This window comes from Pomacea canaliculata, linkage group LG11, assembly GCF_003073045.1.
Source record: "Pomacea canaliculata isolate SZHN2017 linkage group LG11, ASM307304v1, whole genome shotgun sequence".
Lineage (NCBI taxonomy): Eukaryota > Metazoa > Mollusca > Gastropoda > Architaenioglossa > Ampullariidae > Pomacea > Pomacea canaliculata.
The window spans coordinates 23,843,159-23,915,247 of record NC_037600.1 but is presented as its reverse complement, the minus strand read 5'-3'; the positions used below and the strand labels follow the sequence as shown (position 1 = coordinate 23,915,247).

The 72,089-nt window shown below is 41.7% G+C and overlaps 2 protein-coding genes and 1 long non-coding RNA gene across 3 annotated transcripts; all 3 read right to left on the bottom strand.

The window, feature by feature from the left end:
• Window positions 1–3,339: 3,339 nt before the first annotated feature.
• Window positions 3,340–5,069, bottom strand: LOC112574850. Its single transcript, XR_003101497.1, has 3 exons — window positions 4,646–5,069; window positions 3,998–4,347; window positions 3,340–3,423 (listed from the first exon to the last, which is right to left on the bottom strand). It is a non-coding gene; the product is annotated as an uncharacterized LOC112574850 (long non-coding RNA).
• Window positions 5,070–23,198: 18,129 nt separating this feature from the next.
• LOC112574727 lies at window positions 23,199–41,671 on the bottom strand. The gene is made up of 10 exons (XM_025255955.1): window positions 41,408–41,671; window positions 40,803–41,146; window positions 40,217–40,612; window positions 37,989–38,110; window positions 33,933–33,993; window positions 33,530–33,543; window positions 28,663–28,867; window positions 25,204–25,291; window positions 24,531–24,889; window positions 23,199–24,289 (listed from the first exon to the last, which is right to left on the bottom strand). The coding sequence occupies exons 1-10, from the start codon at window positions 41,644–41,646 to the stop codon at window positions 23,874–23,876; spliced, it is 2,244 nt and encodes a 747-aa protein (XP_025111740.1). The 5' UTR covers window positions 41,647–41,671; the 3' UTR covers window positions 23,199–23,873.
• Window positions 41,672–41,798: 127 nt separating this feature from the next.
• On the bottom strand, window positions 41,799–56,679 carry LOC112574816. Its single transcript, XM_025256133.1, has 5 exons — window positions 56,405–56,679; window positions 47,248–47,358; window positions 43,629–44,375; window positions 43,203–43,408; window positions 41,799–41,860 (listed from the first exon to the last, which is right to left on the bottom strand). Exons 2-5 carry the CDS (start codon window positions 47,278–47,280, stop codon window positions 41,836–41,838), a joined length of 1,011 nt encoding a protein of 336 aa, XP_025111918.1. The 5' UTR covers window positions 47,281–47,358; window positions 56,405–56,679; the 3' UTR covers window positions 41,799–41,835.
• Between the last annotated feature and the right edge of the window lie 15,410 nt (window positions 56,680–72,089).

The following is a 72,089-nucleotide window of genomic DNA, read 5'->3' as shown; positions in this document are numbered from 1 at the left end:
AGGTTGGGCTTGTTGCTCCAACCACCTCGTCCAGGTGATCGAGTGAACGAGTTAGTGTGTGTTGAGTGCGAGCGTGCTTGTGAGTAAGCCTCAAAACAACCACCCACAGCAGCAGCAGCGCACGAACGAAACATAGAACACCGCGACACTTGGTTGGTAAGTATACCGTGAAAACTGGGAGTCTATGTATATTTGTGTAAAAGTGATTTGTTTGGATTATTAAGGGAACAAGTGATCTTTGTAACTTACTTTTAAAACGATGTGTGATGACTTTGGAAAGAATAGTACTAACATTTTCGGCAAAAAGTGGCGACCATTAATTTGATGTGCCAAGAGTGGCTCAACGAAGAATATTTTACTAAGAGTGTTTTTCTTGGTAGTCTTCACTTGGAATGGGTGAAAATTTGCACAAAGTGGTTTAAACGCACAAAACATTGACAAGACATCCCAGCGTCATCTTCATCATTATATCTGGCAAACAATATTTTTTTCCCTGCAGGTGTAAACTTTTTGCAACAAGGACCACTTGCCTTTTGTCACGCAGCAAGCGAGAGCTTCTGGACTACATAATTCGTTCATTCCACGAGGTATGCTAGCAGACAACATTTGCACTGTGTGTTCTGTGTGTCCTCGTATCTGTGTGTGTGGTATGATGTCTATGAATAGGACTATATGTGACCCTCCACGACGAAATGAGTCTTAAGTCGGAAATTGAGATTTTTCAAATGACATATTTTTAAAAAGTAGAAGTTCTGAACTTTCTTTTGATACACAAGTTGTTTCCTCTAGTCTAACACCTGAGTATGTTATAAAACCTTTGAAGTGTGAAAGCTTACGGTGGCGGCCATTTTGAGAAAGCGGGTTAAAGGTTAGCGTCGATGGCCTACCGGTCTGTTTCGTCCTTTCTCTTTTGCTGAGAAATCTTTTGATCGTTAATATTTGGATTGTTCTTTAAAGAAGTTAAACATAAAGACTCGGGTTTCTGCGGAAAGGGTAACACACGATGGTTATGGCAGGGAATACAGTAGCGAAACAGCGTTTGAATTTTGTTTTTGTTGTGCAGTGAAATCGGGGGGTACGGATCGCAGTAGGTACCTCGATTAAAACGTATTTAAAGTCACATTTCTAACTTTTTCCAAACACAGAATTAACATAGCAGTAATAAAAAACGGGGCGTATTTTGCATCTGATAGTTTAATAACACAAGGAAAAATTCATTAAGGTTTAAAGAAAAGTCACACAATCAACAGTATAATGATCAAACAAAAATCTACTACCCTGTCACTTTCTGGCCTCGAGCACCAAAACTGTTCCGCGCGACTTAAGACTCAGTTAAAAGTGAAGTCTTGGAGGGTCACCATGATTTTGTTAGTGTAGAACTTCGGCTGCTCCTGTAGGAGGCAGAAGAAGAAGTGCTGTTACATTGGTTTACCAAAAGGAGGAGAATAGTCATAAACGGGTAACTAGGTAACAGATCTTAACTGTTGAGGTAAGGTCGTTGCGTCGGCGACTACATAGTATCCCCTTTGGAAACGGTACAAGCGGGCAGAGAATCGTCTCACCCGCCATTATCTCCCTGCGATCAGTGGGTCAGAGAACTCCAAAGCCTAGACTTATCATGGTGCGTGGGGGGGGGGGAATGCAGTTTTACGCCGTGTCAGCACGAACTGAGGCTATAGTTCACGTGCACAGCAAGCCAGCCCTGTAAACAGATGTACACGTGCAGAGAACAGAACGAAGCGTGCCCGAGAGAGAAAATGAACTCAGGGCAGCCAACCTTCACTGTATTGTGACCAGGCCGCTAACCGTTGCGCCACCGACACTCACATTACATAGGTGTCGTTAATTTAATTGAAATGGTCAATTATACACGTATCGACCGTCGTCTCAGACAAGAATGTTGCCTACTTCGTGTCCCATGTAAATGACATGGATCTATACTAAGGCTGAAATTTTTTTTTTTCTCCAGTGCAGATGAACATTTGTAAACAAGCAGGAATGATAAAAAACAAACATCGAAGAATTGCCAATGTGCAGGCTGTACTCTGAAGGAATGGTTTGCTACACGTAGAGTGATTTTTCTAACCATCATGCAGAAAAGGAATCTCTACGTGAAGTTTTAAGAAAGCTCCACTAAAAGAGAAGTTAGAAAGGAAAGTCAGGCAAATTTTAACCTTTTTTTTTTTTTTTTACGTGAAAGGAAATTTTCTATCCTTAGTTAAACACACATACTCAATTACTTTTCAAACACGCAAAAAATAAACATAACACAGCACACACACACCACGGTGCGCAAACAAAACGTATATAGAACAAGTTGACAACAAAGTGACCTTCGAACGTATTGTTTTACATGTAGTAGTTTTTAAGTACAAAGGGGCAAAAAAATATATATACGTTTATATAAAAAATATACTTATAGCTGACTTAAAAAAAATACTGTTGTATTTACATCCGGCAAATAGTCTTTTTTATTAGTATAAGAAAGCACCATAAATCAATGTTCAAGCGTATTACAAACGAGTAACATTTAACAGTCAAGCTATTTTCCTGTTCGCTACTTCAAGCATCCTGAGAAACACCAATTGTTCTGTTTTTGTTTATCGTTGTGACAAAAGCTAATTGTTCTCCGACCAGAGTTAACTGCGTGAAATAATTCCATATACACAGCTACCCGATTTACACAGAAAATTTCATTGTGCTATGAACCACTTCTGGTGTTTGACACTCAAAGAGATACAAATTATCAATACTTGATATGGTAAATGCACTGTTCATGTTCACACAGATATTTCAATAGCTTCTATAGCCTAAAATTATATACAATATTTCATTGATCTTTACACATCAGTAAATTTCATGCTTATTGTATAAAGTATCATCAGTCTGCAATGAGTTTTCATTCCATACATCCTAATTTCTCCATGCGACTTTTTATGTGATACTTGTCGTTGTGTCAAGTGAAAAGAAATGGTCCTCGTGTTGCCAAAAATAGAAATACCTTAGAGTCATTACATTAAGCAACGCGATTCGTGATACAGTGAGGGAAAAAAATTAACAAAGACTTCCTATGTGAAAGAGATGAAATCAGCAGTGAGGCTAATTAAATTCAGTTTCATTGATTAGTCAGCGAGACAACAACAGTTGTGATGTAACCGGGACATAGAGTAAGTGCACGTTGAGATCAACACAGACAACACACAGACGATGACTTTTCTCTCCAAACCTTGAACAAGATGCCATGTGACCACACCACGTCATGCGGGCCGTGGCTCATATCTCTGATGTCTTCATCTTCATCAACGCCGCACTGGGATATCCTTTTGATCATCCCTGTTAAATACCCGAGTCGGTCTAACGCCACCCAACAGTACCAGAACGTCTCTCCACTGCAGGTCTGGTGGTGCTCTGCCGTGATGTTACCTGTTCACATTGAAAATGTAAGAACGTGAAATGTCAGCTAAAGACACTTTGATATTTGTATTATGTAAGGGAATGGAACTGGCTACATTTAGAATTCTCTCAGTATTTTGTGCTCATACCTTACGACTCCTTTCTACTGTTGATCTGGGCTTATGATCGATTGTGTTGGTGACTTTCTTAACTCATCTTTCTTGGTCTTAATATGTGCCCATGCTTTGTTTGATACCCACAGTTTTTTCTGTTTTGTTTATTTCTGCCAAAAGGGCCTCTGTCAGTTTTTCTGTGACATACTCTGCTCTGTGTCCCGTATTTATCAGGTGTTCTGTGTGTGTGTGTGTCTTGCTGTTTCTAATATTCATTGATCCACTGCAAAGGAAGTAAAATGCCCTTTCAATCCCTATTCTTATCTTCATTAGTATTATACGCAAGAAAATTCGAATAGTCGAAAATACAAACATATATTCTAAAAGGACGCGTTGTATTAAAACGCTGACCTCAAGGGCTAACATGCATATTTTTTTTTATTTGTACCAGAGCAAAATCAGAATATATACTAAATAATGTCCATTTTTACCCCGAACGTTAACATCGAGTTGTTTTAAGACGCTGGCCACCTCATTACCGCACGTGATGCAGTCAACTGGACGGTGACCTGAGTGATCTGTACGTCTATGATACAATTCTTTGACTGGCGGGCCTTCTGTATGGTCGGGCACACCACGCTCACTGTACTGCTGGACAAGACGTCTAGTGAACATTCTATCCTTCTGAACTTCCCTGACGACGGTCGGAGGAGAGCGGAGGGGTCTGGTTAAGTGTTCTACCATCCAATCGGCAGGTGCCTGTCGAGCGAAACAACTTGCTGCCCAAAGTCGTAGTTGAGGTACTCGGTTCAGCAGTTCAGCACAGAAATCCTCAAAATACCTGAAACACAATTACAGATGATGTATCCAGGCTTCAATTCCTCTGTCACTAATATGCTATTAAACCTTAATTAAAACGGTCGCATTTTACTTGAATGTCATTCCGTCTTCTGAAAAAGGAAGAGAAGAGCAGTGCGGCGTGGTCACACTTACAAGTTCAAGCATGCTTGCAAGCAGCTCCTTACTAAAACGTTACGACAACAATGAATTGGGAAACAAACAGTCAGGATAACAGTAATATAAATATATAATGGAGAAATTGTGATATTGATCGCACAGTTATACGGGTAACGACTTACCATGAATCGGGCCCCGCTTCATCAGCGATGACGTACAATTTGTCTCCTCTTGCCGCCTCCGACAACTCTTCCAGCCTTCTCTACATCTTTACTCCACTAAAATCATAGTGGAGGAGGCGAAGCTGACCAGCTGGTTTACCTGCTGACTTTTGTGTGGACACGTAGGTAGCCAACAAATGATTCATCAAAAGGGATGAGGCACGACCCCCTAACCACGTACTCACAAGGTAGACGTCTTCGCCACATCGCAACCATTCTTCACCTTTCAATACCAGCACCACAGTTTTACCTGTACCGGGCGGTCCGGTGACAAAGAGTTTGCGAGGCGCCGTATGTAGCAGGTGAACTTGCTCCGGGAAGAGTGTGATTACAGCAGTATAGCACTCTCCTGTCCACCACACGGCCTGACCCAGGGTCTTGACACTCACACGTGGAGGACATGTGCATGGCACACTCACTGTTGTCGCCGGACCACAGAACCTACAACAAACAAATGTTGGAAACTTGAGCTCATCTTACTATTACAATAAACTGTCACATCAACTGCTGTGACCAACCCTGTATATTGAGTGATTTACATTATTTACTACAAGTGGTTTGTTACATTCAGTAAAAACTTTTTCTGTCTTTTCCTACTAACGTACTTCTATGCTAAGAAACAAAACCAAAAAGTGAAAGTAGTTACTACATTCTCTCTCTCTCTGTCACTAACGGTCTACTGTCTACTAACAGTTGTACATGTCGCAGTGAAGCATGAATTCTTCTAACTTTATTCTCTTCACCAATAAATACTATCAACTCCACAATCTAACACCAACCTGGAAAAAATAGCTTTTGTTAACTTTGAGAAAATAGTTTAGCTGAGTGAATAAACAAACTAACCTGACATTACTGTTACAAATTGTACAAAATCTTCATAAAATATTTACAGTAAAACCTCGATTTCACGTTTCTCAAGGGACCGCCATAATAAACGTTACATGGAGGAAACACTTTATTTACTTCAGATGACACCCAGACATGGAGACAGTATGACAGACCCCGCATGTCACAATCCTGTGTAAACATGTCACGATGTCAAAGTTCAACAGGTGAGCAGCAAGGTTGTGGCCGTGTGTAGACAAGACTTGATGTCCCCGTGGGGAGGAACTCATCCAAGGTGGCCTGTCCTGTGAGTTGTGCTGGTGTTTACATCACGTGTCCTGTGAGTTGTGCTCGTGTTTACATCACGTGTCCTGTGAGTTGTGCTGATGTTTACATCACGTGTCCTGTGAGTTGTGCTCGTGTTTACATCACGTGTTCCGCAAGTGGTACGTGTCCCAACGTGTCGCTGCCTCCAGGGGCCTGAAGGCCAACTTCCCTCACGTGACCAGCGCTGTTAAGGCTTCGGACACTTGTTGGTGGTTGACCTGTTGATTCTCAATAGTCGTTGTCGTCACTTCCGGAGTCGACATTAACTCCATCACCGCTGAGTGTCACAGCCGCAGTTTCCTCACATAATTCATCAAGAGAAAGTACAACACATGTTTCCAAGTTCTCGTCGCAAGTAAAGAAATTGTCGAAGTTGAAATCAGATACGTCAGAGGTTACTCTGTCCCAATCATCTCGTAGAACTTCATCATTCAGGCTCACATCGTCAGTATCATCACCGTTAAGCACGACGTCCGACACACCTGACTGAACATTGAAACCAGCCTCAGCGATGCATAGTTGATGGCTTAATTGCTGTTCATGATGCAGCCACAAAGTTCATGACCCTTAAGAGGTCAGAGTTCATGTCGAAACGTACTCCGAGGTCAAGTAGGGTCACAAGTTTGTATACAATCTTTGCACAATACAAATACTTTAAAGTCTGGTTGACGTCGTAATTCGTTCTTTACTTTTACCCTCATGACATTTTCTTCCTCGCACTTTTAGTTTTGTCAGACAACAAAGTAAAAACTAAGCGAGTGTCGCCGACATTGTAGATATTTCTGTGTAACCTTGTAAATACTGCGGCAGGTCTCAGTCTCCCAGTGACGGACAATGTGTTGAGGAGGTGAAAGTATAAATACGATACCCACACAGTCAGACACACTGAGTACCACTTCTGTCCTCCCTACACACGCGGGTAGAAGCCAAACTGCCGCAGACATCAAACAAGTCAAAGACAGACGACAGTGAGCCGCGGGTCAGGTCACAGAGTAGCGCCCCTTGATTGTGTACATCGTTTGCAAGATTTTGTTTGTAAATTTATTTTTCAATAACAATGTTTGTAATCAGCAGCAGTTCGTGTTTGTATGTCTGTCATATATGTGTGACACACAATAAAGGTCACAATGACATTTTAATGTGACGTGTAGCACGTGCCGTCTTGTCACATCGGGTAATGTTCGTGTAGTCGGACCACCCGGTGATTAGGACCGACATAATGAAGTCCCAATGTGGTCCATTCACCGGAACCGACTGTATGTGCTGGAGTTTGTTTGTTTAATGTCGTGCCACCAAATAAGACTACATCACGACTGTTTGCAGTGGGAGAGAGCTAGCAACGTTTGTGATGTTGTGTGTCACCCTGAACATCAATCTCAGTAAGACCGTGTATAGGGCCACCTTTGATGGTGATCAAAACAGAGGAAGAGAGAAACACAATAGTCACGAAAGAAAGTAAGTCAAGGTTTTACATCAAAAAGATAGAGAGGATGGAGAGCCGATAGTAACACGAGAATGAAGAGAGGAAAGACGACTTAAGAATGCGATGTAACAGTCATACTAAGGTAAGAAAGCTATAGACACATCTTGTAATGAGTCTAATATTAACGATAAGCAGTTTATAAGTCAAGCTAACATATCTGACAACTGACTGCTTTTACAGCATTCATTCTCCGTGTCAGCCAAAGGACCTAGTTTTGTTCTGTTTAGTTTAGAATTGTTAACATTGTGTGTCTGATGTATCTAAATAATGTGTTAACATTACAAACACCAGGCACTATGACATGCACATGTGTCTCGCTGTCTTAGACTGGAATGAACATGTTGATAGAGACTCTACTTCAAATTACAACCAAAAAAGTGTACAGCACAACCGGAGACAACTTGGACAAGGCACTTTAAAAAAGAAAACTTATAAACTAGTAGAAACTATCTGTAAATTTGATTCCCAACATGAAGAAAACACATGAACTGAAACAGACAGTAGTTCTGATGTAGATTTGGAAATGAATAATATAATTTAAATAACAGAATCCAACCCTCATTGATAGATGAGATAATAATCTACCATCAATATTTGCACTTTCACAACTGGTATTGTACTTACCACGGTACAGCTCCACACAGACATTGTCTCTATAGACATGTTCGTTCCAGTCTATAACTGCCAGACCCACTGTATATTATAACGGATTTTTATCTTGTTCACTTTACAGTGCAGAGTGTGGTAAGAAAATGGTGTAGTGTAGTGGAAAGCACATGGAATTCACGAGATGGACACGACTGTCATTTTCCAGATTCAGAGTGTAAGAAACAAAGTGTACATAGCAACCGGAAAATAAAATCCTAATACTACAGTGTGAACACTAGTGTACATGCACGTCACACTCAAAAGTTGGGTTGACTGCACACACAGACCGTACATGTCAACACGGACTACAAGCTGAATAATGATGTCCCCGCTGATGAGGAAAGAAAGATAAGAAATAGAGAGAAAGACAAAAAAGCAATAAAAATAAAGTTTGAAAATTCAGTTGTCCTTCTCTAAATCATATATATATTTTTCCTGGAGGTTTGTCTGTTACGTCAGCAACGTCCCGCGGCAGCCCTGGCTCTATGTCATGTGACCGTCGTGACGTCAATGGTCTTTAATTAGCGAACACACGCTTGAAGCGATGACTGCTCTCCCTTAGCCGGCCGCAGCGCCCTCTGTCTGTCGGTGAGTTTGCCAGCGCGACTGCCCGTCTCGTGAATAGAGCAGAAGTGTAAACCACACTACAGCCGTGTTACTACTCTTTCGTGACATCACCACACTGCTAGTCTGCTCCGTTTTACTTTAGGTCTTCCTCATCTTCTACATAAAACCTTACTCTCCTCACTGCCGGTACTTGACGATTTCTGAGACGAGAACAAAGAGAGATCTTCATCTGTCATCCAACTACAGACCTTGCTGCACATCACAGTGTGTACACGTGTAAAGGGTTTTGCATAAACATTTATTTTATTATTATTTACCTGGCTACCAGTGTTCTGTACACCCCAGGTGTCATGAGACTGTCAGGTCCAGCCCAGCCACACGTCGCTGCCACCAGTGTCCGAGTTTCCTCAGCACGTGACTACTGACGTCACACGGGGTCTTGGGGTCAGACAGCTGATCACAGCACAGACACAGACCAGTGATGTCAGCGGGGTCTGTTGTTCCCAGACATCGACACAGGTCCTGAAATAAAGACTTTTTCTAGAAGTACAGAAACTAAAGAAACGCCAAATCAAGCTAAACACAACAAGTGAGTTTAAATTCATTTTAATACCTTTGATAGTTTTTATACAACTTATTCAGAACATTAACCATTAGGCACTTATTAAATGAATTGGTTGTGAAGTCAAACGTTCAGATGCAAGCTTTAACTTGCTTCATTCTTTTTCTTTCAACAATTTTGTCGCAATAAGGTTTTTTCCATTAGTGCATTTCCTGACTCATATAACATAAGTAAAGTCAAGGTTAGTGTACTATATGCCTTCTCTCAGTATTTTAATAATTGTAGCTACAATTAAATATCATTATCGTTAAGTAAAATCATTACAAATCGTGTGCTCCATATTATAAAACTTCTCTGAAATGTTGAAATACGCAGCCGTTAGATGCCTTTTACATGTTTATTTTATATAACACAGTTTTTTTCCCAAAAATAAGTACTAATATACATTTTCAAATAAGATTTTTAAAGTACGAAGAGAATAAGCAACAAAGATTTATTTGTTAATCGTTTTCGTGTATGGATTCCTGTTTATGCTTTACTTACTTTAATGTATTAGAACTACTACAGCACCATATCCGATAACTGTTTGCAAAAATCTCAAATTAGTGTTTGTTTGCGTAAATACCTGAATCAGCTGTGTATCACAGGAGATGGCCTGTTGAACTTGTTGAGCCGTGAGGTTAGGAAACGCGATTATTTTCGTGATGCGCAGACCGGGAGCGATGTCGGACACCAGGTGAGACAACATGGCCTCCGCCTTGTCCAGTTGTTTGACGGCTTCTCTCAGTTTCTTTCTGATGTTGTTGTCTATATCCTGCTGTGACATCTTCAGTTTCTTCACATTGTCACCAAAAGCCTTCACTTCACAGACGACAAGACCATAGTGTCGGTGAATAAGAAGAACATCAAAGTCTCCTTGTTTCCAGTTTCGAGGCTGAGGAGGAGAAGGAAGGTTGGCGGGTAGGGGGAGCTGAGCAGCCGCAGCAGCGTAACAAGGTTCCCCCAGGTACTGTCCGAAATGTAGATTACTCATTGCAAATAACACTTCTCCCTTCTGTTCAGTCATCTCCTTTAGACACAGGAGAACCCGCTGCATGGCTGCATCATCCCGGACATCACTGTCCTGAACACGAGGAGGCTGAGGAAGATAAGTTTGGGCAGCAGCAGATGGAGTCGTCCCGGACTGGCTGGACTTACCGGCCTGTCCAGGTGCTGACTGAAGGACCAGAACATCCTGACCAGCTATGAACTGTCTAGTCATCGGCACGCGGTTGAAGTAGACAGGAGGCAGGAAGTAGGCGCGAGACTCGAGATCAGGGAACGAGGCCTCAACCCACTGGAGCCAGAATTTCTGAGCTTCATCTACAAGGGTTTCCTGTATAACAGCCAGAATCATTCTTTTAAAGCATCAATATGTGTTGCAACTTAGAAAACATAAAATTTATTGCAGTACGTTTCGAGGTATAATTAACTGAACTAATTTTATAAAGCTGTGTGCTACACAAAGAAGACAATGTGCAAAATCCAGCAGTGACAATGAGCAGAAGACTACAAAAGAGAACTACAAAATGCCAAAGACTCGTGCCCGCTTCCTCGCCTTGTCCTTTAACATGAAAATAACAAAGAATCAAAATTAGTATAATCCATTACAAGCTTAGAAATGACACCGTAAACAACACAGAAAAAGAAAAGGAAGAATGTTAATTTATAGAAAGCTTTATCCCACTATGAAAGGTCAAAGGTTTGCTCAAAGCACTTAAGGGGGAAAAAACACGCAAATTATAATAACACACAGACACCCAACACAACATGAGAACGTTATGTCGATAGAATGCTGCCAGCTTGTTCAGTCCAGTTAACGAACTGTAAAGGAGACTGCAAATGGTTTCATCCACATACAGTGTCCTGAGAGGATATTTCAACGCTGAGTGGTTCACTGCAGTTCATTCTAGTTTAGTTCCTGTTATTCCTCGAGGAGCACATGACCGCAACAACACCTCGCCAGCGGACCCGGTATAGGGCAGCCTCCTCAGTTGGGCCCAGGTGGTTCAGATGCTCTTCGTCTCGCTCTCTACTGTTCTTTTCCAAGTTTGCTTTGGTTTCCCAACTCTCCTCTTCCCCTGAGGGTGCCAGTCAAGTGCCTGCCTGGCAATGGTGTCAGCTGGTTTGCGCAGGGTGTGTCCTGTCCAGCCCCACGCGCTTTGTGATGTCTTGACTTGTAGCATTCTGGTTGGTTCTTGTCCACAGGCAGCTGTTGGAGATCTTTTCATGCCATCTTATTCCCACCATATGGAGTAGGCATCGGTTGGTAAAGGTCTGGAGCTTGTAGTTGATGGTGTTTGTCACTCTCCAGGTGTCAGAACCATACAGTAGGACAGGTTTGACATTAGTTTTGAAGATGCTGGTCTTACTGTGGAAGGACAATGCTCGGGAGTTCCACATGGGGCGTAGGCTATTGAAAGCATGTCTGGCCTTGTTGATGCGGCTTTTGATGTCATCATCCGCTCCACCGTCCTTGTTGACAATGTTCCTCAGATTCGTGAAGCAGTCTGTTTCCAGGATGTTCTCTTCTTGAAGTTGGATTGGGAGTTTCTGCTGGATGTTGATTTTCATCACTTTGGTCTTCATTCTGTTGACCATTAAGACAGTCTTTTCTGCTTCTACTGCTACCTCAGCAGTTCTGTAAAGTAACCTTATACATAGCCCTATCCCTGCCTGTCGGGAAAGCTTAACCTAAGCAGAATAAATAAATTAACACAAAAGACAAAATAAATAAAATAAATATTCAATAAATCAATAAGTAATATAACAAATAAAAAAGAATGTGAACACACAAGTTGTTAGGTGATAGAATGTCCCAGATAATAGACACAGTAACTAGTTAAACCACTTTTTTGTGGGCGATTTTTATTTACAGTTTAGTGCCTAAATTTTGTCAAACATTTAAGCCACCCGTTTATGTAAAAACTTGGCGTACTTATAATTTCAAAAGCAATAATTGCTTTCAATTTTTTAATAGTAGTTGGTGAACCAGCTTTATATTCGCGTTTAAAAGGACAGAAAAGACTGACTTTCTCACGTGCATAGAAAATCTTACTATTTGTTATCTAGTTTCCAATAGGTTATTAAAATGCAAAAATTATACAAAACACAAAAGCAAGAAAAAAACTGAAGCTTATGAAACTATGTCATCAGCTCTGTCTACTAGTGTCAGCATCTTCCTTGTCTCACCTTTTTGGAAGAGGACGGCGAAGGAACAGACATGGCTCACAGTAGAAGTCCCTGAACAGGACCAAGTGTCTGGCTTCTTCCTTCTGTACCAGGACAGGACACTGACCTCTGACCTGCTAAAGTTGTATCGCAAGTCAGTGGCTTAGATCCCCAGCTGTTGACCAGATGGTGGACGGTGACTTCCCCAGAAATAATCTGAACCTGCACATTCCATGAAATTCATTTTGATTGATCCAAAGGGTCTTGGGTGCGATATCTTAGTGTAGCAGCCTGGTGTAGTATACTTAATTTGTGCTAAGTCCGGTGTTGATTGACTAGCAAGTAATCCTGGTCAGAGTTGCATCTTTACATCCTTGCTATGAATTTTTTTTTTATTATTTTTTTGCAGTTTGATGTACAGTTAGTTGAACAATTGCTCTCATATGAGTATAGCACGACTGTAGGATCACAAAAATGGTTTTTGAAATGTTACCCTGAGAAGTAAGAATAAAATGTGTCTCTTAAGACATTACTCAACGATTATTCGACGAAGAAATAAAGAATGAAGACAGAGAGGACTTCATCACTTGATAATTAATGGTCTTAACATAATTACCGCTCTATGCAATGGTCGTTATGGGGCTTTCGGTCACTATGCATGAACATTACATCAGTCACAATGGTAACATAATTCAGAGTGTTTTCAACTTTAACCTAAGATAGAAGGAAACAAGTGGGAAAAACTGACTTTTTTCTTCAATAAAAAAAGTGAACAAGGGATGTTATCAAGATAGTAACCTTTGTTTTAATTTTGTTAATTTTGCACCATTAAAGAAAAAACAAACAAAACAAAACAAAAGCAAAAAAAAAAAAAAAAAAAAAACTACACCGACCAATCAACACTCATGAGAAGTCTTTGCGTTATTCATAGACCTTTGCATTGATTTAAAGAGTTCTAGTTGAAATAAGCAGATGTATGTATGGAAGAAACCATAGTTGTGTCATGAAAAGATAGGTAGACAGTTGGACAGGCTGCTGTGCTGTGCCTTGAGTCTGGTCTAAGATAACATTTCTGCAATGGCGAATAATTAAGATTGAACAAACTGAAACTTTGTGTCATGCCTCGAAGAAAACAGTTCCTCTCGTAAAATAAATTATAACGCGAAAGACAGAGACAGAACCATACACACACTTAACAGTTATTGCAAACGCATGTTATCACTGTCGTTACTTGTTTGACACTTGATGATCAGGCCCCGGATGCATGTAAATCGATGAGGACAACTCTAATTACCTGCTAGTCCCACAAAGCTAGTCGGGACCTCCTCCCGATGACGGTCTCCGTATTGCGCATGCACGAGGCGCTAGTCGCCCTCCACTCGCTCCCCCCCCCTGTCTGCGGGAAAAGCCGATGGCTGTCAGTGGAGGTGAAGGAGGCTAACTACTTCCTATCGTCACCTCGTTCTTTCCTTACATCGAACTGTCGTCTCTGAGGTCCCACCTACTTAATTAGCAAGTCACTGTGTCAATGTTAGGTATTTGACCTTATTGTAGTCAAGTCAAGTAACTCGGAGTGTGATCAGCGATCTCTCATCTTGTGTGTTTGTGTGTTTGCGTACCTCTGAAACTCTGATCGTGTTGTTTACTGATTTGCCCTGCGTATACCATTGACAAGATACAGAATCTTCACTACTTCAGGGATCCATCAAATCCATTTGAAATGTATGACTCGATTTGTTTCATCGTTTTCCATTCTGTCGAGCGAACATAACTTAGTGGAAAATTATTTCGACCATCATTTTCAACGAAAATGCTCTACTCCGCCTTTGTTGCAGGTAAGACTATAGTCACCACCACTATATAAATATATAATTAATAAGTGTGATTGACAGAATTACGTTAAAAATATTTAATAATGTTAGCATGACATGAAAATATAATTATATAATAAAGCAATGGCGTATAACTTAAGACGGTGTTGATAGTGGTTGATGTTTGTTATTATTGCTGCTCTCAGGTAAACATGAGACCACAAAACCTATACATATTTGGAAAGGAAAAAACTTGAACTTTGCAATAAAAGTAATGAAAATTCTCTACTTTCACTCTGGGGACACCAAAATTCAGTTTGCTATTCTTGGGTCATATGAGCAGAGGCACAATTCTGCCTCATCCATTATCTTAGTGTTGTTTTAGAGTATGTAAATATTATTAGAAAATTAATGTCACTCTTTTTAAGTAAAACAACACAGAACAAAGTACCAGAGCAAAGAAGTAAAAAGTAAAAAGTGTCTCAAGTTTTAGTGATAAAGACAGATTGAGGGACAGGTCTATCACAAACGGCCTGTTACCTACATGATATCTACACTGGTGGTCTTAGTCATTGCTGCTTCGATGAACACTTTATACCTCGATGACTTTGAATGAACACCATTTGACTCAAATGAGGGGGAAGTAATGAAGACGAATAAACTACAGTAAAATCGTTATTAATTCTTTTTTTAGAAAATTATTATCTGCCGTGTTGCTATTATATCAGCTAGTACATGATACTTCAAGGGCACGTAATGAGCAGACTGTTAAAAGAATTACCCCCCACCACCACTACCAACTTCTCCCCTTCTCTCTATGTTCGTGTCCCTCAGTCTCACAATGTTAAACCTTGAAAAGTGAACCCAAGAGAAGATCAAACATGTCTACCGTCGGTATCTCCTTAAGGTTTAGCTCTGCTGCTTGTGCCATTAAATTTGATTCATTCATTCATTGATCACCTCAATAGCTGATGACGGAGAGAATACTACACAAGACAGAATGCAGAACAGATCACCGGAGGGAAGGAGCAGTTCACCACCCTGACGATGATTTTGTGAGGACACAATATGGACACCGACGTGAGTCTATGAGAGAGTGAGTGTGGGAAATAAAATATTTTAAACACCTTAATTATCAGTTGCTCAATTAAAAACCTGGTGTAAACACACAACTTGCTACCAGTGATGTGTGTAGAGTGTAAGGACCAGCCTACTACACAAACACTGGGTGTACGAGAGACACAATCATCCTGTGACCTCCTCGTCTCGTGTTTCCTCAGTGACGTAGCTGTGACCTCGCCCTTGAACGTGTCACGCAGCAGGTAGATGACAGACAACATCGGTCTGAGGTCGACAGTAGGAGGTAAATACCAACATCATGGAGACAGAATATAATTTGAAAGGTGACTAGTTCCTTAATGGCCAGAAATGTTCTCTGTGTTTGTTTGTTTTTTTAATCTACACAAGTTGTTTACCCGATTTCGTACAGATACACAACAACAAACAACAAACATACGTACAGTTCTCAGTAGTGTAACAAGTATGAGCACTAGTAAGTACAGTGTACCTACCCTCTTTTTCCCGTGTACTTCACGTGACTTGACAGTTCTCTCGTGGGGATAGATGGCAACTCCGACTAACTCTTTGATTATTAGGAAAACAAGTGTTTCTATAATCACATGACAACTTCGAGTTCATCTTGTCGTAATCATCATCAACCTGCTAAACACCGTGTCTGTCGTCAACTGCTCAGCACCAGACCCCGACATCACAGTCAGGGAGAGAAAGTCAGTCAGGCGTTTTCTCTGGTATGTGTCTCTCTTCCTTCAAAACCTCACCTATGTATGGTTGTTGTGACATGCGCAGTACACTCGTGTTGCTCACGTGATCACATTCTTTGCGGAGTTTTTTAGTATCAGGTTATTTCTACACGTATGGTGTTCATCTTCACTCAAGCGTGGAGATTTTCTCGTAGAAGAAAAAGACACCTGAGCAGCTTCAAAGACAGTAGAACAGACACAGTGTGTAGTGTAGACTGTCACATCGGTCACAAGATGGTCACGTGTCTAATTACCGATGCCTACGCCTCCACCTACCTTGCAAGTGTCAGGTGTGATCTTAACTGTAGAGAAGTAAACGTAGGTGGCACTTGACTAGAAGCACAGGTATGTGTACACATGTGTACACATGTAGCAGACGACACAACAAAACACAGGTTGTATACATCAAAACATATTGTAGGAGCAAAGCAGTGACTGAAAGTAGCGACAAAAATAGTAACAACTCCATGTTAAACGTGTACGAGATGATCATGAAGACGTTACAGTATATCATTACTTTATTAATCGACAATAACACTTACAATCCACCATTACAGCTGCTCACATATTAGCAACACACAGCCGGGTATTTATGTACACATGTAGAGCACAGTGGATAGAGTTCATCGATACATTACATATACTGTATTGAACTTATAAATACATTACATAACAACTACACTGATTTCTAAGTACGGTAACATAAGTTAGTCAGAACAGAGAAACCTCCCTCCTTTGTAACTCCATTGCGAAAATTAAACGTTTTACACATTCCTACGTGTACAGAGCAAATTACAAGGCTCAATGAGAAGTGACTTGTGGCGTATAATGTGTGATACAGCTACTTGTGTCACAATCACATCTGACACACTACTTGTGTCACAATCATATCTAACATGTGTATGTCCAGATGACGCCAGCTGGTTTAGTTAAAGTTTAGTTAACACCAGGTGAGGACCTACCCCTAGGGGCGCCACTGACTCCCATCAAACCTCTTCCCCAGCTACATAGCTGCTTTCAATAGAGGGACAACAATTGATGATCAAAACTTGTATCAGACCGTCATGTCATTGCTGACAGTATTTTATAATGTGACGTATGCTATACGTGACACAAGCGTGTTCAGTGACCTCATAGTCTGTTGTGTCCTTGACGACACTCAGTGACGTAGCTCTCTGACGTCACCTATGAACGTGTCACGCAGCAAGTACAAGGTGGACACAACCGGTCTCAACTGGCCGACAGCAGGAACACAAACATGGCGGAGAGAAAAATTGTACATTGCGGTATGTGACGTTAGGATGAGACCATTACTACACGTCAGCAACATGTGAAATATAAACTATGACATATAAATTATTGTGGTTGTGATACACAGTTATTTACAAACGGTCTTTGTGTAGATCTTTTCGATCCGCCGCGCCCTGCAGTCATTAGACCTACGTGTAACATGAACATTTATTAGTTCTTCCAGGTGTCCCGACACACATTGCCATGTCCATACAGGTGACAGGGGCTGAATTGACAGTTTCACCGTCAAGTGGAAGAAAAGAAGCAGCAACTGAAACGGGGAGCGGCTCCATCTGACACTACAGTGCAGTAGCACTCACACCCCGGGTGAGATTACACACAACTAAAGCAAGGGCAGCGTGGCTGACCCTGATCACGTGGTTATCTTTGTTACAGGATGAGTAGACCCAGCAGTCCTGACGCTAACCCTAACCCTAACCCAGCAGTCCTGACGCCCACGGGATACAACAATCAGGATGTCAGGATGTGTTTGTGCTTGGTTTTCTCTCGGTGATGGGCGAAGGTAGGAGTGAGCAGACTGTAGGCATCTCTCTCATCTCTTCATCTTTCTCATTGATTATCACTTGAAGTTCAACCACTAGCCATATGTCTGTCCATCTCACAGCTTTCTGAGTGAATCAACTGAGTGACAGCAACTTTGAACCCTCATTGCCCCAAGGATGCTTTAATATTTTTCATAAGAAAGATATTAAAATTATGAATTAAATACTTTGCTATACAACACAATATAGTATTATAATGTATCTACAGTTATACGGTTAAGTATTGTCATGATAATCAAAATAAAATATCAAATTACTTCACTACGAAAAGAAAACAAAACATACTTATTGCATTACACAATGCATTAGATACACATGTCTGGCATCATGATAAACATTTCGGTCAATTATTTACCAAGATTCACAACAAAGTTCAAATGTTTCTTTACATGTTTGAGAATCCAATTTAGTTTGTGAGTTACTGTAATGGTTCCATAGTTTTTAAATCAATTGTGTGTAGCCGCTGTAGGGCCTTCTAATCAACCCTTAAGCCTTAAGGTGCTGAAGAAACTTTGAGATTTTAAGGCCCGTGAGTGACGGAGTCTGGTGATGATATTGGTTGATGTACTCTTGTTATTAGAGTGGTTCATGAAGTCTAATGACAACTCACACAAGTCACAAATCCCAGCTTACATATGTTTGTGCTGTCACAACTATTCTGTATGTAACTGTGTGCAAGTCTTGTAACATCACACGAGCTGAGGTGAAATAAATACCTTGATTGTCTACACACATGATATAGTAGCACCACATCATCCACCCGACCTCAGTCGTCCTCAGGGCAGGCATGGCTCGTACAATGGTGTCTGTGGTTACATCACTACCTTCTGTCTGTTCTTTGTGCTGTCAGCGCCACCTGTACAGTCACCTCACTTGGTCTGTTGAGCCCAGCCCCTTAGTGACTCATGGACTCCTCTCACGTTTTCCTCCTTGTCTGTCGCAACAGTGCACTTGTCATTTTGTTGAATCGAGAAGTTTCTTTTGCTCTGACATCATTATCTTGAAAATGTTCCATCACAGAGAATCCAATAAAACAATTGTCCAAAAAAAAACCACCCTTGTAAGCATTTGCTGTCTAAAATCAAAATCATCTTCAGAATAACAGACGCTTCAAATGAGGCTGGAGGTGTTTTTTGCTCCATTATATCCATCTTCGGTACAGAGACATGAAGAAAGTGCTATCAACAGATTCCAAACTCAACAGGAATCAAGATAAATTCACCGTCACCAAAAAAATCCTAGGTAGTTATCACATTTTCTGCTTTCAAAGAACAAGTTTCCCTTTTCGGATGACTGGTTTGTAAAAAAAAAAATGTCACTGTAGGTTATCACAGGTGAGGTCCTCCTCGATCACCTGAGTATCTTCTGTATGCATGACTGACAGATGGCGTCACTAGGTTACCTGATCCTTCATTGGGACCTAATATATTCACCTCTACTCACTCCCGGAGTTTATCCAAAAGCATGTCCCTCTCTCTCTCTCTCAGACTCCACTGTACAATAATGATTCTGTAGTTGCTATCCTCCAGTTATTTATTTTGTCATTTCAAATTTGTTGAGAGATCGGATTTTATGTTTGTCACATCGATTTACAAGTGCATAGGAGATAAGACTGGAGATACATGGTGTAGCATAACATTCAGCTGTCTTCCTGTCTCACTCTCGTGTCAGTCCCTTATTCCCTTTTCTGCCGACTGTATGTCCAGTCGCTGGACCTATTCACTGTGAACAGTTGTGTTTGGAGACTGGCATTCAGATGATATTTTCGTAAGTTCCCACAATAACTGCTTTTATTTTGTCTTTCTCTCATAAGAATTGCGATTTTATTTCTCCAAAATCTGTGTCTCATTGTTTTCTTTAGTGGATTGTCTCACCTGATGAAATGTACTGCATGAGCGAATTTATGATGACGACAATGACAATGATGATGCTGATGTAGTTGCTGTTAGATAAAAGCTTCCCAATTTAAGGGCAAGTATCCAAAGGTAAATGCAAACAATATATATTAAAAAGTATCTCTTATCTCTCATAATTTCTTAATCATGTGTTCCCAGAAAACACTATTTTCTGTAAGTATTTTATTTTTTAAATAGCAATGTACTCAAGGCGCAACTTCCTGGCCTTCTGTCTATCACTGCCAGAGGCCAACTACAGTGTCGCCGCCTAAACGCCCTTCTGTCAATCTGTTTACCCGCACAACCGCCTGTCTCGTGAGAGAGAGAAGAACGGCAAAACCCACACTATAGCCCTATTACTACTCTTTCGTGACAATAACAGTTACCTCCCATAGACTAACAAAGGAATATTTACACAGAAACGGTTTCCCATCTTCATCGGTGTTTTGTAATCACTCGTCACGTGATGAAGTCTTAGACATTTAAGAGGCTTTATCATCTCATTATCAGGCATGTGATATCGTTTTGTTTAAACTTTGCTCTCGATCTTTTGGAACTTTCAACAAGTGTTTTTCAGAGAAATGTTATACTCCTCATTGAATATTCTAAAATCTAGAAGAAGTACATCATAGCTTTCGATTGTCGTTGTCTCATTATCTGGAATATTTAAAAAATAATTTTTATCACAGGTATAACTAAAAAAGTAAGCACAGTTGTTCATATCTCTTTTGACTTGCGTAATGAACGGAACTTAGAAAATATCAGGTGCCTTGAAAATGAGGAAAATGTGACTACAAAGTGGAGGTTGTACAAAGTGTTGTACTAGTAAGTCTTTACAATAAAAACACGACAACGGTTTGCTCTGAGAGCTGCTACTGTATCTTTTATTCTTTTGTTAAAACCTAAAACAGCCAAAGTTTCTGCTAACAAACACAACAACAAACACAATGGTGACTTTTGTAACATTATTAGTATAATTGGAAGTGACGTAGTATCGTCTGAGTCAGTTTATAGAAGTAGTGACACTGATATGATATTTTGTGTCAGTGACATCGTGCCACCTCTGCTCTGTTTACTGCACGTGTACTTAAGACATGACATCAACAACTACTCTACTTCCGTCTGACACACAATGGGAAATAAATGTGTGACATTACAGCAATAGTTGCATTGTACGTCACACTCAGCAGTAACATCACCACAATGTGGTGGCACAATGTCACTTGTTTGTTCTGCATAAAGTTTTATTCACGGGAAGGGGAAATGGAGACAAAAATAAAAACATGTCTGAGTCTTATTTTGCATTGCTCTCCAAACTAAAAGCACGTTCACAAAAAAGGAAAAACAAATTATAGGAAAGGTGGCTAGATTATGACAATCAATTAAGTATTACCTATCAATGCATACATCACAAATTGTATTATTAATACATTACACTTAAGGTTGAACACGCACCATGCCTCATATACAAATGGTGTTCATGATTAAGGACCATTTAAAGTATACAAAAAGATTTGATACCACTCGCGAAGCTCATCTGTGACAGGTTAGTTCATCATTCTCTTGGCTAGCATATCCTACAGGTCCATACACAATAGTCTATCAGGTTGCTACGCTACACAAACCCATTTTAAAGTCTTGATATTTGATAAACATTGTGAAAGGAAGTTAATTAATACGGATTCCACGGTCGCCGAGCGACACAGGTCAGTCGGGTCACCGCAGGGGGGCGGCTACGTCGACCTACCTCCAAGGGTCACAGAGACACGTGACTTGGGTCAGGTATTGACGTCATTGCCACCTGTCCTGTAGAGGGATCCGTAAATCCTATGTTAACGTGACAGTTTTGTGGAGTGTCATTTATAACTGCCAAATGGTATGTTACACATAATGTTACAGTTACGTGACACTCACTTCAACTCAAAAGATCACGTGCTGTAGTCTACCTTCGCTAACAACAACTTGTGTACAGTGTGTGCGCGAGCGAGTAACCCCTGACCTTCACATTTTACTTTCATTGCAACTGCTTTAGACAAACACATACATTCAGTGTCTACACACGATCTATACAGTGTTTGGACAACGTCTATACATTGTGTTTAAGGAGTACAATATATTAACATGTTAACATTGCTCAGACATCTGTAGAGAGATCTCTACATTTTCGGTTAGTTGACATAAAAAAAACTGTAAAACACTTTACAATTCGTGGTGGCTTTATTTCAGTACATCTCTTGTTTGCTGAAGCTGACCTTGTGTTCTTTGCTCTCCAAAAATTTACCAGTTTAGAACAGCTCCCAGAGAGTCATTAATACTGCCTGCAGCAATGGACATTGTACGGACCATGATAGGAGAAGATGCTGCTACGCAACTGCAAGCCATTCCTTTGTCAAATGACACGGTTCACCGAAGAATAACTGAGATATCTGAAGACGTGTCTGATCAGTTGATCAGTCGTATAAAAAGCCAGAATTTTGCTTTGCAGTTAGATGAAGCTACTGACACTGCAGGTGACTTACATTTGATTGCTTACATTCGTTACGTGTGGGAAAATAATCTTCTGGAAGACTTTTTATTTTGCAAGAAAATTGAATGCAGAGCAACAACCCAAGATTTTTTTGGGATTGTCGATGACTTCCTTAAGGACCAAGGCATTTCCTGGAGTTCCTGCGTCGGCTTGTGCACAGATGGCGCCCCTGCAATGGCTGGAAAGAAACAAGGGTTGCAATCTCTTATTAAAAAGGTTGCTCCAGACGTAGTTTGGACTCACTGCATGATCCACCGTGAAGTTCTAGCTTCCAAAGATTTGAGTGTTGAGTTGAACGCAGTGCTAACGGATGTCATCAAAATGGTGAACTTTGTAAAGAACAGTTCTGCCAGATCTCGCCTGTTTTCTCTGATATGTCAAGACATGGGAGCCGACTAGGACGCCTTGTTCTGTGACTGCGAATCAAGGTGGTTGTCGTGGGGAAAAGCTCTGGCGAGAGTCTTTGAATTGCGGGAAGAATTGTGGGTGTTTCTGAAGGAGAACTCTTTCAACAAGGTTGACCTGCTTACGAACGACCGATGGCTGCTGCTAATGGCATATTTATCGGACATATTTGAGAAGGTGAACGTTGTGAATACTTCTATGCAATGGAAAGACACCACCATGTTACAAACAACTGACAAGATGAATGTTTTCGTCCGAAAAATTTCGTTGTGGATACGCCAGGAAAATATTTTTGAAATGTTCCCGTGCTTGTGTAAGTGCAAGGCTGACTTTAACTTGAATCTTGATCAGGTGAAGAATGTAATTATTGCCCATCTAAACGGACTGCAAGAAAGGTTTAAGCATTACTTCGCTGAAATTGATGTGACTAAATACGATTGGATTCGTAATCCATTTCTGGCTGATCCTAGCACTGAATTTGCTTTAGTAAAATTTCATTAGCAGTTATACTTCTTGCTGATACGAACTTTGTTCTTCCGTTGTTGAATTGCATTGATTTCCTCGACGCGGCGTCCCTTTGTTCGTCGGGGGGGGGGGGGGGCGTCACAAGTAAAAGGTTGAGAACCCCTGTTTTAGGGTATTGGTAGTGTCTTTATTCCAGACAGACCTTGCTTAGGGTTTATTATTGTTACAGACTGGAACATACAGCCACATGACTATTAACATCTCAGTGAACAGACAGTTAACTGATTTTTTTTATGTAAAATAGATATTTTATGGTAAAGCAGTGCATGCCATTATTCTCGATGTATATTATAACTTCACAAAAAAAAACCCTTTCAGATGAGTATTTGCTTGCCAGACGAAAAGTGGATAACAGCCAGTATACATCAAACTTGTATACAACAGATGATGACAGCACTCAAGGTGGAAAAGAACGGAAGAGGAAAAAGTATTCACATTGTTTCTTGTTTGAGTTATAGAATGACAGGGATTAGGGAATCCTAAGGTTTGGAGAACAACTGACAAGAGAAATACAGATTCCCAGTATTGTAGTTCATTTCAATTTTTCATGAGGGTAGTATTGATATTATGATTGGTATAAAGACACAGACTTCGTGATCTAAGAAAATATAATGATGTAATGAGATAAGGACGTGGTCATAGACTGAGAGCAGAAAAGTAGAAACACTGAAGACAACTATTGATGTAAGAGACAGGCACTTGACTACAAGAGGTGACACCTGACAGGTGTCTCAGAGTAAGTCACCTTCAGGTTGCTCGCTGTAATGGGAGACAATCACCAGTTGTGACGTACTGAGGGGCATGAGGTCAAGTCGGACACAGCTAGGGCTGTACTGTCTTACGAACTCAGACCTAACTGACTCAAAATCAGGGTACTCCACACAAACGACGACTTTTCTCTTCAGATCAAGAGTACGACGTCCATCCGTCACCCACACCACGTCACTGCGGGCCTTTGCCACGTCTCCGATGTCCTCATCCTTCATCACTCGCACTGGGATACCCGCTTCTTGCAGTCCGTTTACTATACCCGAGTTGTCATTTCTGTTATACCAGTGCAACACTAGCACATCTCTCCATTGTAGACAGGGTGGTGTTGTGCCGACACTGGTAGAGGTTATTGCTGTTGATGTTGTAGGGCCACTATCTGTAAACATTCATAGTTTATTCTCTTGGTTACATACCACAGATACCTTGTGTGCACTGACAGACACATGTTTATAAACAATGACATTATCACGTGATATCGTAAACTGGCAGTCACACCTTACTAAATCCTGACTAAAGCACACTTTTCTTCTCAAGACTGTTTACAACATATTAGTTATTTATCACACAGGTAAGTGTTTAACTGTAAGCAACCTTACACTACACAATACCACACCTACCCGTAGCACCAACACGGAGACTGTGTAGGAGACAGGCCACCTGATAACCGCACGTGACACAGTCACCTGGGAAGTAACCTGAGTGACCCTGACCTCGGTGATACAGTCGTCTGACTGGCGGGCCGTCTGTGTGGTCGGCCACACCTCGCTCACTGTACGGCTGGACATCACGGTGTTTAGTGATCTTCTTGTCCTGGTCGACTTCCTTGACGACGGACGATAGACAGTGGAGGGGTCTGGATAAATATTCCACTTGCCAGAAGGCGGGTGCGTCTTCATGGAAACAACTTGCCGCCCACAGATGGAGACGAGGAACTTGTGTCAGCAGCTTGTTACAGAAAGTTTCGAAGTAGTTGACCCTGTACATGTAAATGTAGCATAGGATATCGTGAAACTTGCTACACTGTGTACTGTCACTAATATGTGTGTTTATGCTTCTGTATTGTGTGACTCCGTATACAAAGTAACGTGCTACTAATGACACGTGTTGGTACTCAACTTTTGTAAGAGCCGATGTAACAACAAATTTAGGTTCACACAACAGCATGTCCATTACATGCGAGACTCACTGAAGAATTATCACCTGATAAACACACCCGATAGGGATTGTAGGATTAAAGAGAGCGTCACGTGTGTGTGTGTGTATCATGACGTCACACACTGTACAACTCACCTGCATTCACTTTGTACTTTATCAGCGATGACGTACAACGACAGTCCCTTCGCTTCCTGTGACAAGTCGTTGACGGCCTTCTCCACGTCTTCAACGTCATCAAGCTCATACAGCAGGAGGTGAGGCTGACCGGGTGATACACCTGCTGACTGTTGTGTCTTTACTGTCTGCAGCAACAGGTGATACAACATGCTGCTCGCTGCACGACTCCCCAACCACGTACTGACAACGTAGACGTGGTGACCACACCGCAGCCACTGTATGGCCATCAGCAGCAGCACCACAGTTTTACCTGTACCGGGCGGTCCGGTGACAAAGAGTGTGGGAGGCGCCGTGTGTAGCAGGTGAACTTGCTCCGGGAAGAGTGTGATTACAGCAGTATAGCACTCTCCTGTCCACCACACGGCCTGACCCAGGGTCTTGACACTCACACGTGGAGGACACGTGCATTGCACACTCACTGTTGTCGCCGGACCACAGAAACTACTCAAATCAAAAAGGAAATTCACATTAAGATGCTTTTTTACGATATGTTGACTGTTGGCATTTCATTACTTAATCATTGCAGAAAATAGCGTAATATCAGAGCATGAATTTTGGAGCATGTTGTTATAAATTGACACTTAAAGAATTAGAAAGGAACAAAACAATTAATAAACCTTTGTAAACTTTAAAAGACATTATATTCTGCTCTATTAAACAGTCGAATCCCGTGCACTGTACACAGGGCAAGCCAGAGCAGTTTTCAATCTTTACCTGAGATTTTACCCAGTTTCTATAAAGTGGAGCAGTCAATAGGTCAGTGACACAACCACTAAATGACGTAACATTCTATGACGTCTAAGTCTTCAAGGAAGTTACGTCATACGATTTTTTAAGAGATCTGAGACTAAAGTAACACGAGTTTTACAGTATTCCGGATTTTCATCCAAACGTGGACACTCGCCCCAGGTAAACGTACACGTGGGCGATAGGTCGGGTGTAACTCCTGCTACCTTCGTCCGCGAAGCGTTAACGGATACGCACGATTATGACACGTTCATCACTCAGTTCACAATGCGGTTCCCAGCCCCCATCACTGCTGTTCCTCAAACACAAGACTTAACTGTATGTGATTTAATGTAACTTGATTTCCACGGTGACAGCAGACAGTCCTGACAGTTTTTTGTCACTGACTCGCCCCCTTCCTTTCGATTCTCGCCATCTTGGATTAACCTTTTTTCTTTTGCACTTTTATCTCCACGCATACAATTAGGGATGCCGTTAATCAACCAACTAATAATCCACTCATCGGTTATCAACACCGACAAGAAGAGTACCAGTCCTACTGACCCTCTGCTCTATCTACAAGTGGCGTGGTGGGCACGCTATACCCAGCCTGCAAGAGACGCAGGAAGGTCTTGGGTCCCTTAAGGGAACTGGGGCCAACAGGCAGGAGACGTGTAATCCTAAATTGACGAAAGTTGAGACAGGGGAAGGACGTCTGGGCGATGATAATCACCCGTATGTTTAGCTTTTTCTCCGACAGCGCGCTGCCGCACTCGACTTCGCAGGCCAGTTGACAAGTGAACGTGAACTTTTGTGGAACCGGCCGGTCTTGACTGTAGCTGACCTTTGACCTCGCACATGGTGCTTCCACTAGAAACATACGCTCGGTTTTGCATGACGCTGCCTTGTACATGTGCTGTAAATAATTTAATTCTGTCATCGTATCTGCAGCCTACTAATTGTACATATTTACCAAAATCAAATGTTAAGAGCACGCATACAATTGGCGAAAGCATCACGGCAACCAAGTGCATGATGGGTTCAAATTAAGTAGTCAAGAAGTTTAGAAATTAAGTTGAGGACAACACACACACCCACACACCCCAACAATAACAAAAACAACAACAATCACTCTCGCATTTGTGTACTATTAATAATCAACTTTGAAGTTGAAATCTATGAAATGAACTTATTTAGCCATGCTCGAAATTTGTCGTCGGCTTTCTCAATAACAGTGGCGCGGCGATTACCAAACGTTTGTGTCCGTCTTGGAGCATTCTGGCGATAGCAGCAAGACAATCACACTGCTTTCTGAACAACAAAAATTTTGAAAAATTAATGCAAAGCAGAAGAAACATTTTTTTTTATATTTTTGTAATTAACCACTTCGAAATTAAAACAAAATATATGAAACACAAAGCTATGCAATGAACTTTGTCAAAGTCTGCCTTTTTCACACAATCACATATTTTATTCTCTTAAAATGCTGCATGCCATTTTTTCAGTTTATTTTACATGATTTACAAAAAGAACTAAGTATAACAATCTTTAATTGCAGATCACACCGACTGTAGGTCTGGCTCAGTGAATTTTACCAGTAAGTTTATTTTGTCTTCCTCTATGATTTCATGATCACTATACAAGCACAGGTTTTGTGTTTTTAATGGTCTACATGCACATCGATATAATTAGACATTTAAACTTTCACTGTGGATTTAAAAAAAACCCATCAATAGACTTACATCCTTTAGTTTATATTTAAGGACTAAAGTATTATTTTGATTTCAGGCCAACCTTCTTCCTCAAAATGTGCGGGAAGAGGTGATAGGCACAGCAACGAAGCGCTTATCCCTGCCTGTAATGAACGGGAAATAGGATGGCTGGGGAAGCTGGTTCAAAAAGGGATTTAGAAGAAAAATGGTATGTCCATAAATATGTGTTAGTGTCATCACCTCGTGCCAGACTGTTAAATGCCTTTTTATATTTAATAAAGTTGTGACAGTGGTTTCGGTGATTCTGAGAATACAACAGCTAAAGATCTGCTAAACTGTGCTTCTGTGGGAACTGTAGCCAGCCCGTTCGTCTGTTAGCAGCTATTCTGCGGTGGTTGTGATGCAGTTCTGTATGACCTTCAACATAGTTTTTCTTGGGTGGATAATACAGCTTATGTTTCTGTAGTTTTGGTACTGTTTGCTTTCTTGCGTCCATTCTTTTAGGCTTTTCCTTGCGTTCTCAGACTCTTTGGCACCGTCAGGGTCTGTGTAGTGTCTTCCCTACCCTGCTTGAGCAGCTCAGCTGGTGCATTTGACATTCCTTTCTTCAGACTAAGTACACCTTTTTCGACCTCTTCCCGTAGGACTGGTAAGTGCAGGATCGCTGTCTCTAGCCTGGATGTTTTAGAGGATGTTAGCTTCTGTCTTTAGCTAGAAGCTGTATAGGTCCTTATAGTACTCAGCTCATCAGTTGCTTTCTGTGAGAAGGTGTTTATTGTGTCTTAGTAAGTAAGAGTCTTTAGTTGGTAGGCCTTTTTTACTGTCACCTCGAATTTTCGCTTCTCTATGTCCCGGTATTGGCTCCTGATTCGATTTTCCATAGTTCCTTTCATACCTTTCTTGCTGGCACAGTTAACCTCTTGTATTGAGTAGCTGCTTCCAGTTTACTTATCTCTTTTCGAGGTCCCCCATTACTCACAGAGATCTAGAATGTCATTCGTGACACACTGCTGTTTCTTAGTACTATGTCGCCCTAGAACCTCCTGGGCTGTTGACATTAGAACCTCTTTGATGTTTCCCGCGAGGGCATTGACATGACATTCCACCAGGTTAAGCGCGACAAATTTTCCTTCAACTACGACTTTGAAGACTTCTGGAACATTTGGGTCTTGCAGCTTTTCAAACTTAAAGTATCAAAAAGGTGTTTGAGAGTTGCTTGGCTTTCAGTTTCAGGTTTATGTTCGTTAGGACAAGGTCATGGCTGCTACTTATGTCAGCGCCTGGGTACGTCCTTGTTGTGGCCGTGTTCATGCTGGATTTGAAGCGTCTTCATTTGGTTATGGATCAAACCGTAAGGTGAGTGCTATGTGGCCGTCCTTGATTTCTTGTGGAGGTGTAAGGTGTTGGCTAAGGTGTCTCTGGGTCTGCTTAAATTCTAAGAGTCTGATACCCTTATCATTGGTCTCGCCAAGGCCAAATTTTTATACCGTTTATGCCATTGCTGCTAGACGTGTGGGCCGACTACAACACTCTAATCACTGAGTACAACAAGGATGTCCTTTTCTTGGAACTGCCTTCACCACCTTGTCTAGCTGTTGGTATGGTCACGTAGCCCTTTGACTTCCACGACGACAGCAGTTAGTTTTGACCGTTCTTCGTTACTGACTCGCCCCCTTGCTCAAGGTTCTCTAACCCAAGCGTCCTCCCTCTTGCCCTGTCTCGAGGTACAAGTGAAGTCGGCCTTAGAGATGCTGAAGTCGCTTCGACTACTGACCGGTTTCTCCGTCCACTCTGACATCGTGCCCAGAAGTGTCCTGCTTGTTCTCCGTTCCCTATTTTACTTTAAGCATCCATTCGTCACACACACCGAGGCCTCCAGCATTTGGAAGCTGATTGCACACAAAGTGTCGTCGTTAGGAGCCGCAACATGCACCAGAGAAACCAGGTTGCCACCAAACCATATGACGACCTACATCCTCGATACAATTATTGGGAAAGAGAGAGCTGGTCAAGGGGGTGAAAGGTGAGCAAACTTGCAAATGTAGACGTAGAGTAGCAAACTAAACATAATATAGATTAAACGGGTGAGTGAGAAGGGGGAAGAGGAAAGCATCTTGTATATTTATAAAGGGCTATTTTTTCTTTTACAAATCTTTTTTTCCCAATGATCGTGACACACGTGTCTTTATCAATGCTGCCAAATCACAAATGTCACAAATTTCTTGTCAACACAGAAGTGACATACGTTAGAGATGATGGTATCTCCAATTCAATAAATTACTGATCAATCAACCTTGTAAATGTATTTCATTATGCTTTTATTGGTAAGTTGAAAATATATACAGTGATACCTCGGTTCTCGAACATAATTCGTTCCGGGAGGACGGTCGAGAACCAAATTGTTCGAGAACCGAAGCAATGAAACCCATAGGAAATAATGGAAACTGGATTAATTCGTTCCAAGCCCCAGAAAATGCCTATTTACTGGCCTAATTTGTATATAATATGTAGAAAAACATGAGTCTCAACAAGAAATAAGAAATAAACGTGTATTTATTAAAACAAAAACAAAAAAATAAATAAAATGTACTGTACAGTACGTACAGTAAATTGTGTTTCATTTACTGTACCTGTACCAAACTTTATGGCAGGAGGGAATGAATGTGAGGGAGGAGGAAGGGGGATGTTATTGTTTGAAGGGGAGTCCTCTTCAATAAAACAGAGGGTAACTGCTCTTCGGGTGTTTCTTTCTCTGTATCTTTTGCTGAGGAGAATCAGAATCTTGCTTTGCAGTTGCTGTCTGATTTCTTTACGGAAGAATTTGTCAATTGTTTGCTGTTTTTTTCTCCTCTGCACTCACACTGATGACGCAGCAAGGCGCACTGGGCCGAATGAACGCCATTCGGCTCAACTTGGCTCATCTCGGACGTTCGGATGTTCGAGTTCCAAATATTTGTTCGGATTCCAAGACAAAATTTTCTCGAATTTTCTGGTTGAATACCGATTTGGTCGAAAGTCAAGGCGTTCGAGAACCGAGGTATCACTGTATATAAAAACAAAGCTTTATATACTACTGTTTGCATCATGTGTAAATAGCGAATGGTAACCGCTAGCTTAACATTGGTAATCGTGCAAAACGTTACAGTCAGAGAGTCACCGTCAAGAGTAGCAAGAAAAGTTGAAATTGCAAAGTAATTCAGCACCCCCACAGATACACTCTCTACTTTTCTGAAAGAAAATATTTATAAACTATACAGTAAGCCCTGCGTTCATCAGAAGGGGATGATGGAAAGTGAGTATCCCGTCATTGAAAATCGCGTTTTGAAGTCTTTTCTGCAAGTGAGGAATACGAACGTTCTTATTGTCCGAAAGCTTTTGCAAGCAAAAGCAAAAGAATTTGCCAGAGAGGTGAGCTATTCAGAATTTAAAGCCAGCAATGGTTGGCTGGATAAAATCAAGAAACAAAGCAAGGCAGAATATTGACATACTGCACAGAGTTTTGGAATGTACGCCGAATCTTGCTGAAAATGTCGTCGGTCCATTGACGAGATTGAGGAGATTGTCGAGCGAGATGCATCGGTAAGTCGACGCCAACCGAAGTAAACAGACGTTGGTTTTGTCTCTAATGGTAAAATGATTTATAGTACTGTTCTACAGTATATACTGTAGATTCATTTATTGGTATGTAGTCTGCATGTATACATACAAATTGACAATATTGTAAACGGTTATAATAATTAAGCTGTAGAATAATACGCAAGCTACAATGCGACTTCTAAGGCTACGTGGAGCAGACACTTGTTCTACACCTGGAAGACCTGTGTAAGCGTCTGCTTATTGACTAGACTGAGTGCTGCCAGCAGCAGAAATTTCTTGCCATTACTTTCTTAGCAGAGTTTTCTGCAAACAAATGAAATGTATCTTAGTCTTAAAGCAGGTAAAAAAAGAAACCTACTCATTATTGTTATTATTAGGTGCACACTCAACTTTGTGAATTTGTTTAGCACTGTCAAGTGTCACAGAGATTTTCGTGTTTCAGCGCCCCTTTTCTTCGTTCTTTCCTGGCCTGACACGCACAGAAGGGAGACGATCGTTTACAAAGTTTTTTGTGTATAGTTTTTATTTTAAATTAGACGTAGGTCTGTTGGTTAAAAATACAGACATAGTGAAGCTGACAATTTGTACAGATCAGATAGTAATTCAGTTCTTGATAATTATTTCTGAATACACCACCTCCACCCGAAATAACAGTGAAACAAGACAAGTTTGTGTTAAATTGAAAGTATTTTCTATGGTTGCCTTTTTTTTCTAAAACTGATTTTAAGCTATTGATAGGGGCGGTAAATAATCCTAGCAGCGATCCTTGGATTAAGTCAAAGTCTTAGGAGCAACTAATCCTAGACGGAGAAATTGCTGGCCCAAGAGCTGGCATTACAGAGAGAAGAGGAAGAAATCGCTCGTCTGCAAGAGGCAGCCCCAGTGTTTACAATGTCTGTCTTTAAGAGGCTGCCAGTTCTATTTGATATTCATGAAAAATACATTGATTCCGAGAAAATCAGTTTCCGGTCACTGCATCTGTGTCGTGAGTAAAAACTCGTGTGTGAGCGATACTCACTAAAGACATCGTGAGTACGCGCTTAGATAATTTCTGCTTTTCTTCAGATCACTTAAAATGATCAAACTACAGTTCTGGAATGGAAAGGCGTATACAAGACCAATATTGCTGAGAACTTTCACTGTTTAATATGTTCGTCACCCATGTTTACTGGGCGACATCTATCACTGAGTTTGACAGTAAAAAGAATCAGTCTTCTGCTCCTTGTTTTAACCACACAGGATTTAAAACTCATTCTAAAGCTCTTCTGATTCTTGTTACTCATTTCTTGGTTGTTTTTTTTTTTAAAGAAATGCGTTAATAACAATAATTGAGAATCTTGCATATGTATGCGATCTTTATGCATTTTTGTCAAACGGAGTCAGAATTTGACAGTTCTCATAAAGCATTTGCTTTGAAGTACACTTTTTCCGAGGTCCCCGTATATTATATCTGATGGTGTGTGGATTTGGGACATTCAGATACATTGTACACGCGTCAGGATGTTTCTTTTTCCCGACAGGACCAATATCATAAATTAAAGCACATACTTTTACATTGCACCTTGTAATGAACTTTTGTGTCTAGAACACATTTCTCTTGTTTAAATTGCCCAGTGGGAAAAAAAGTTGGTTATTGTCATTACTACAGCATCGCAAAGTTTAAACGACTGTCTTCTCATTGTCGATACGTTTATGTCTCTAAGTCGCAATGTTTCAGGTCTTAATGTCAAAGTCATGTCATATTTTTTCGTTTGACCGCGAATCCTAAACCTCTTGACCTAATAGCTACAGCAGGTGTAAAACGTAAGCAAATGTAGCTGCTGATTACTTTCAGGATAATTTCTCCTAAAGTTCACTTTTTCTATAATTCCTCTTTTAATATATATGATCTCTCTATATTTACTTGCACGGGCCTCGTGGCACAGAATGAAAGTTTAAATTCACTTATAGTACGAGAGAGGTGGTGACAATTGCCAAAGCTGGGCGATGCGTACGTGTGTCGATGAACTTTTTCATTGTAACATATGGAATTAAGGATAGTGAATGCCATTGGGTTCTTTAAAAGCCTTAAAAAGTAAGGTTTTAAGTGCGTATATATTGTGTATAACTTGTACTCTTGTTAATAAATATATGTAAACCTTGGGGCCAGATCCCACTGGGGTCATTGTCTCGTGTACGATTGGAAACGCGAATTTCTGTGACAAGGGTAATCAGACATCGAGACTCTACAAGATTGTCTTTTTTCCTACCTTGTCAAGGACACCTGTTAGTCAGAAAAATTTTTCATCATATTTACATCACATAGCTGTTTTTTTTCTTTTGAACTAAAATCTAGATCTAGTAGAACTTGTAGTTGAATGTCGTCTTTGGTAGATAAGACTTTATTTTACAATCGGATTTGTAGACTTTGTTACAGTAAATACCCAAATGACACAGGTAGTTCACATTTATTTTTTGTTTTTATTTTTTATTTACCTTAACAATTATTGTTGCTGCCAAAGACTTACCTGGCTACCAGTGTCTTGTACACCCCAGGTGTCATGTGACTGTCAGGTCCAGCCCCAGCCACACGTCGCTGCCACCAGTGTCCGAGTTCCCTCAGCACGTGACTACTGACGTCACACGGGGTCTTGGGGTCAGACAGCTGATCACAGCACAGACACAGTCCTGTGATATCGGCGGGGTCTGTTGTTCCCAGACATCGACACAGGTCCTGTAACAGAAACCCAAGGTGTAAAGATAAAAGAGCAAATATAAAGATGTTTTCAGCCGATAGATGTCATGGTGAGTACAAATGGAAGACCTCAGCACAAACACTTTACACAGTGTAAATAGGAGTCTGTAGTCAGTCTGGTAACAGGAAAAAATTGATTTCAAAGAAAAAAACCTTTTACCAGCAACGAATTCATTTTCATATATATATATACCTAAGATGTTCTGTATAGACTGGGCTCTGTGCCACGTCAGGAGTTAAACCTTTAATCTACAGTAATAAGGTGTACAACATATTTCTTATTTCAAAAACACGAACGCTTTAAATTTAGTTTAAGTAGTTTTAAAAATGTTTGTAAAAGCGATACAGAACATAGCTTTAGAGATTTAAAACAAATGATTTCGATATGTTGAAACTGTTTAAACCGAATTCGATACATTTACAAAAATCATTTACACGTGTACATGGCCTGAAGCGTTGAAAGTAGAAGACGGAATACATGTAGAAGTGAAACTATTTCTTACAAGTGTGAAATACACGTTGAACACTTCTTGAGAGGTAAGATATATTTACCTAAATTCTCCTAACGTTCACGGGCGTTTTAAAGGTTTATACAAGGACAGTTGTCTCCAGGTCGACTTACTCAAAATATATTGATATCTAAAAATGCATCGCAAGCGCTTGTCTTCCGCCAATAGAAAGCAGATTAAGAAAAATCAATTAAAATAATTACGTAGACGTGGTGGTGTTTATGTGTCAGTACGTATAGAAGACAGAATGTCACTATACCTGGATTAGCCAGGTGTCTGTGGAGATGGCATGTTCAAGTTGATGAGCCGTGAGGTTGGGGAAAGCGATGGTCTTAGTGATGCGCAGACCGCGAGCGATGTTCGGCACCAGGTGAGACAACATGAGCTTCGCCTCTTCCAGCTTTTTCACGGCGTCTCTCACTTTCTGTATGATGTTGTTGTCTATATCCTGCTGTGACGTCTTCAGTGTCTGTGTGTTTTCATCAAACACCTTCACTTCACAGATGACAAGACCGTAATGTCGGTGAATAAGAAGCATATCAAAGTCTCCTTGTTTCCAGTTCTTTGAGAGAATCAGGGGAGGCTTGTATAGATGTGCAGCAGCTGCAGCCAAACAAGACTGACCCAGGTACTGCCCAAACTTAAGCTGATTTAGTCCAAAAAAAACTTCCTTCTTGTGTCCAGACATTTCCTGCAGACAGAAGAGTAACCGCTGCATGGCTGAGTCATGGGTGACGTCACTGTCCTGAACACCAGGAGGCTCAGTGAGACAAGTCTGTCCAACAGCAAATGGAGTGGTCACTGGTCGCCTGGACTGACCGGCCTGTCCAGGTGCTGACTGAAGGACCAGAACATCCTGACCAGCTACCGACTGTCTAGTCATGGGCACGCGGTTGAAGTAGACAGGAGGCAGGAAGTAGGCGCGTGAGTCGAGATCGGGGTACGCGGCCTCAACCCACTGGAGCCAGAATGTCTGGGTTTGTTTTTTCTTTTCCTGTTTCATAATTTTTCTTTAATTAATGCAGTTTAAAAAAAATAATCTTATAATCAAATTATGATTATGAATTATGTAGCTTATTTCCAGTGACTTGTGCTAAGCGTTTTTACTAATTAATGTACAGATTGAATCACCAACTATGCACTCAAATTAAAATATATCAGAAATGCTCACTTTTACAACACACACTGACTCATACACAAAGTAAAAACAGACACACGTCATGCACTCTCAGGGTCAGGACAGGGTTACAATGAAGTCACTCTGAAAAGATTTCTTAACTTTGGACTTAAAGGTCGTAAGAGAATCAGAGTGACGAAGGCTGACGAGTAATTTATGAAGTTGATGGGGCTTGGTAGGAGACGTCTGTCCAAACATCTTTGTCTTAGTCAGTGGGACTAGTAAAAGCTTGGTGTCAGAAGATGATCAAAGAGGTCGAGCGGGTGTATAGATGGGACCGAGAACTGATGCCACAAACGGCAGAAGCACTCAAAGGGGAGAGTTTGTAAGCCCTACGGTCTGCGACTGGCAGCCAGTGAAGATATAGGTAATACATATTCACATCTAGATGGACTGATAGGTTGTGTGTGTTCACATCTAGATGGTCTGCAGGCGATGCGAGAAGCGGTATTTTGTCCAAAACATTCTTGGGAAATCTAGCTAAAAGAAAATTAAAATAGTCCATCCTTCATAGCACAAAGGAACAGATAAGTTTTATTTGTACCAGTACTGAGATAGTGACCTATGGTACTGGTAATAATAAGTTTCAGGTAAACATTTCTGCAAACATGAAAACTGTGTTTATGAAAAGTCACACTCTGATTGAGAATAACACTCAAGGTGAGGACAGAGGTACAGAAAGTAATAGTTGTTTATAGATAGAAACTGATGGACAGAAGGACGACTCAACATTTTATTTGGACAAGTAAGTAGCAGTTCAGTCTTATCGTCATTCAGTTGCAGTCTGCTTTAGAGCATCCAGGACTTTACATCTTCTGAGTCTGTGTCAGCAGTCCAGAGTTCAGTAAGTGCAGCTGACTGATAAAGTTGTGTATTATTAGCATAACTCACTTGTGACATGGCATGGCGTGGCATAACATCAGACATAGGGAAGATATATAATATATATATTTCAGGACAGAAGGGTCTGTATAAATATCATTCAAACACATTAGGTTTGGTTTAAAAGAGACGATCGAAACCAGAAGAAAGCAGCATCATGAATACCAAAGACTTCTGAAGTCTGTGTAGAAGTGTTCAATGATCGACGGTGTCATATGCAGCTGACAAGTGTAACAAGACACATATTACACTTTGTCATCTTCAGTAGACAGCTTACAACTTTTAAAATAGCAGATTCAGCACCGTGGCCTTTTCTATAGACCGACTGAAAAGGATTCATTTATTAATTCATTGATTCTGCAAGCTGTAAGATGAACCTTTACACTTTGTATTCTTATTTTGGTAAGACATTTGAAATTCCTCGTTTTACAAGACTTCGTTTAACCACGAACTTATATCCCCTGGACAGCTCGCAGACGATTTTTTTCACTTAACTGCTAGAACGAGGCTCCATACCAGTAAGCTTCCGGTTTATTCACAATTCAGATTAACTACTAAAACGAGACATTAAATGACATAGTTTCCGGTTTATTCACATTCTTTGTTACGGATCGCCGAGACTAACAGCGGACCAATTCGCAAGAGGCCAAGAGTGAGTCTCGGCATACAGACATCAGTCCATCAATACACGTCCATGGTTTAACGTAATTAAACGTTACTCAAGCACACGCCTTACCCTTTGCTCCTCACACACTAATACACACACACTCCTTTCTTTATCAATATTATCTATTATTCACAGACACACTCTCACTGGTCGGTTCATGACAGCAAATTTAAATAAAAACAGCAACAGCAGCAACAACAACAGAAAATAAAAAGGAGACATGGGAAAATAATTCTTTCCATCATCTACACATTCTTTCTTTTTTATACCTTCTCGTGTATGCCTGCATATCTAGTCAAGTAAATTTTCGTGGGTTACCGCAGCCGCAACAACTATACGCTGCGACATTCTACCTGCTGAGGGAGTTTGGCTCCCTTGTAATAGTGGGCATGAACATCTATCCCTGACAAGTGTGGTGGTGCTGATACCCTGAATAAAATATGTAGCTGATGCAAATAATATGCGACAAAAATCACTTATAGAGCAGAGACTGGTCATTTTTTTTCTAAAACAATGGATACTTGTATGTATATGACAATATCTTAAATGTAACAGTTTATAAAAGTAGTGTGTGTGTGTTTCACACACGATATGTGATTACATGTCTGTATTGTAAAGAGACGGTCATACGTAAAGTTTTAATATCAGGTTACATATGTTTTTTTTCTGGATTCTCAGTTATTCCTTCCTTCCTGTTTGTTCGTAGCAAATGGTCTGCTGCCTAATTGATGAGACTTACCTCTTTCTCTTCCTCGGAACTGGAGACAGCAGTACTGGATGTCTTCTTGTCTTGTTTAGTAGACGAGATGGACCCAGAATCGACATCAACACGTGCCATCTTTTGAAGAGCCAATTCATTTTCTGGAGATATGCAAATTCTCTTTAAAAATAATAATGGCATCTAGGTTATTGTTGGCGTGTGTACTTAATAGCTTGCTGAAAATAGTAAACAGACTAAACGTTCACAAGCTCTACATTCCGAGACTGACGATGATTTGGTTAGAGTCAGTTTGTTAGTAGAGCTAGAGTAAGACAAGTTAGTAGTACGCCCAGTACATTAACACGGTAAGTGTCACAACCATTACAGTCTAGCGCGAAGGGGTAGTTGGGTGGTAGCTGGGGTTAGTAAGGGGTAGTTGTCAGGCCCGAACTGCGTCAGTCTGTCGCTTGATTGGTTTTGAGAATTTGGTGAATGTGCACAGGCGCGAATGTTCACTTCACAGTAACGCGCCAGGCGTCGGGTAGAATTTTCCCTAACTTTCTGGAACCCTGCCATGCCCGTGTACATGGTGGGGACTCGAACAGTCCATACCAGCTGCGTCGGCCTCTCTGTGGACTGATCTCCTCCACGTCTCTGTCTGGATCTTCCAACCCTGCGCCTCACCTGTGGATTCCAGCCCAAAGCTTTTGCAAGGTGTGACCGATGGAGCCCCACTTCTGCTTCTTGATGTCTTGACTGGAAAGTTTTTGGTTGGTTCTCTCCCACAGGTCTGTAGTGGAGATCTCAGGCCATCTGATGTTGAGGATGCGGCGCAGACATTTGTTGATGAATGTCTGTATCTTGTTGGTGACGGCATTTGTCACCCGCCATGTCTCAGATCCATACAGAAGGACTGACTTGACATTGGTATTATAGATGCGGATCTTGGTGTGTAGAGACAAAGCCTTGGAGTTCCAGATAGGTCTTAGGGTGTGGAATGCAAGCCTGGCTTTGTTTATTCGGCTTCTGACATCTTTATCTGCACCTCCATCTTTGTTGACTATGCTGCCAAGGTAGGTGAAGCGGTACCACTCTGTAATACATTCTCCATGTAGTTGGAGTGGGGCATTTTGCTTGTTGTTGACCAGCCTCCCTCGTGGGCCCACATGAACCCCTTCTGGCAACAGTGAAGCGGCGCAAGCTCGCCTGGTTCGGTCACGTCACCCGCACAACACCCTGTCCAAGACGATCCTACAAGGAACCCTCGAAGGGAGCCGTCGTCGTGGTCGTCCGAGGAAAAGCTGGGTCACCAACATCAAAGAATGGACCGGACGCGAGATGCCGTACATGCTCTCATCTGCTCAAGACAGGACTGGGTGGAAAATTCTGTCTGTTGCTGCTGCCGAATGGTCCCCCCTACGCCCGGACCGGGCATGGGACTGACCTGACCTGACCTGACCTGACCAGCATTACCTCCGTCTTCTTGATGTTGATGGTCAGGCCAGTCGTCACTGCTTCTTCTGCGAGCCGAGTCATTAAGGAGAAAATGTCTGTTGCTGTCACTTGAGCTGTTCTGGTCAGTATGCTGGTGCAAATTGTGAATGCCTGAATTTTTGTCTGGGTAAATGTAATGGTAGGTTGTGTTTGTGAAATGTGTCTTTTCTTATGTCCTTAGACTTTTTAATGTGTAGAAGAGGCGGAGTGTGGGAGGTAACTTTTCACAAAGAAGCAGACGAAAGATGATGGAGCAATTAGTGGATTTGTGGAAAACGCGCTGAAAGGTGAAGGAAAACACGGAGTGGGAAAATTATGTTAGACCTTAGCGTTATCTTTGTTTTCTGTGCTCACTGAAGCGTTAAGTAGCATTGGGTGATTATTTACATTTGGGTCTAGTAGACGTCTTATTGCTTGACGCGGATATGTATATGACTTGCTTTCTTTATTCTCTTAAATAAATATTTTCTTTGTGTTACAGGTGTGTTCACTTTTATCCTCTGAGGATCATCTGAAATAGCTGCTTGTTTCGACTGATGGAGTTAACATTGTGTGTGCTGCGTGCGAATGTGACTGTGAGTGTACATCAGCCACAGCCCGAAATTCACGGCACGTGACATTATTACGTCACAGAGAATATATCGGAACATCATCGTAAACAATACGACATCCCAGTAGTAGATGGACACCAACAGAAGAACATCATAATATAGTAATAAGACAAGAGAGCTAAAGACTATACATACAGAACACAAATGATTGAGTAAAATAACCTGTAGTATCCGTAAGAGAAAGCAATGCATCTGCCACATGTCCAGGCCCCAAAGGGGAGACAATCACCAGTTGTGATGTGCAGCGAGACATCAGATGAAGTCGGTCATAGAGGTCAGCATCACTTTTGAGACATACGACGACCTTTCGCTCGAGACCATAAACACGGTCTGTGTTCGCCACCCACACCACGTCACTGCGGGCTGTAGCCACGTCCTCGATGTCATCGTCCTTCATCACCCGCACTGGGATACCAGCTTGTCTCAGTTCTCTTACCAAACTTACATCTGTCGTGTCTCTTACGCGACCTCCGTACAACACTATCATGTCTCTCCACTGAACACACAGTGATGGAGCGCTACTGGTGGATCCGACGGTTGAAGTTGTCGTTACCTTCTCTGTTAACATTAAACACACACACACATATTTCAAAAAAATACCTGTATACCTGTTTATCATACGTGTTTGACTCTTTGTCATTTTTTTATCTTCCCATTAGCTGTTTATAACAAGGTTATTTTTACGCCGTGAAACATAACACCTGTAAACAAACGACCTGAGCATTTTGAACACACTATTCACACCTACCGGGAATATGAACGCGGAGACTCTGTAAGATTTCAGCCACTTCAGAGCAACAAGTGGCACAGTTTCCTGACCAGAAATCTGGGCTTCCCTGGTGATAAACAATCCTGACTGGCGGACCGTCTGTGTGGTCGGGTACTCCACGCTCTTTATAAGCTGGGACAAAACAACTTGTGATAACTTCGCTCCGCTGGACTTCCTTGACGATGGCGGGAGGAGAACGAAGGGGTCTTGTTAAATGCTCCACTTGCCAACCAGCAGGTGCTCTTTGATGGTAGCAACTTGCCGCCCAGAGATGGAGACGAGGAACTTGTGCCAGTAGTTTGTCAAAGAAATTCTGTAATTCCCTGTGACAGACACCGAGTCTTTTAAACTGCAAGTGATGTGTAGAAGGCTGGATAGTTATCGGACATTGGTTAGTAAATATATTTTGAGAATACTGATTTTGCTTTTTATGAATTTATTTCCACTTTCTACACGGTAATGCAAAAGCAACGTAAACGTAACGAAAACATTTGTCAGTATGTCATGTACTTTATTTCCTTTCATTTTGAACTCTTTCGAGAGAAACAGAACTACTGCTTTTAAACGCATGTCATTTATCTTACCCATTGACTTCATCAGCGATAACGTGCGATGACCCTCCCCTCAACATCCGTGACAAGTCGTTCACGGCCTTCTCCAAGTCTTTGCCTCTCTCGAGATCATACTGCAGGAGGTGAAATTGAGTCTTTGGCAGCCCTGTTCTCAGCAACAGGTGATACAACATGATGCACGCTGCACGACTCCCTCTCCAAGTACTGACAACGTAGACGTGGTGACCACACCGCAGCCACTGTATGGCCATCAGCAGCAGCACCACAGTTTTACCTGTACCGGGCGGTCCGGTGACAAAGAGTGTGGGAGGCGCCGTGTGTAGCAGGTGAAACTTGCTCCGGGAAGAGTGTGATTACAGCAGTATAGCACTCTCCTGTCCACCACACGGCCTGACCCAGGGTCTTGACACTCACACGTGGAGGACATGTGCATGGCACACTCACTGTTGTCGCCGGACCACAAACCTGGTAAAAAGTAACGTTTACACAACGCAATTTACACATTTACACACTGCACAGATGACATAAATAAATATAATAATAAAATCTATTAATTCAATATTTCTGAGATGTAATAGTTAAACAATTACTAATATGAAGCAGATCTCAAGCTTTTTTTTAATTGGAGGACTGTCCTTTCACCATTTCACCCATCCCTTCATTTGTGTAGCTGATGACAACTAGCCTGGTCGTTGTAAAGAGGAGGGAGGAACACCTCACTTTTTAGTCCTGTGTGTGACATACACAGCTATTAATAGAAAGATAGATATTGTTGCAGCCCACCAACGCTGCTCCATCTTCTTTTTCTACTAGTTTACTGGGCTTCAACAGTCTAGCGCCGTAAGCTGGTCTTTGGCCATGTGACCCGGTACGACACGCTGTCGAAGAATGACATCCAAAGCACCCTGGAGGGTAGTGGACGCCGCGGTGGTCAGAGGAAGAACTGACTGACGAAGGTCAAAGACTGGACAGGTCGTCCTGTACAGGACCTGCTGACCGTCGCCACACAGTAGACAAGATGGCGGCCTGTCAGCTGCCGCGTCCACCCAGGTGATTCCCCCAACACCAGGTGGAGGTCACGGGACGACTGACTAGCTCTGACTCACCACCATCAGATTACACCTATGTAAAAGGTGAGATTCTAAAGGATGTTGTCGGGGGATGGAGAGTAATAATCAGGAAATGTTTATCACACGAAGTTCACCAAGAAACCTTGTTTGGCGGGTTGACGACCTTAACAAAGGTCTGTCAGATATGCTCTCAAAACATTCTGCAACCCTCATATCAGACTGTGAGCAATTTCACAGCAATTTATGTTTTTTTAATCAATATGTTACAAATTCAGATAGTAGAGGAATCTTTAATGCATCTCAATGAAGGCAGTTTGACTTTCACTTCTAATATGCACGCTTAGACATGTCAGATAAAATAAAGTAGAAGTATAAAGTAAATTAGATTTATTGTACTGAAAAAATTACAATAACAATTTGCATTTTTTACTTTTTCCTTTTCTTTGCCTCTTTGCATCTATCTTTTCTGTATTTCTTTGAGATGAATGTCTTTCATCTGCTTTTTGTATATTGATAGTGTTATCTTAGTTACTTACACTCTAGTCTTACAAGTCCCTAACGCTTGCTTTATAGAGTTTCCCACGGCAGATAGTGAAGTAGGCGGTGAGTGGTTAGCAGTTGAAAAGTATAATATCAAAAGTAATCTCATCATAACACATGTTTTCACTACAACAGTTAATTACTCAAAGAACAGTAACACTTGTACTATCATACCTCACTACACTACTACTGCTTACCGGGCAACCAAAGTCTTGTACAGGACAAAAGTCATGTGAGGGTCAGGTCCAGCCCCAGCCACACGTCGCTGCCACCAGTGTCCGAGTTCCCTCAGCACGTGACTACTGACGTCACACGGGGTCTTGGGGTCAGACAACTGATCACAGCACAGACACAGACCTACGATGTCGGCGGGGTCTGATGTTCCCAGACACTGACACAGGTCCTGTAACACCCACGTGAAAACAAAGCGTATTCTTTGATAGATTGTGTGTTCAAGCGAAAACATCTTTTTTAAGCTGAAAGTAATTCCCTGTCTGAGGCTTGCATTTTGCAAATGACACACTTTATATAAACTTAATAACAACAAGATAACACTCTCATATGCTCTGCTATAAAGTAAGATGCAGACCACGTCTAATACTTTGATTATGTAAGATTCCTACTTGAGTCATTTGGGTGTCGCCGGAGATGGCCTGTTGAAGTTGATGAGTCGTGAGGTTGGGTAAAGCGATGATCTTAGTGATGCGCAGACCGGGAGCGATGTCGGACACCAGGTGAGACAACATGGCCTCCGCCTTGTCCAGCTGTGACACGGCCTGTTTCAGTTTCTGTCTAATGTTGCTGTCTATATTCTGCTGTGACATGTTAAGTTTATGTATATTGTCACCAAACGTTTTCACTTCACAGACGACTAACCCGTGATGTCGGTGAAGAAGAAGCACATCAAAGTCTCCTCGTTTCCAGTTTTCTGGAAATGACGACGGAAGACTGTCGGCTACGGGAAGATGGCCAGCCACGGCTGAGTAACAAGGTTCACCTAAACATTCTTCGAACTTCAACTGATTAAGTCCTACCAAAACTTCTTTATTTTGTTCTGCCATTTTCTGCAGACACATGTGGACGCGCTGCATGGCGGCATCGTCTCTGACATCACTGTCCTGAACTCGAGGAAGCTGAGGACTGGGAGCCTGAGCAGCAGCAGATGAAGCCATCGCCTGTTGGTTGGACTGACCGGCCTGTCCAGGTGCTGACCAAAGGACCAGAACATCCTGACCACCAACCGACTGTCTAGTCATGGGCACGCGGTTGAAGTAGACAGGAGGCAGGAAGTAGGCGCGTGACTCGAGATCAGGGAACGCGGCCTCAACCCACTGGAGCCAGAATGTCTGAGCTTCTGCTAAGGTCACAGCCTGTAACAAAACATCGTCATTCTATTTAAAAAATATTGTCGTTTGATTGGCTTTATTTTAGCTTCATTGTTTCTTAAACTTTATTTGTTCTGTCACAACCACGCGATGTTTTGTAAAGGAAGTGACGTCAAGTATGAATGTGAACACCTTACCAGAACGAAAGCACTTCCTGTGTTACGGTTACCTGTTTTCTGAGTAAATAAACCATATCAGTGACCAGCAAGTGTCTTACACCTGCTCTCTCTCTATATATATATATTATTTTATTTGAATGAGGACGGGAAACGTCTGCGCATGGCAAGTGTTGTGCGTGCGAGTGCGTGACAAGAGTGTGAGTCTCATGACAACCGCCTTTTCTTTGATGTACCGGTGTCATTGAGGGCAGGGCCGCCGAGAGCCAGCTCGGGCCCCGGGACAGACCTCTCCGGGCCCCTTGTACTTGTAATCGTAAATTATTTTCCCAGTATATAATGTATGTTTACAATTCGAATCTCAATATCTACACTCAAACTCAACTTCTGATGTGTAATCTTGTGTTCTGTCCTTAGACCTTTCTTTAAAGAAAAAGAAAAGGAGAAGAAGAAAACAAAAAATCTACTGACCAAGGCCGGGCCCCTTGACAGCCGCGGGCCCGGGTACACCAGACCCCCCTGTCCCCCCCTCTCGTCAGGCCTGATTGAGGGGCTTCAGTCGTATAGATGGTGACAGTCACGACTAAGAGAAAAGAGCGATTTTCGCTTCCTGTTGTATGTTTCTGACTTAAACGGGGCGAGAACCTGACATTTTCTCTAGGTCTGTGTTTAAAGTCCTGACCGGACTTAAAGTTTTGAAGTCCTTATCAGACTAACAAATAGTGTACATTATTAATTTTATGCAAAGCCTTCTTAAGGTGAATGCATCAGTTTAGATTTTTTGAATATTTTTGTGGAAGTTTTGGGTCTGCATATTTTTAGATAATTGTAACATAGAGATATGAATGATCGTTAAATTTAAAGAGCACAGGTAGTCGTCGACTTACGACCGCGTTTGGTTTTGACAGATTGGTCGTAACTCGATCTGCTTATGTCACTAATGTTAAATTATCGAAAGAGATAATACTTGGTAATCATATTATAATCATCTTTAGAAACTTTTTTCTTTGTTGATTTTTTTTTCGTAATTTTTACTGTAACTTGGTACGACCACCACGGAATCACTCTCACTTGTACTTTGGTCCCTTGCCAGTCATGGCCAGACATACCAGTCATAGTTGTTGTCGTAAAGTTGAACTGTCGTAAGTTAAAAAGGTCGTCCGTCCACGACTACCAGTATACATTTCTGTCCAGTTCTGTTTCATTCTGTTATCTTCCTGTGTCCGTCAATGGCTGCTACGCTTAATATATTCGAATGTCTAGAGGGGCATCAGCTTATAATCGAGTCAAATATTTTATTGTTTAGACCAGGGATGCCCAACCTTTTTCGGCCTGCGGGCCATATCCATTTCGGACAGCCGTGTCGCGGGCCACTTCACAGCAAAAATACAAAAAAAATAGAGCAGATACCATTTTTATTAGAAACAAGTTGTACTTACCATTAATTATGTAGTAATTAGTCGGATATTTCAAGTTGTTTACCCGAAACCAACTTCTGAATGTCCGGCCTCGTCGTAGAGACACCAAGTCGGAGCACTGAATCGAAATGTTCGTCCATCGAAAAAAAGATTGAGAGACGCCCCTACGTTGGTATAAATACTTCTTCTTCCTTTTTTTCGTTTTTTTTAAGGTCTTCTTTATTACTAACATGCCGATTTCCTGCACTGTGGGCAGAAGTTTCGCGGGCCGGATGGCACCGCGTCGCGGGCCGGATATGGCCCGCGGGCCGTAGGTTGTGCATCCCTGGTTTAGACCAACGGCTCTTAGACGAGGTACATCACATATGACTGTAACTTCACAGATTCAGTCAATATATGTTGCAGCATGTGTAATACATAGAGCATACAATCATACTAATTTGGAACCTTGGTATATCATACATTTATCCATCAAGCCTCATCCACAATGAAACTCAACTACTATAAACCTAAAAATAATATAAAGAGCTAGAGATAGAGAACAATTAATGCTTTGGTCGTCGGCCGGTATTACTGGAGTGGTAATCACTCTTGTAAATCTTACTAAACATGCAAAACTCATAGTGTATTTACAAACTTACATATAGTAGTAGAGCGTTGTTTTGTATTTTTAATGCCTTTAAAATGTAGAGAACAGTGTTACACATTGTTGTCTTACTACTGCTACTGAGTAGCAACATGAACAAAACATAATTAGATTTCTATAAAAATGTAAAAGCATATATTTCTCTCGAAGAACAGTATGTCTAGGACATCTGAACATGAAATGAAGTTCTGTTTCATCTATATCTGTGCATCAGTTGAAATCAGAACATAATGTATCAGCAGAAACTGGGAAACAATGTATGAGGGTTCTTTGGTGAAGCTCAGGACCTGTCAGTGGAGGCTACAAAAGCAGACTTTCTATAAATAAACTTTAATCTATACTGCTGGTTGTGTAACAGTTATTGTATTTACAGATTATGCTCTTCAAGACCTAAGTTTACGTTTGACAGTTTGAGACCAAATTTTGTTTTGTCATCTTACCAAATGTTCCCGCAAAAGCATTTCACTAAGGATATCTTTTACTATTTAAGGAATAAATTAAAAATCTTTTTAATGAAAGCATCATACACTCTGTTCATAGAAATTCTGTGAACATAAGTTCTTCGGAGTTAATAACAAGTAACCTTGGCCTTCAAACTGTTAATTTTTCTGTGACCCTTTGTCTACCCTTGCAGCAGTCAAGGTCCTAACTGTCCGCTACAGATCACCTTGTCTCACCTGTTGTGTAGCAGGTGACGGATGACTGGACATTGCTGACAGTGGTCTCCCTTTAACAACATCACATCAGTGGGAGGCAGTGTCTGTAGCCAGTGTTCTAGAATATTAACCCTGCAACATTGATAAGCACCAGCTGCTTAGTATGTGGTATATACTAATGTATGACATGTTTGTACAGTAAATGATCATATGTACAAATGTGTACCAGTGTAGTCAGTACATGTTATTCATGTCACATGTGTGTAAGTCTAGTGTGACCACTGCACACTCGTTATCATGTTAACAATAAGTCTTGACTCTAGTGACAGAGCATCTGTGACATGACTCAGGTTTCTTCCTCATCACAGACATAATGATCGTCATAGTCTGTCGTGTGGTCGATGATTGTGACAAATTGAGAGACAGTGACATACATAACACACAGCACAAAGTGAATGGCACAGTCCTAGGGAATGTCCGTTACACATGAGATAAATTAGTAAAGTTGTCTGCTTTGTGTATAAAGTAACGAGACAAGGAGAGACAGAGAAGTAAGAGAAAGACCAATACATGTGAGGTGATATGCATGGTCATAACCAACAATGGTTCGAAAACCAAGAACTCCAAAAGCAATGCTTTAACTTTGTGTGGGATGGAAAACCCGATTGAATAAACATGAAAGTTGTAGTGAAAACTGTTCGTAATGGAGGCTTAAATATACCTAACATTTATCAATATATAAAAGCGCTAAAGCTAATGTGGATTAAAAAAGCTACAATGTCACTGAACACCAATGGAAAGATTTAGTGATAAAGATATACCCAAAACTCGTAGATATAGATAAATATGCCCAAATGTGTACTGTGACACACAACATAAAAATAAATTTGGGAAAATGTATTAAATGCTTAAAAGATTCTATTATTATGTTCAAGCAGAGACATCAGAGGAGGTGATGGCAGAACCAATACACTTAAACAGTAGATTTCAGCTTGGCCAGAAGGCTATTTTCTTCAAAAACTGGGTTAGTAAAGGGCTTTAAAGAATTCAACATTTTTATAATGAATCTGGGTTACTTTTTTCCCTGGGTGAAATTAATGCCAAGTATGGAACAACAATAGATACAGTTACATACATGGGCTGTGCAAAAATAATTTAAAATTTGTTCAGTCAAGGGGCATTACAATTAGGAACAACACTGCGCAAGAAACATCAAAACTATTAAACTAATTAATTCTATAAAGAAAGGTTCCAAATATTAGTTACAAAATATTGACAGAAACGTACAATCAGGCCCAATGATGTGAAAGTGGGAAAAAAAATAGGGGCTCAATTACCCTGGAAAATAATATTTTCCAAGGTTCAAGGAATAAAAGATATTAAGATAGGCGACATCAGGTGTAGTGAGATATTTATTATGCACAATTGTCTACTTTGTAACTGACACGTGTAAAAATATGGATGTCAGGTAGCAAAATGTAAAAATGTGTACAATACCTGTATAGAACACCTAAAAACATCATCACGTGAATGTTGATGCACAATACCTGTGTATTCACACCTATAAAACCCAAGTCAACATCAAGTGAATTTTGATGTACAGCACCTGTGTACTAACACCTATAAAAGACAAGTCAATATGTCTGTACAATACCTGTATAGTACACCTAAAAACTTCAAGTGAGTATTGATGTACAACACCTGTATACTTACACATATAAAACACAAGTCAATATGTGTGTATAGCGCAGTTCCTAGTCTCTAACAAAGCAGCAGTTCTGGAGGTGGCACATTGACGCTGATAAACGAGAAATGTTGATGACAATAAGGTTGATGAGTACAGCAATGATAATTTGTGATTTTGATGACCTGAGTTTTGATTTTATATATTACTAACATGACTGACTATACACTGTATAACTGACAGTGCACCCCTTACTAAGCTTTAAGTCATTTCATACTTTATAAAGTAATTGACTGCATTATGAATGTGCAGCATACACTGGGTGTGTATATTGTAATATTCATGGGTGGGAGCCAGAAATTTTCCTGGGGCTGAAGGCTTTTCAAGAGCCATGTAGTACTAGAGCATATGCATATAACGCTATACGACACATGTGGTTCCATACGCGTTTCACGTTTTTCACATACATAACACACATAAGTCATACAACATCTTTAGTAGTTAACAATGCCAAATGTCCAACTTTATTAATCCTAATGGGCAATTATAACTTGGAGTCTGTTGGTCTGTTACAAAAGTTTAAAAAAACACTGCTAGTTACAATATTAGCGAGTCATATAGAACATGCATTTCTTATATATAAACATTCTTAAGGTCATCTAAATCACACACCATCACACATACAACTACAATTAATCTATAATCTATGTGAGCATGTCTGCATGTGGACTGCAGAGGTTGTAAACATTTCAATCCCCATTGCTTTGCATATAGGCATAGAGTTTGCCTGCCTGAACTCAATTCACAATTCTCCTGTAGGACATGTTCTGGTATGGACAAAATGCTGTAAACTTTTCTGACAATTTGCTTCATAAAAAAGGAATCCAAATTTCTGTGCTTAACACAATTACCTTGAGAAAGAAATAATAGACAGTATGTTCAAACTGTTCATATCATGGACAGAAAACCTGATATAAAACCAGCATATGAAAGAAAAAAGTGAAAGACTTTTCAATGAATGACTGATAAAACAGCTCGATCAACTTGTTGCTGTGCTGACTGAAAAACTATTCAGCTATTGAAGGTACACATGCTGATCATGTTTACATCCCATTTTAGCCTGCAATAAAAAACAGAGCCTACGTACCTGAAGGAGTTAACTGTCTCAACAGGTACACAGTAAAAAAAAAAATTATTTTCCTAAAGTCTATGCCTATCTCTTCTGTCTTATCTACATTTAATTCCATAAAATTCTTGTCAAACCAATTAAATTTTTGATAAGGCACTGCCATACTCTTGCTTATGCCCCTTTGAGTCAACAATGCACAAGATAGCTTCTCTCATCAGTACTTCTCGCAGCCATCTGTATACATTTGTACATGATATTCAATAGGCAACCAAAAACAGTGCCTATAGGTACCTGAAGGAGTTAACAATCTCAACAGGTATATCATGAAACTACAGTACCATCTTTTTATTTTCCTAAAATCTACGCTTATCTCTTTTGGTTTATCTACATTTAATTCCATACAATTCTTGTCACACTAATGTACAAAATTTGATACTGCCATAATCTCGCTTACGCCTGTGTGAGTCAACAATGGACAAGATAGCTTCTCTCATCCTTACTTCTGTATACATTTGTACATGATATTCAATAGGGGCGACAGACAACCACCTTGCAGAGATCCAATGCTTCTAATAACAATATCAAAATAATGACCATTTACAAAATCTCTCTGGTGTAAACAAGTAAAAAATTTAATACCCACCAAAACCTAACACTTATTTTTTTTAAAATCCAGTGATTGATGTTTGCATTGGTCTCCCTGACATTCTGGGACCAGGCTTTTCGGGGGTATTTGTCAAAATGTCAATCTGTCCAGTTGCTATATTGGCAGGCTGTGTGGTTTCTGTTGGTCTCTTAGCTGTCTGTGTTGATGGCTCAGTCACTGGATGAGGTAACTGCTGCTTCTTAGTCGGCTGGAAGCAGTCCTCCAATTTCGTTTTTTGGACAGCATTCTGGCAAACAGTGTCCTTTTTTTTAGCCAGATGAGCCTCTCTTTCCAAATGCACTGTATATGATGCATGTGCAGAAATCACATTTGTTATCATTTGGTCACTGGGGACCATCTGTATGGCTCTCAATCCTCTGGCCCTTAAATCATACTTAATAAACCCAATGGCTTCAACATTTTTAGGTGTAAGGTTGGTTCTGTCTTTTTCAACAATGTCATCCGTAATATTAAAGGTTCCCTCCACAAGGGGGCCTGTAAAAAGACTTTTAACCAGTTTGCCTAAAGTAGGAAACCTATTTTTTTCATTTAGAACCTTACCCCAGCAGTCAACATCAATGGCCTTCTCCCCATTTTTGTGTGACTTAAAGTCTTCAAATAAAGGGCAAGGGTTGTGGTATAATCGCTTAATTCCATCCTTAGCACACCCTTCTCTGCTTCACTGATAACCTGGCATCATGTCAAATAGAAGGCCATTGTCTGCTAAAAATGTGCATAGGACTGCCTTGCATGCTGCAATGCGACTTCCAGGGCTACGTGGAGCAGACACTTGTTCTGCACCTGGAAGAGTCTGTGTATGCATTTGTGCACTGGCCAGACTGACGTGCTGCGGGCAGCTTGAATGTTTGTGGAGAATTTCTTTTCCATTATTTTTGTAGCAGAGTTTTCTGGAAATAAAAAAAAAAACAAGATAATTTTGTGTCGAAATGACAGGTTATTACCAATCGTCATCGTGTGAAATGGCAATTCATGATTCACTATCTTCGTAATCAGTGAAATATCGATGTTAAGAGTTATACCGAAGGCATCTGTTCTCTAAAAAGGATAAAACAAACTGAAATTATTCCGCGTGTTTGATTTTAACGAGTAAGAAAATCGCACTGTCCTAAACTCTTAAAAACAAACTTTAATAGCTTCTGGAGACGATAAAAACATATGTTCAAAGAATGTAGCCTTTATCGAAGTTTCGGTGTTCTTGCGCATTTTCTCAATACTGAAAAATTTAGTAATGATTTACATTTCACAATTTGTTATTCCGCTAAAAAGTTTATCAACAGTACCAAATTCTCAGAAATAGCGAAGGGAAATATACTTACTTGTTGCACAGCACAAGTGCACAGCACACACCAAGCCTCACCAGAAACATCAATCTTGCGAAGCCAAGTTTCAAATTTTCTTTTCGCATCATCTTCTTCAAGAAGCCACTCCCACCTCCATTTAGAGCGGTCCGGTGGCGCAACGGTTAGCGCTGTTAGCGCTGTTAGCGCCTGTCACCAATACAGTGAAGGTTGGCTGCCCTGAGTTCATTTCTCGTCTCGGGCACGCTGTTCTTTCTCTGCACGTGGCATCTGTTTACAGGGCTGGCTGCTTGCCGTAATATAGCCTTAGTTGCTGACACGGCGTAAAACACCAAATCCCCCCCCCACCTCCATTTATTGCCAGTATTATCGATTCTAAGTGTTGCGGAAAAGTTTTCTTTGCTGTCTTTTTTAAAGATTCACATTTTCACAGCCCGCAAAATTAAATTAAAAAGATTTAGGTCTTCTGCTTGTGACATCACACAAGATGGCCGCTCCTCGTTGTGCGACGTCTGCAGCTCTCACTTCGGATTCAAATTTATTTCAATTTTTCATCGCTTTCGTCTGACCCTGTGTAGGTTAGTTGTCAAGTTATCGACTTAGGGTGTTGCGTCTGTGTCTAGTGATGATGATTTTTACGTTCATTCTTGTTAGGCAGGCGTTTATCATTTTGGATGGCTGTGACCGTTACCTCTAGCCGACATTATTAAGATCGCGGTCAGCTTATTTCATGCTGGTCCCCGGCTTCTCTACTCCCGTGAGCTCTTGCTCCGTCTTCGTTCATCTCCCTCTGTTACCCGGAGTTTTCGGGCGCTGCAAGTCGACATCGCACGGCTCCCTCCACTTCGCAGATCAAGAAGGAGAGGACGTAGAGGCGGTGTGAAGCGGAGACTCAAGAAGTTTCGTCTGGACGATCGACGCAGATCTCCACCTCTTCCTTCTATCCTGCTCTCCAATGTCCAGTCGATTCGTGGCAAGATTGATGAGCTTGAGGCGTGGATACACAACTTTCGACTGCACAGGGATACTTGTTTGTTGGCGTTTACGGAAACATGGCTACACGACGGTGACGCTGATCTAGACATCGCCGGCTTCTCTGGACCGTTTAGATCTGATAGATCTGCTGCAGTTACTGGCAAGGCGCGTGGCGGCGGAGTGTGTTTCTATGTCAACAACAGGTACTGTAAAACGGTTATTCTTCGTGAACAGATGTGTACTAGTGACCTTGAACTTCTCACGATTTCGCTTCGCCCATTTGACCTCCCGAGAGAGTTCCCCCAGCTGTTTTTCACGCTTGTGTATATTCATCCCAGGGCAAATGTTTCCAATGCGTTACGGTGCATTGCAGATGTGACTCACAATGTCGACTCGATTTGTCCTGATGCTCCTAAGTTTATTTTAGGAGATTTCAACCACTGTGACCTAACATCGGTTCTCCATACCTATGACCAGTATGTGAAATGTCCTACTACCCTGATTCAGACAACACTCGACCTCGTGTACGGATCTGTACCACATGCGTACAGATCTCTACCCTTGCCCAGTCTGGGTGCGTCCTATCATCTGAGTGTACAACTGATACCCGTTTATAAACCTGTGATCAGGCGGGTACGCCGAACAGTTCATTCCACTAAATGCTGGGCTGCCGACAATGTTGCTCACTTACAGGACTGTTTTCAATGTACTAACTGGGATGTCTTTTTGGAAGCATGTCCTAATCTGAACGACTTAGTGAACACCATCTCTTCCTATCTCTCCTTTTGTGTCGATTGCACCATTCCATCCAAACAATTTTTGCTCTATCCTAATAACAAACCCTGGGTGACCAAGAGCCTGAAAGCTGTGCTTAATAAAAAAAAAAAAGTGTTCTTCACAGGTTCTGCACACGACAAAAAAATAGTCAATCGAGAGGTCCGTGATGCTATCCGTCGAGCCAAGGTGCAATATAAGTCGAAAATCGAGTCTCAGTTTGCTACAGGCAACATCCGAGGCTTGGCAGGACTGAAGAACATGGCCAGTACTGACCATAAGAGTAAGGGTCGAAAGCCAAAATCTCGATCTCAGGCGTTGACAGTGCGGCCCTTCCTAATGCTCTTAATGCTTTTCTTTGCTCGGTTCGAGGCTCATGACTTCTCAGTGGAAGTCAAGATGTGCTTCGTTCTCTCTTCACCCTGTGCAGAAGGTTGAGATTGTCGCGAGCAAGTTGTGGAGCTGTTTCAGGGAGTTGATATTCGCAAGGCCTCGGTCCGGATAGTATTGTGGCAGAACATTACGTTTCTGTGCGCACCAACTTGGAGCATTTTTCAACATCTTTTTCAGCGCTCTATGGATTCACTCTCCATCCCAGCTGCTTGGAAATTATCTACCATTGTTCCAGTTCCGAAGATAGTTTCAGCTCGGCATCTCAATGACTTTAGACCGGTGGCCTTAACATCGTTGGTCATGAAAGTATTTGAGACAATCATCAAAGCATTGATTCTTACAGCCGCTAAAGATCGTCTTGATCCCTTGCAATTTGCATACCAGTCCAAGCGAGGTGTTGATGATGCTAAACTGTTCATTCTCCACACTTTAATCAAACACGTGGAGAATCCTCAAGCCCATGCTCGACTCTTATTCGCTGATTTCTCTTCGGCCTTTAACACTATCTAGCCACATATCCTAGCTCGAAGACTCCTCGACGAGTTTTCCCTTGATCATCATCTAGTGTCATGGATAATTCACTTTTTGGTCGACAGGCAGCAACGAGTTCTTGTCAATGGCACTTTTTCCGACTTAACCACCACATGCACCGGCTCACCTCAGGGATGTGTTCTATCTCCGCTTCTGTTTATCCTGTATACCAACAGTTGTCGCAGTAGTCATGAGGGTCACTATCTTGTCAAATTCTCTGATGACACTGCACTGCTGTCTCTACTTAGCGGGCCAGTGCACACTCACGGTGATGCTTTGGAAGAATTCATTGTTTGGTGCGATGACAACTTTCTAGAACTTAATGTGAGTAAGACGAAGGAGATTGTCTTTGATTTCCGTCGAAATTCTCCACCGTGTCCCGTCTGTGTCATCCATGACAAGGAGGTGGAAATTGTTTCTGCTTTTAAATACCTGGGCACCATCTTCGATAGGCGACTTTGCTGGGATGTCAACACTCAATCTGTCGTGAAGAAGGCTCAACAACGCCTCTTCCTCCTACGGAAGCTGAGGTCTTTCTCTGTCTCCCCCCAATTTCTTCAGCTTTTTTACAGATCACATATAGAGAGCGTACTGTCCTTCTCGTTCATCTGTTTCTATAATAGTTTATCGGTGAAGACAAGAGCAGCCTACATCGTGTGGTATCCACCTGCTCCAAAGTCGTTGGATCCACCCAGAGTTCTCTTCAGGATCTGTATAACAGGAGGACTCTTCTGAAAGTGTCTGCCATCCTTCGTGATGACAGGCATGCTCTGTCGGGTGAACTTGTCCAGCTCCCATCAGGTCGCCGATATAGTATGCCTGCATGCAGGACAAACCGACTGCGGCTGTCTTTTGTTGCTTCAGCCGTCAGACTTTTGAATGGATTATGAATGTGATGTGCATGCCATCATGTATGACTTTAATCGAGCTGGTATGATTGACTGCAACACGACTGCCTGTGGGTTTAATATATATAATCGAGCTGCAACTGAATTGCCCTCTAGGGATTAATAAAGTATTCTCTTATCTTCTCTTATCTTATCAATAAATTCTATTGATTCATTCATTGATCACCTCAACAGCTGACGACGAGAGAGAACATTGACATTGTCATTGTCATAGAATGCTACACTAGACATGGTAGACAGACTGCCAGAAGAGATTACCGGAGGGAAGAAGCAGGTCAGACGCAGTAGCCAGTCACGATAATGTGGTGAGGACACAACAAGGACACCGACGTGAGTCTGTGCGAGAGTGAGTGTTGGAAATAAAATATTTTAAACACTTTAATTATCAGCTGTGTAATTAAAAACCTGGTGTAAGCATACAACGTGGCAACCAGTGACGTGTGTACAGAATGCTAGATAGCCTTGCTACACAAACACTGGGTGTACGAGAGACACAATCATCCTGTGACCTACTCGTCTCTTGTTTCCTCAGTGACGTAGCTGTGATCTCGCCCTTCAACGTGTCACGCAGCAGGTAGATGACAGACAACATCGGTCTGAGGTCGACAGTAGGAAGTAAATACCAACATCATGGTGACAGAACACAATTTGAAAGGTGACCACTTGTTTGATTGACAGAGATGTCCTCTGTGGTTTTTTTTTTAATTTACACAAGCTGTATACCTGATTTCCTACAGATACACAACAACAAACAACAAACATACGTACAGTTCCCAGTAGTGTCACAAGTATGAGCACTAGTAAATACAGTGTACCTACCCTCTTTCTCCAGTGTACGTCACGAAACTTGACCGTTAGTTCTGTGGTGGAGATAAACGGCAACTCCGACTAACTCTTTGATTATGAGGAAAACAAGTGTTTTTATAATCACGTGACACCTTTTAGTTCACCTCATCGTCATCATCATGCTCGACGTCGTGTCTGTCGTCAACTGCCCAGTACCAGACCCCCACATCACAGTCAGGGAGGCAAACTCACATACCAGAGAAAACGCCTGACTTATGTGTCTCTCCCTTCAAAACCTGACGTGTGTGTGGTTGTTGTGACATGCGCAGTACACTAGTGTTTCTCACGTGATCACATTCTTTGCGAGGTTTTCAGTATCAGGTTCTTTCCACCCGGATGGTGTAATCTTCACTCAAGCGTGGCGATTTTCTCGTAAAAGAAGAAGACACCTGAGCAGCTTCAAAGACAGTAGAGCAGACACAGTATGTAGTGTAGACTGTCACATCGGTCACAGTTAAGATGGTCACGTGTCTAATTACAGGCGACTACACCTCCAGCAACTTTCCAAGTGTCAGATGTGATCTTAACTGTAGAGAAGTAAACGTAAGTCAAACTTGACTAGAACCACAGGTATGTGAGTGATGTAGCAGACGATACAACAAAACGCAGGATGTATACATCACAACATATTGTAGAAGCAAAGCAGTGACTGAAAGTAGCGAAAAAAACAGTAACAACTCCGTGTTAAACGTGTACGAGATGATCTTAAAGACTTTACAGTCCATCATTACTTTATAATCGACAATAACACTTACAATCCACCATTACAGCTGCTCACGTACTAGCAACACACAGCCGGGTATTTACGTACACATATAGAGCACAGTGGATGGAATTTATACATACATTACATAACAACTACACTGATTTCTAAGTACGGTAACATAAGTTAGTCAGAACAGGGAAACCTCCCTCCTTTGAAACTTTGAAGAGTTTTACACATTCCTACATCCACAGAACACAATTACAAGGCTCTATGAGAAGTGACTTGTGCCGCATAATGTGTGACACAGCTACTTGTGTCACAATCACATCTAACCTGTGTATGTCCAGAGGACGCCGGCTGGTTTAGTGAAAGAAATGCTAATACCAGGTGAGGACCTACCCCTAGGGGCGCTACTGTCTCCCATCGGACCTTTCCCCCAGCTACACAGTTGGTTTCAATAGAGGGACAGCAATTGATGATCAACATTTTTATCGGACCGTCAAGTCATCTGTGACAGTATTTTATACTGTGACGTATGCTATACGTGACACAAGCGTGTTCAGTGACCTCATAGTCTGTTGTGTCCTTAACGACACTCAGTGACGTAGCTCTCTGATGTCACCCATGAACGTTTCACGCAGTAAGTACGGGGCAGACACAACCGGTCTCAACTGACCGACAGCAGGAACACAAACATGGCGGCGAGAGAAATTGTACATTGCGGTATGTGACGTTAGGATGAAACCATTACTACACGTCAGCAACATGTGAAATTTAAACTATGACATATAAATTATTGTGGATGTGATACACAGTTATTTACAAACGGTCTTTGTGTAGATCTTTTCGATCCCCGCGCCCTGCAATCATTAGACCTACGTGTAACACGAACATTTATTAGTTTTTCCAGGTGTCCTGACACACATTGCCATCCACGTCATACAGGTGACAGTAGCTTAACTGCCAGCTTCACCGTCAAGTGCAAGAACAGAAGCAGCCACTGAAACGGGGAGCGGCTTCATATGACACTACAGTGGAGTAGGACACCTACACCCCGGGTGGGATTACACACAACTAAGGCAAGGGCAGCGTGGCTGACCCTGATCACGTGGTTCACTTTGTCACAGGATTAGACCCAGCAGCACTGACGCTAACCCTAACCCTAACCCAGCAGTCCTGACGCCCACGGGATACAACAATCAGGAAGTCAGGATGTGTTTGTGCTTGGTTTTCTCTCGGTGATGGACGAATGACGAGTAAGCGGACTGTCGGCATCTCTCTCATCTCTTAATCTTTCTCAGTGATCATCACTTGCTGTTCACCCATGAGCCGTGTGTCTGTCCATCTCACAGCTCCACTGAGTGAATGAACTCAATAACAGCAACTCCAAAATCTCATTGCCCCAAGGATGCTTTAATGTTTTTCATAAGAAAGATATTAAAATTATGAATTAGATTATTTACTATACAACACAGTATAGTATTATAATGTATGTACCTATAGATATACGGTTAAGTATTGTCATTAAAATCAATATAAAATATCAAATTACTTGACTACGAAAAGAAAACACAACAGGCTTATTGCATTACACAATACACTAGATACACATTTCTGGCATCATGATAAACATTTCGGTCAATCATTTCCCAAGATTCGCAACAAAGTTCAAATGTTTCTTTATATGATTGAGAATCCAATTTAGTTTGTGAGTTACTGTAATGGTACAATAGTTTTTAAAGCAACTGTGTATAGCCGCTGTAGGGCCTTCTAATCAACCCTTAAGGTGCTGAAGAAAACCTGAGATTTTAAGGCCCGTGAGTGACTGAGTCTTGTGATGATATTGGTTGATGTACTCTGGTTATTAGAGTGGTTCACGAGGTCTTATGACAACTCACACAAGTCACAAATCCCAGCTTACACGTGTTTGTCATGTCACAACTATTCTGTATGTAACTGTGTGCAAGTCTTGTGACATCATACGTGCTGAAGGTGTAATACATACAGTGATTGTCTACACACAGGATAGTAGCACCACATCATCCACCCGACCTCAGTCGTCCTCAGGGCAGGCATGGCACGTACAATGGTGTCTTCTGTTACATCACTAACTTCTGTCTGTTCTTTGTGCTGTCAGCGCCACCTATACAGTCACCTCACTTGGTCTGTTGCGCCCAGCCCCTTAGTGACTCATGGACTCCTCTCACTTTTTCCTCCTTGTCTGTCGCAACAGAGCACTTGTCATTTTGTTGAATCGAGAAGCTTCTTTTGCTCTGACATCATTATCTTTCAAATTTTTTACCACAGTTAATCTAATAAAACAATTGCCTCACCAAATAACCACCCTTGTAAGCATTTGGTGTCTAAAATCAAAATCATCTTCAGAATAACAGACTCTTCAAATGAGGCTGGAGGTGTTTTTTTTTTGCTCCATTATATCCATCTTCGGTACAGAGGCATGAAGAAAGTGCTATCAACATATTCCAAACTCAACAGGACTCAAGATAAATTCACCGTCACCAGAAAAGTCCTAGGTAGTTATCACATTTTCTGCTTTCAAAGAACAAGTTTCCCTTTTTGGATGACTGGTTTGTAAAAAAAAATGTCACTGTAGGTTGTTTATCACAGGTGAGGTCCTCCTCGATCACCTGAGTATCTTGTGTATGCCTGTGACAGATGACGTCACTAGATGGGTCACCTGATCCTTCATTGGGACCAAATATATTCACCCCTACTCACTTCGGGAGTTTATCCAGAAGCATGTCTCTCTCTCTCTGACTTTACTGTACAATAATGATTCTGTAGTTGCTATCCTCCATTTATTTATTTTGTTGATAGGTCGGATTTTACGGACGTCACATCGATTTACAAGTGCATAGAAGATAAGACTGGAGATACCTGAACATGATGTAGCATAGCATTCAGCGGTTTTCCTGTCTCACTCTCGTATCAGTTCATTTTTCGCTTTTCTGCCGACTGTATGTCCAGTCGCTGGACCCATTCACTGCGAACAGTTTTGTGTTTGGAGACGCATTCAGATATTTTCGTAAGTTCCCGCAATAACTGTTTTTATTTCGTCTTTCTCTCCTCCTAAGAATTGCGATTTTTTTCTCCCAAATTTGTGTCTCGTTGTTGTCTTTAGTGGATTGTATCACCTGATGAAATGTACTGCATGAGTGAATTTATGATGACGACAGTGACAATGGTGATACAAGTTTCCCAAATGATGGGGAAAAGTAAATGCAAACAATACATTACAAATTACATCGGATCTCTCACAATTTATAAAATCATGTGTTCCCAGAAAACACTATTTTATGTAAGTATTTTATTGTTTAGATAGCAGCGTACTCAAGGCGCAACTTTCTGGCCTTCTGTCCATCACTGCCAGAGGCCAACTACAGTGTCGCCGCCTAAACGTCCTTCTGTCTGTTTACCCGCGCAACCGCCTGTCTTGTGAGAGAGAGAGAAGAACGGCAAAACCCACACTATAGCCCTATTACTACTCTTTCGTTGCAATAATAGTTACCTCCCATAGACTAACACAGGATTATTTACACAGAAACGGTTTCCCATCTTCATCGGTGTTTTGTAATCACTCGTCACCTGATGAAGTCTTAGACATTTAAGGAGGCTTTATCGCCTCATTATCGGGCATGTGATATCGTTTTATTTAAACTTTGCTCTTGATCTTTTGGAACTTTCAACAAGTGTTTTTCAGAGAAATGTTATACTCCTCATTGAATATACTAAAATCTAGAAGAAGTACATCATATAGCTTTCGATGGTCGTTGCCTCATTATTTGCAGTATTAAAAAAATATTTTTTATCACAGGTATAACTAAAAATAATAAGCACAATTGTTCATATCTCTTTTGACTTGCGCAGTGAACGGAACTTAGAAAAAAATCAGGTGCCTTGAAAATGAGGAAAATGTGAGTACAAAGTGGAGGTTGTACAAAGTGTTGTACTAGTTACTAGTAAGTCTTTACAATAAAAACACGACAACAGTTTGCTCTGAGAGCTGCTACTGTATCTTTTATTCTTTTGTTCAAACCTAAAACAGCCAAAGATTGTGATGACAAACACAACCAAAACACAATGGTGACTTTTGTAACATTATTAGTATAATTGGAAGTGACGTAGTATCGTCTGAGTCAGTTTATAGTCAGTGAGACTGACATGATATTCTCTGTCAGTGACATCGTGCCACCTCTGCTCTGTTTACTCCACGTGTTGTTAAGACATGACATCAACAACTACTCTACTTCCGTCTGACACACAATCGGAAAGAAATGTGTGACGTTACAGCAATAGTTGCATTGTACGTCACACTGAGCAGTAACATCACAATGTCTGTTAGTGGCACAATGCCACTTGTTTGTTCTGCATAAAGTTTTTTTCACGGGAAGGGGAAATGGAGAAAAAAATAAAAACATGTCTGAGTCTTATTTTGCATTGCTCTCGAAACTAAAAGCACGTTCACAAAAAAGGAAAAACAAATTAGAGGAAAGGTGGCTAGATTATGACAATCAATTAAGCATAACCTATCAATGCATACATCACAAATTGTATTATTAATACATTACACTTAAGGTTCTACACGCACCATGTCTCATATACAAATGGTGTTCATGATTAAAGATCATTTAAAATATACAAAAAGATTTGATACAACTTGCGAAGCTCATCTGTGACAGGTTAGTTCATCATTCTCTTGGCTAGCATATCCTACCGGTCCATACACAATAGTCTATCAGGTTGCTAAGCTACACAAACCCATTTTAAAGTCTTGATATTTGATAACATTGTGAAAGGAAGTTAATACGGATTCCACGGTCGGCGAGCGACACAGGTCTTTCGGGTCACCGCAGGGGGGCGGCTACGTCGACCTACCTCCAAGGGTCATAGAGACACGTGACTTGGGTCAGGTATTGACGTCATTGCCAACTGCCCCGTAGAGGGATCCGTAAATCCTATGTTAACGTGACAGTTTTCTGGAGTGTCATTTATAACTGCCAAATGGTATGTTACACATAATGTTACAGTTACGTGACACTCACTTCAACTCAAAAGATCACGTGCTGTAGTCTACCTTCGCTAACAACAACTTGTGTACAGTGTGTGCGCGAGCGAGTAACCCCTGGCCTTCACATTTTACTTTCATTACTACTGCTCTAGACAAACACATACATTCAGTGTCTACACACGATCTATACAGTGTTTGGACAACGTCTATACATTGTGTTTAAGGAGTACAATATATTAACATGTTAACATTGCTCAGACATCTGTAGAGAGATCTCCACATTTTCGGTTAGTTGACATAAAAACAAGTGTAAAACACTTTACAATTCGTGGTGGTTTTATTTCAGTACATCTCTTGTTTGCTGAAGCCGACTGCGATTTTGTTTTCTTTGCTCTCCAAACATTTAGGAGTTTAGAACAGCTCCCAGCTGTTCTGAATTTAAAGAAATTCCTAAAAGCCTATTCTTAAACGCCATTGAATCGTTTGTTTACAGATTAGTAAAATCATTTCCCAAAACCACTTCCTAATTTACTCCAGTAAATCAGTTACAGGGTTTGTACCTAAATTGGACGGTTGTGGCCCAGACGTTATGGTTGTGGCTCAACGGCTGATGTGAATTAACATAAGGATTTGAATGAGTTGAGCCTCTACTTGTCCTAACAACACTGTCACTTTGTTTTAATCACTAGAATTAAAAAAACATCTTAGTTAATACTTCAGCACACAGTCCTGACCACAAAGTTTGTTAAAGTCCTTTGCGCGATCACGTAGACAAACACTTATATGAACATGTCATAGATATTTACTGGCATATCACAGACTTATAAACTGACACACGTACGTGCACGCAAAACAACATTACACACACACAGAGGTGGTATATATAATTCTGAAGTGATTCGTTTATTTAAGACGAACAGAGTTTTTGACACAAATACTAACTTTAACCGGTTGTGAAAATACCAAGTATGTCTGTTGTTTGAACTGACGATGAAAAAAAGTTGTTCTATAAAGAAATTTAGTGAGTGTTTCATTTACTACTGATGTTGTCACTACTTGTTGTGTAAACCAGACCCAGTGTGCAGACCGTGTGATGTTGATGTTGACACTAGCTGTTAAGTAAACAGAGACACTGACCTCGTGATGTAAGAAAATATAATGATGTAATGTGTATGAAGACATAAGGTGATGACGTGGTGATAGACTGAGAGTAGAAGAAAAGAAATATTGAAGACAAGTGTAGATGACAGACAGACACACGACTACAACAGGTGACAGGTGAGTGTCAGTGTCAGTGTCTGTCATCTTCAGAGGGGGTTCTTATCAGGGGAGACAATCACAAGTTGTGACGTACAGCGGGACATGTGGTGAAGTCGGGGAGATTTCGAGTCGAACTGTCTTATCCAGGACCTTGCAGCTTGTCTACCGTAGTCCGATCTAATCAAGTCATTCAAAGAATCGGTCAGACACACGACGACTTTTCTCTCAAGACCGTCAACACGATGTCCATCAGTCACCCACACCACGTCACTGCGGGCCGTGGCCACGTCATCGATGTGCTCGTCCTTCATCACCCGCACTGGGATACCCGCTTCTTGCAATCCTGTGACCACACCCGAGTTGTCTCTAACGGGACGAGAGCTCAACACCAGTACGTCTCTCCACTGTAGACAGGGTGTTGTGCCGCCGCTTATCGGAGTCACTCCGGTAGATGTTGCGCCACTCCCTGTCAACATTCACAGTTACTATGCTCTGTAAATCACATGTACCAGATACATCAATACACTTACAACCACAGGGTTATATGTAATCACTTTAAAGCGTGACCAACCAAACTGACAGAGACACGTCACTAACACAGTTTTTTTTCTGCACAAGACTGTTTTTCACCTATTAGTTTTCACACAGGTAAGTATTTAACTGTAAACAACGTTACACTACACAATACCCACACCTACCTGTAACACCAACACGGAGGCTGAGTAGGAAGCTGGCCACCTCACGACCGCACGTCACACAGTCACCTGGCAAGTAGAGTGAGTGAGCCTGACCTCGGTGATACAGTCGTGTGACTGGCGGGCCGTCTGTGTGGTCGGGCACACCTCGCTCACTGTACGACCTTACATCACAGTGTTCTGTGATCTTCTCGTCCTGCTCGATTTCCCTGACGACGGCGGGCGGAGAGCGGAGGGGTCTGGTTAAATATTCCACTTGCCAGCCGGCGGGTGCGTGTCTATGGAAACAACTTGCCGCCCACAGATGAAGACGAGGAACTTGTGTCAACAGCTTCTTACAAAAAATCGTGAAGTTTGTGATATTGAAGATGTGGCTGTAACAGGTAATGTCACTACACTTGTTACACTAAGTGTTGTCACTGCTATGTGGGTTTATATTTCTATATTGTGTAATGTCGTCAGTAATGTAAATTACGTCACACAAACATGTGTTTAACAGCCGATGTAACACAACCAATCAACTTCAACATCAAATCACCTCAATCCGACCTCACAACCATTAGATCAGTGGTTCTCAACCTGTGGGGCGCGACGTGCCTACAAAGGGGGGGGGGGAAATCGCGAAGGCGGTCCTTTTTTAAAAATTTCTTATACCGGTATTAGTGAAATTAGTTTACATTGTGTAACCGAGTGGTGAGGGCGATTCAAACTCCAAATCTCTTCTCCCTATTCAAGTCACTGTCTCGGCATTGCAGTGACTTTCTCACTTCAAAACTCAAAAACACAATCCTCCTCTCAACAATTAAGCCTCCAATCTCCCTCCTCTCGCCTTTTTGCCCTCTCTCTCCCCCCAATCTCTCATCGCTGACTCCCCTCTCCCTCTCCAGTTCACACCTCTCTTTTTTTTTAAACATCTAAAAGGCACGCATTCAGGAAACGTCCATCATTCACACCCTTTTGCCCTCGCACGTGCTCAGTCCTAGTACTCTAGGTCCCTGACAGAAGGCCATGACCAGAAAGTGCGGAGTGGGGGCTGAAGGCGCACCTTTAGCACTCACGCATGTACACACTTGCATATGCACACGCGGTCATCACACGCGTACACATGCACACACGCATATGCATGCACCTTCACACACGTCCGTCGTCACGTACGTACACACACATGCACACACATATACACCCGCTCTCAAACAGTCACACTCCACATGTGGACACAAGTCTGGCCTTTGACCCCAGGTATGGAGGGGGCTGGGAGGAAAGGTCGAGGCTACGTTACGTAACCAGGCCGTGGGAACAGAGGAAAGACAATTTCTGAAACGTTCCTCTGGGACTGGATAAAGACAGCAGTTTGAATCCAAATTTTGGAGGCGAAGTACACGTGTTTGTTCTGAAGAAGATAGCCATGGATAAATTTGTGCTGCGAAAAGGAACTGACTGCGGTGGTTTTTTGAAAAGAAAAAGTGAAGAAACGAACGATGTGCAAGTTTTGGGTGCTGGAGAAGATGAAAAACCAGAAAGGCCTGCTACGAAAGTAAGAAAGTATGACAATGAATACTTGAAAATTGGTTTTACAAACATCATTGTTGATGGTAAAAACGCCACAGTGGCTGTTGTTTGCTCGCAATATTAGCTCCAGAGAGTATGAAGCCAAACAAACTACGGCGCCATTTGGAACTCGGCATGCGGAGTTAGCTTGAAAACCTCTCGAAATTTTTGAACGAAAATTGCAAAAATACAAAAGAGACCAGAAACACTTGTCTCACATACATCAATTCCTAAGAAAGCTTTGATGTCTTCGTATCAAGTTTCCTATCGCATTGCTCAAAACAGAAAAGCACATACGATCGGAGAGTCATTAATACTGCGTGCAGCAATGGACATTGTACGGACCATTATAGGAGAAGATGCTGCTATGCAACTGCAAGCCATTCCTTTGTCAAATGACACAATTCGCCGAAGAATAACTGAGATATCTGAAGACGTGTCTGATCAGTTGATCAGTCGTATAAAAAAGCCAACATTTGCTTTGCAGTTAGATGAAGCTACTGACAACTGCAGGTGACTCACATTTGATTGCCTACATTCGTTACGTGTGGGAAAATAATCTTCTGGAAGACTTTTTATTTTGCAAGAAAAATTGAATGCAGAGCAACAGCCCAAGATTTTTGGGGATTGTCGATGACTTCCTTAAGGACCAAGGCATTTCCTGGAGTTCCTGCGTCGGCTGTGCACAGATGGCGCCCCTGCAATGGCTGGAAAGAAACAAGGGTTGCAATCTCTTATTAAAGAGGTTGCCCCAGACGTAGTTTGGACTCACTGCATGATCCACCGTGAAGTTCTAGCTTCCAAAGATTTGAGTGTTGAGTTGAACACAGTGCTAACAGATGTCATCAAAATGGTGAACTTTGTGAAGAACAGTTCTGCCAGATCTCGCCTGTTTTCTCTGATATGTCAAGACATGGGAGCCGACTAGGACTCCTTGCTCTAGTACTGCGAATCAAGTGGTTGTCGCGTGGAAAAGCTCTCGCAAGAGTCTTTGAATTGAGGGAAGAATTGTGGGTGTTTCTGAAGGAGAACTCTTTCAACAAGGCTTACCTGCTTAAGAACGACCGATGGCTGCTGCTAATGGCATATTTAGCGGACATATTTGAGAAGCTGAACGTTGTGAATACTTCTATGCAAGGGAAAGACACCACCATATTACAAACAACTGACAAGATGAATGCTTTCGTCCGAAAAATTTCGTTGTGGACGCAAAAGATACTCCAAGAAAATATTTTGGATATGTTTCCGTGCTTGTGTAAGTGCAAGGCTGACAACTTGAATCTTGATCAGGTGAAGAATGTAATTATTGCCCATCTAAACGGACTGCAAGAAAGGTTTCAGCATTACTTCGCTGAAATTGATGTGACTAAATACGATTGGATTCGTAATCCATTTCTGGCTGATCCTAGCACAAGCGGGTTGTCCACGGAAGAAGAAGAGCAGCTCATCGACCTTTCGAGTGACCAATCCCTGAAAATGGTCTTCCAAACAACACCAGTGCCAACATTCTGGATTAGCATCAACAGTGCTTTCTGAGAAAGCCATGAAAGTTCTTCTGCCGTTTTCAACTTCATATATGTGTGAGCAAGGATTTTCAGCATTAACAGCACTAAAGTCTCAATACAGAAATCGTGTGGACGCAGAGGCTGAGCTGCGAATAGCAGTGGGTACGAACATCGCACACAGGCTCGCTTCTCTATGTAACAGCAAGCAGGCTCAACCTTCTCATTAATCAAAGTGAGTGTCCAATAAAATAATATTTATTAGCACCGTAGAATTTGCTTTAGTAAAATTTCATTGACAGTTATACTCTCTGCAGATACGAACTTTGTTCTTCGTTGTTGATTTGCATTGATTTCCTCGACGTGGCGTTCGGTTAGCTAACCCCCCCCCCCTCCCTTTCTTCGACCGACCTAGCTGGCTAAGGGAGGGACGTACCGGTGTTCGTCAGGGGGGGGGGGCGTCACAAGTAAAAGGTTGAGAACCGCTGCCTTAGTCTGACTGTGACATCTCATTTCTAAGTCTTCTTTTCCTCTCTTCATTCTCGTGTTACTATCGTCTCTCCATTCTCACTGCCTTTTTTGGTTTACTTTCTTTCGTAAACATTTGTTTCTCTCTGTCTCTGCTAAGGTAGTCCTATAGACGATGTTACCGACAGTGATGTGCACACAGCAACACAAACTTTGCTAGCCCTTCCCCAGCAAGCTTTTGTGATGTAGCCTTATTTGCTGGTACCACATAAAACACTAACAAACCCCAGCGAATATAGTCGATTCCGATTAATGAGACCACATTAACGCGCCATCATGTGCGCGATGCACTTTCACTAAATTACTAATTAACGCTAATTACAGACTCGAGACTAGCGCAGACCCCAACAAACAACACAACGCGATTTTAGTGAAAGCGAAAATACTGAATAAGCCACAAGAAACAAATGCCGAGAGCTTACAAAACAATGAAGGAATAAAAAGAATATGCAAATGAACTAAATCCCTATTTTAGCTAGTTATCTACAGTGTTCCGTTAACCAACTCCTTAATACTAATCCAGATACCTAATGAGTCAATCTAGTCTTAAGTACCACACTCACACCACTACACAACTCCGTACAATACACACTTAGCTTGACCCGAACGCCCTCGCTGTGTGGTGTTAATCTCTGATGGACACACACAACTGTCACGTGCCATTTCTCACAATTGTGCTTGCTTTATGGAGAGCTCTCCGACACGACAAAGAAGAAACGATGGCCGATCACTTTGGTCTTCTGTTGGCCGGCACCGCGACGAGAGATGTACGATGTAGACTGTAGAGAATTGAGGAGATCTCACGCCTACCGTCAACGTGAACCTTGTGCAGCTTGTGACCAGCAGGTCTGAAGTTTCTCCAAGTAGAAATCGGCGCCGGCTCTTGTGACCAGAGCAATTGTTCCACTACGCTGCCAGGACTTGATCGTGGGTTCGCAAGGACAGAGGTCGCTCTTCTTTTACACTCGGGTTGATGATCGGGCAAACGCTTTCTTGGCCTGTCCCTACTCCGCGTCTCTTGTCTGACTGCTCATAGCTGACAACAAGAGATGGAGAAGACTTCAGTTGTGAAGTCCTCTTCTGATGCTCACCCACCAAGAAGTAGCGAAAGCCTCGAGTTTGGGGTCAAAACTCAGTACTGGCTTGAGCCACACTTGCACTCGATTGGTCAGTCATACCACATGACATATCGCTACAACCAATCACCGCTAGTGTGAGACAAGGTCCCCTAGCTTTGGGTTTCAACTTTCTCACTAGTATCACGGTACGTAGCAACGGCGACTCATTGTCTGGCTTTCCATTTACTGGCTCCCGTGTGACAATATTGTCCTTCTCTAAGTCGTAATAAAGGGTTGGATGATGGTCGCCGTGACGTCAGTGGCGTCAACTAGCGTCTCGCATTACGTCATGACCTTCCGTTGTGTGTCCATAGTGACCTTACATGATGTGTCCGTCGTGACGTGACCGGTCTTTTAATCAGCGGACATACCCCTGAAGCGATGACTGCTCCTACGTCAGTGGCCGCGAAGCTGCCTGGACTTTGTTGATGTTACGGTCAGCACTGCCAGAGACTAACTATTCCGAATTCTGTCGGTCAGCTTACCCGCGCGCCCGCCGTTCTCGTGAGAGAGAGCGGAATGTAGTCACTACTTTCAATTTTTTGTTTTGTTTCTTATCAGAGATGTATGTTAGTACGTCAAGACAGAAAAAGTTATTACTGAATGTAACAAACCACTTGTAGTAAATAATGTAAATCACTCAATAAACAGGGTTGTTCACAGCAGCTGGTGTGATGTTTATTTTAATAGTGAGATGAGTTCAAGTATCCAACATTTGTTTGTTGTAGGTTCTGCGGTCCGGCGACATCAGTGAGTGTGCCATGCACATGTCCTCCACGTGTGAATGTCAAGACCCTGGGTCAGGCCGTGTGGTGGACAGGAGAGTGCTATACTGCTGTAATCACACTCTTCCCGGAGCAAGTTCACCTGCTACACACGGCGCCTCCCACACTCTTTGTCACCGGACCGCCCGGTACAGGTAAAACTGTGGTGCTGCTGCTGATGGCCATACAGTGGCTGCGGTGTGGTCATCACGTCTACGTTGTCAGTACGTGGACTGGGAGTCGTGCAGCGTGCATCATGTTGTATCACCTGTTGCTGCAGACAGTAAACACACAACAGTCAGCAGGTGTGTCACCCGGTCAGCCTCACCTCCTGCTGTATCATCTTGATGACAGTGAAGACGTGGAGAAGGCCGTCAACGATTTGTCACAGGCGGCGAGGGGAGGGTCGTTGTACGTCATTGCCGATGAAGTAAACGGGTAAATCGTACAGGATAATATGTAGCTTGAAGCAAGTAGATTCGGTCATGTTCCTCTCAAAATTGCTGAAGGCATAATATAAGAATATAAGTGAAATGTTGGAAATGTAAAATATTCTTGGGCTTGTCATTTGAATGGACAGTGATTTTGCTTGTTATAAATTTAATTGTACTAATTTTTAATTTGTTCATTCCTTCAAAAATGACAGAACATAAACGAACGAGAAAGATTTGCCAGTGTAATATGTGCAAAGTTTCCATTTTAAAGACTTCTTTCCGACAGAGACTTGAAGACTTTCTTCGACAAATTACTTGCACAAGTACCTCGTCTCCATTTTTGGGCTACAAATTGTTACCATAAAAGAGCACCCGCTGGCTGCAAAGTGGAAAGTTTAACCAGACCCCTCCGCTGTCCACCGGCCGTCGTCAGGGAATTCGAGCGGAGCGATCTCATTAAGAATGAATTGGTCTTAGCTTATCGTAAGCGTGGTGTACCAGACCACACAGACGGCCCGGCAGCCAAGTTTGTATTACACCAAAAAACCAAAAGTTACTGCACAGATTCCTGGTCAGGTGACTGTGTCACGTGCGGTCGTGAGGTGGCCAGCTTCCTACTCAGTCTCAGCGATGGTGTTCGGGGTACGTGTGACATTTTGTTGGTACGATTGTTCTCATGTGACATGTTTTACATGTTAATCTAATATTAACACAGCCATTAGTCAAAAACACAGCAAATGACAAAAAGTCAAGCGAACATGTATACTATTAAGGTATGCTTTTGTAATTTTTCATTTGTAATTTTATGTATTTGTTTTAACAGATAATGTAGCGACAGTTTCCACAAGCAGGGCTCCAGCTCTGCCTTGTCTTCAGTGGAAAGACATGATAGTGTTGTACGAAGGTCGTGAGAGAAGGATGTCAGAAATGGGTATTATAGCAGAACTGAGAGAAGCGGGTATCCCAGTACGGATGATGGAAGATGAGGACATCGATGACGTAGCTACAGCCCGCAGTGACGTGGTGTGGGTGACAAATGTAGAGCGTGTGCTAGGCCTCGAGAGAAAAGTGGTCGTATGTCTGGAGACTAATATTGAAAGCTTTGACCGACTTCATCTGAAATCTCGATGCACATCACAACTTGTGGTTGTCACCCCCTTGCAACCTTCTATAAATGTGACAGGTTAATCCTATTTTATCAGTTTTATTCTTTATTTAAAATATGTTTCTATGTCCTTTCTTGTTGTTCTGCTGTTAATTTTAGCGTTACCGTACTTCCATTGTTCTCTTACAGACCACTAGGACTTGATGCAAAGTTCTCTGCGTATGTTTCAAAATAGTTTCTGTGTGGCTTGATAATACTAACCCTAACCCTGATTCGGACGTGTCATCCGATTCGCACAAAATCATCCGAGGTGCGGATGTAGCACTTCATATGCTTACCTTTTCTATCTCAGGGAAGTGCTGCTAACAATTTTAACTTCAGTGTCCACCTGTCCATCATCGGAGAGTCTTCATATTGCACTTTATAAAGGCCAACCTGGATGCTTAGCGTTTTTTGTAGCTATCGATAGTTATAGGCGATACAAAATTAACCTGTTAATTTAGCATCTAAAACTCATCCGTTTATTAATTATTCACTAGGAAAGTACGCGATTTTCACCTGCAATGAACAAGCGCCCGTAACTGTACTGCATCACTCTAGTGCACCATTCACAAGGTTGCAATCAGTCAATACCAATCAGAGAGAGTGAGAGAGAATGAGCGACAGTTCGGATTATTCACACGCTGAGAGTCTGCATTTCTCGCCATTTCTCGCGGTTCTGGAAAAGTGCTACTTGAGCACGAGATTTGCAGGCTTTCAGAATCAGCAAATATACTAACTAGCCTGATACATGTTGACTCCACTAATGCATCGTACAACATGTATTACAAGCAGCATAAGAGTATACCGCTACTTCTTACATCAAACAGTTGTGTACAGGTTCTTCCTACTTTTAATTATTTGGTCAGATATGCCTTCATAGGCTGTCCCTAGTGACAGTGTCACTTGTGTCAAAAGTAAGCAACTGTC

What these genes read in the sequence shown, in the direction of transcription:
- LOC112574816 (XM_025256133.1), bottom strand. Translation starts at nt 47,280, where the DNA reads ATGTCCAGTCATCCGTCACCTGCTACACAACAG. An exon ending in GCGACACCCAAATGACTCAA is followed by an intron (nt 43,409 to 43,628) that starts GTAGGAATCTTA and finishes TGGGTGTTACAG; the next exon opens with GACCTGTGTCAGTGTCTGGG. An exon ending in TACAAGACTTTGGTTGCCCG is followed by an intron (nt 41,861 to 43,202) that starts GTAAGCAGTAGT and finishes ACTTTTTACCAG; the next exon opens with GTTTGTGGTCCGGCGACAAC.
- LOC112574727 (XM_025255955.1), bottom strand. Translation starts at nt 41,646, where the DNA reads ATGGCCATACAGTGGCTGCGGTGTGGTCACCACGTCTACGTTGTCAGT. An exon ending in GTTCCGAGGAAGAGAAAGAG is followed by an intron (nt 33,994 to 37,988) that starts GTAAGTCTCATC and finishes TTTCTGTTACAG; the next exon opens with GACCTGTGTCGATGTCTGGG. An exon ending in TCTCCGTGTTGGTGCTACGG is followed by an intron (nt 24,290 to 24,530) that starts GTAGGTGTGGTA and finishes GAATGTTTACAG; the next exon opens with ATAGTGGCCCTACAACATCA.